Source organism: Triticum urartu, chromosome 7A (assembly GCF_056163025.1).
Source record: "Triticum urartu cultivar PI428250 chromosome 7A, HENAU_Tu73, whole genome shotgun sequence".
NCBI lineage: Eukaryota > Viridiplantae > Streptophyta > Magnoliopsida > Poales > Poaceae > Triticum > Triticum urartu.
The window spans coordinates 78326214-78398302 of NC_141879.1; the positions used below are offsets into that span (position 1 = coordinate 78326214).

At 47.7% G+C, this 72089-nt stretch overlaps 1 protein-coding gene, 1 long non-coding RNA gene and 1 pseudogene across 5 annotated transcripts; 2 read left to right on the forward strand and 1 right to left on the reverse strand.

The window, feature by feature from the left end:
- The first annotated feature begins 12925 nt into the window (after nucleotides 1-12925).
- On the forward strand, nucleotides 12926-15377 carry LOC125518344 (putative F-box protein At1g44080). Its single transcript, XM_087532802.1, has one exon. The coding sequence runs from the start codon at nucleotides 14004-14006 to the stop codon at nucleotides 15168-15170; it is 1167 nt and encodes a 388-aa protein (XP_087388928.1). The 5' UTR covers nucleotides 12926-14003; the 3' UTR covers nucleotides 15171-15377.
- LOC147957965 (uncharacterized) lies at nucleotides 15270-18418 on the reverse strand. Of its 4 annotated transcripts, none has more exons than XR_015609908.1 (5): nucleotides 17347-18418; nucleotides 17217-17249; nucleotides 16784-16970; nucleotides 16369-16419; nucleotides 15270-15530 (listed from the first exon to the last, which is right to left on the reverse strand). It is a non-coding gene; the product is annotated as an uncharacterized LOC147957965 (long non-coding RNA). The 4 variants fall into 4 exon arrangements; XR_015609907.1 differs by having other exon boundaries at nucleotides 15305-15536; XR_015609906.1 differs by lacking the exon at nucleotides 16369-16419 and having other exon boundaries at nucleotides 15303-15536.
- A 9906-nt stretch (nucleotides 18419-28324) lies between these two features.
- LOC147957966 (uncharacterized) lies at nucleotides 28325-29477 on the forward strand (annotated as a pseudogene).
- The last annotated feature ends 42612 nt before the right edge of the window (nucleotides 29478-72089 follow it).

A 72089-nucleotide genomic window follows, 5' to 3' on the forward strand; every position in this document is an offset into this window, starting at 1 on the left:
GAATGCGGCAATTGTTAACATGATTCGGACGGACTTCAGCTTCGCTACGCGTGAGAAAGTCTCATCGTACTCAAACCCTTGAACTTGTCGATAACCCTTAGCGACAAGCCGAGCTTTATAGATGGTTACATTACCATCCGTGTCTGTCTTCTTCTTAAAGATCCATTTATTTTCTATGGCTCGCCGATCATCGGGCAAGTCAGTCAAAGTCCATACTTCGTTTTCATACATGGATCCTATCTTGGATTTCATGGCTTCCAGCCATTTGTCGGAATCTGGGCCCGCCATCGCTTCTTCATAGTTCGAAGGTTCACCGTTGTCTAACAACATGATTTCCAAGACAGGGTTGCCGTACCACTCTGGTGCGGAACGTGTCCTTGTGGACCTACGAAGTTCAGTAGCAACTTGATCTGAAGTTTCATGATCACCATCATTAACTTCCTCTCTAGTCGGTGCAGGCACCTCAGGAACAATTTCCTGAGCTGCGCCACTCTCCGGTTCAAGAGGCAATACTTCATCAAGTTCTACTTTCCTCCCACTTAATTCTTTCGAGAGAAACTCTTTCTCTAGAAAGGATCCATTCTTGGCAACAAAGATCTTGCCTTCGGATCTGAGGTAGAAGGTATACCCCATAGTTCCTTTAGGGTATCCTATGAAGACACATTTTTCCGATTTGGGTTCGAGCTTTTCAGGTTGAAGTTTCTTGACATAAGCATCGCATCCCCAAACTTTTAGAAATGACAGCTTAGGTTTCTTCCCAAACCATAATTCATACGGTGTCATCTCAACGGATTTCGACGGAGCCCTATTTAAAGTGAATGCGGCGGTCTCTAAAGCATAGCCCCAAAATGACAGCGGTAAATCGGTAAGAGACATCATAGATCGCACCATATCCAATAGAGTGCAATTACGACGTTCGGACACACCATTACGCTGAGGTGTTCTAGGCGGCGTGAGTTGTGAAACTATTCCACATTTCCTTAAGTGTGTGCCAAATTCGTGACTCAAGTATTCTCCCCCCACGATCTGATCGCAAGAACTTGATTTTTCTGTCACGTTGATTCTCAACCTCACTCTGAAATTCATTGAACTTTTCAAAGGTCTCAGACTTGTGTTTCATCAAGTAGACATACCCATATCTACTCAAGTCATCAGTGAGGGTGAGAACATAACGATAGCCACCGCGAGCCTCAACACTCATTGGACCGCACACATCAGTATGTATGATTTCCAATAAGTTGGTTGCTCGCTCCATTGTTCCTGAGAACGGAGTCTTGGTCATTTTACCCATGAGGCATGGTTCACACGTGTCAAATGATTCATAATCAAGAGACTCCAAAAGTCCATCTGCATGGAGCTTCTTCATGCGTTTGACACCTGTGTGACCAAGGCGGCAGTGCCACAAGTATGTGGGACTATCATTATCAACCTTACATCTTTTGGTATTCACACTATGAATATGTGTAACATTACGCTCGAGATTCATTAAGAATAAACCATTCACCAGCGGAGCATGACCATAAAACATATCTCTCATATAAATAGAACAACCATTATTCTCGGATTTAAATGAGTAGCCATCTCGAATTAAACGAGATCCTGATACAATGTTCATGCTCAAAGCTGGCACTAAATAATAATTATTGAGGTTTAAAACTAATCCCGTAGGTAAATGTAGAGGCAGCGTGCCTACGGCGATCACATCGACCTTGGAACCATTCCCGACGCGCATCATCACCTCGTCCTTCGCCAGTCTCCGCTTATTCCGCAGCTCCTGCTTTGAGTTACAAATGTGAGCAACCGCACCGATATCAAATACCCAGAAGCTCCTACGAGTACTGGTAAGGTACACATCAATTACATGTATATCACATATACCTTTAGTGTTGCCGGCCTTCTTGTCCGCTAAGTATTTCAGGAAGTTCCGCTTCCAGTGACCACTTCCCTTGCAATAAAAACACTCAGTCTCGGGCTTGGGTCCATTCTTTGGCTTCTTCCCGGCAGCTTGCTTACCGGGCGCGGCAACTCCCTTGCCGTCCTTCTTGAAGTTCTTTTTACCCTTGCCTTTCTTGAACTTAGTGGTTTTATTAACCATCAACACTTGATGTTCCTTTTTGATTTCCACCTCCGCTGATTTCAGCATTGAATATACCTCAGGAATGGTCTTTTCCATCCCCTGCATATTGAAGTTCACCACAAAGCTCTTGTAGCTCGGTGGAAGCGACTGAAGGATTCTGTCAATGACCGCGTCATCCGGGAGATTAACTCCCAGCTGAGTCAAGCGGTTATGCAACCCAGACATTTTGAGTATGTGCTCACTGACAGAACTGTTTTCCTCCATCTTACAACTGAAGAACTTGTCAGAGACTTCATATCTCTCGACCCGGGCATGAGCTTGGAAAACCATTTTCAGCTCTTCGAACATATCATATGCTCCGTGTCGCTCAAAACGCTTTTGGAGCCCCGGTTCTAAGCTGTAAAGCATGCCGCACTGAACGAGGGAGTAATCATCAGCACGTGGCTGCCAAGCGTTCATAACGTCTTGGTTCTCTGGGATGGGTGTGTCACCTAGCAGTGCTTCTAGGACATAATCTTTCTTGGCAGCTATGAGGATGATCCTCAGGTTCCGGCCCAGTCCGTATAGTTGCTGCCATCATCTTTCAGCTTGGTTTTCTCTAGGAACGCGTTGAAGTTGAGGGCAACATTAGCGTGGGCCATTTGATCTACAAGACATAGTGTAAAGATTTTAGACTAAGTTCATGATAATTAAGTTCATCTAATCAAATTATTCAATGAACTCCCACTCAGATAGACATCCCTCTAGTCATCTAAGTGAAACATGATCCGAGTCAACTAGGCCGTGTCCGATCATCACATGAGACGGGCTAGTCAACATCGGTGAACATCTTCATGTTGATCGTATCTTCTATACGACTCATGCTCGACCTTTCGGTCTTCCGTGTTCTGAGGCCATGTCTGTATATGCTAGGCTCGTCAAGTCAACCTAAGTGTATTGCATGTGTAAATCTGGCTTACACCCGTTGTATTCGAATGTTAGAATCTATCACACCTGATCATCACGTGGTGCTTCGAAACAACGAACCTTCGCAACGGTGCATAGTTAGGGGGAACACTTTATTGAAATTATTACAAGGGATCATCTTATTTAAGCTACCGTCGTTCTAAGCAAATAAGATGTAAAACATGATAAACATCACATGCAATCAAATGGTGACATGATATGGCCAATATCATTTGCTCCTTTTGATCTCCATCTTCGGAGCTCCATGATCATCGTTGTCACCGGCATGACACCATGATCTTCATCATCATGATCTCCATCATCGTGTCTTCTTGAAGTTGTCTCGTCATCTATTACTTCTACTACTATGGCTAACGCTTTAGCAATAAAGTAAAGTAATTACATGATGTTTATGTTGACACACAGGTCATAAATAAATAAAGACAACTCCTATGGCTCCTGCCGGTTGTCATACTCATCGACATGCAAGTCGTGATTCCTATTACAAGAACATGATCAATCTCATACATCACATATATCATTCATCACATCCTTTTGGCCATATCACATCACACAGCACATGCTGCAAAAACAAGTTAGACGTCCTCTAATTGTTGTTGCAAGTTTTTACGTGGCTGTTATAGGTTTCTAGCAAGAACGTTTCTTACCTACGCCAAAACCACAACGTGATATGCCAATTTCTATTTACCCTTCATAAGGACCCATTTCATCGAATCCGACCAGACTAAAGTGGGAGAGACAGACACCCGCTAGCCACCTTATGCAACTAGTGCATGTCAGTCGGTGGAACCAGTCTCACGTAAGCGTACGTGTAAGGTCGGTCCGGGCCGCTTCATCCCACGATGCCGCCGAATCAAGATAAGACTAGTAACGGCAAGTAAATTGACAATATCGACGCCCACAACTGCTTTGTGTTCTACTCATGCATAGAAACTACGCATAGACCTAGCTCATGATGCCACTGTTGGGGAACGTAGCAGAATTTTAAAATTTTCTATGCATCACCAAGATCAATCTATGGAGTCATCTAGCAACGAGGGAGAGGGGAGTGCATCTACATACCCTTGTAGATCGCGAGCAGAAGCGTTCAAGAGAACGGGGTTGATGGAGTCGTACTCGTCGTGATCCAAATCACCGATGACCTAGCGCCGAACGGACGGCACCTCCGCGTTCAACACACGTACGGTTGGGAAGACGTCTCCTCCAACTTGATCCAGCAAGGGGGAAGAAGAGGTTGATGGAGATCCAATAGCACGATGGCGTGGTGGTGGAAGCAACGGCGATCTCGCCAGGGCTTCGCCAAGCTTAGCGAGAGGGAAAGGTGTCACGGGAGGGAGAGGGAGGCGCCAGGGGCTAGGGTGCGGCTGCCCTCCCTCCCCCCACTATATATAGGACCCCTAGGGGGGCGGCCCTAGGAGATGAGATCTCCAAGGGGGCGGCGGCCAAGGGGGTGGAGTGCCCCCCAAGCCAAGTGGGGCGCCCCCACCCCTAGCGTTTCCAACCCTAGGCGCAGGGGGAGGCCCATGGGGGGCGCACCAGCCCACTAGGGGCTGGTTTCCCTCCCACTTCAGCCCATGGGGCCCTCTGGGATAGGTGGGCCCACCTGGTGGACCCCCGGGACCCTTCCGGTGGTCCCAGTACAATACCGATTACCCCGGAAACTTTCCCGATGGCCGAAACTTGACTCCCTATATATAAATCTTCACCTCCGGACCATTCCGGAACTCCTCGTGACATCCGGGATCTCATCCGGGACTCCGGCAACTTTCGGGTTACCGTATACTAATATCTCAACAACCCTAGAGTCACCGAACCTTAAGTGTGTAGACCCTACGGGTTCGGGAGACACGCAGACATGACCGAGACGACTCTCCGGTCAATAACCAACAGTGGGATCTGGATAACCATGTTGGCTCCCACATGCTCCTCGATGAACTCATCGGATGAACCACGATGTCGAGGATTCAATCAATCTCGTATACAATTCCCTTTGTCAATCGGTACGTTACTTGCCCGAGACTCGATCGTCGGTATCCCAATACCTCGTTCAATCTCGTTACCGGCAAGTCACTTTACTCGTACCGTAATGCATGATCCCTTGATCAACCACTTGGTCACATTGATCTCATTATGATGATGCATTACCGAGTGGGCCCAGAGATACCTCTCCGTCATACAGAGTGACAAATCACAGTCTTGATTCGTGCCAACCCAACAGACACTTTCGGAGATACCCATAGTGTACCTTTATAGTCACCCAGTTACGTTGTGACGTTTGGCACACCCAAAGCACTCCTACGGTATCCGGGAGTTGCACAATCTCATGGTCTAAGGAAATGATACTTGACATTTGGAAAAGCTATAGCAAACGAACTACACGATCTTTGAGCTATGCTTAGGATTGGGTCTTGTCCATCACATCATTCTCCTAATGATGTGATCCCGTTATCAATGACATCCAATGTCCATAGTCAGGAAACCATGACTATCCTTTGATCAATGAGCTAGTCAACTAGAGGCTCACTAGGGACGTGTTGTGGTCTATGTATTCACACATGTATTACGATTTCCGGATAACACAATTATAGCATGAACAATAGACAATTATCATGAACAAAGAAATATAATAATAACCATTTCATTATTGCCTCTAGGGCATATTTCCAACACATAGCATGGTAAAACTCCCCTAATCACCTTCCACACGAAGTGTTTAACTTTGCCAGGAATTCTCAGTCCCCACACACGTTTCCATATATCATTTGGGCGGCTACCTTGTGCTGCACTTAGGTTCTCCCTGCCTCCAAATTGGTGTTGGAGTTGTACATGATAGGCTGATCGCACATTGAAAACACCCGATCGGTTATAGTGCCATGATACAAAGTCTTCCATCACCTGCACTCAGAGGTATTTGCAAGATTCTATGTGCATCAACTTGCCAGAAAACATCTCGGATCAAACTCTCATCCCACCGCCCAGTATATGGATCAATCAATTCCTCAACCTTGCTCAACATAGTAGCTCCCCTTGGAGTTATAATTTTCCTTGTTTCACTAATTGGGATCCAAGGATCATTCCAGATATTAATCTGTGAACCCGTACCCACCCGCCAAATGCAACCTCTCTTAAAAGTTTGTATACCCGATACAATACTTTGCCAAGTAAAAGAAGAGCCCTTTTTTGGTCCCGCCATGAGCATATTTCCATCAGGGTAGTACTTTGCACCTAGAACTCCTGCACACAAAGATTCCGGATTCTGGAGTAAGCGCCAACACTATTTTGCTAGTAAAGCAAGATTAAAACTGTGCAGGTCCCTAACCCCAATCCACCCTTACTCTTCGGGATGCATAACTTCCACCATGCAAACTAATGCATCTTCTTCTTTTTCCTCACTATCCCCCCACCAAAAACCTGCAATCTCATCTGTAATTGCCTTGCAAATGTTTTTGGGTATTTTAAAAACGGACATAGCATACGAGGGGATTGCCTGGGCCACTGCCTTCAACAAAATCTCTTTCCCCTTCATTGAGAGCATCTTCTCCTTCCAACTCTTAATTCTCAGATAGATTCTGTCTATAAGGTGTTGAAAACAGTCACATCTATCGACTCCCACAATAGTGGGGAGACCCAAGTATTTATCTGTTAATGCTTCAGTTAGGATATTCAGATTTACACATACCTCCTCCCTAACCAGCACACTTGTATTCGGACTGAAGAAAATACTCGATTTAGGAGTACTTACACACTGACCACTACTCCCACAGTAAACTTCTAGAATTCTTTTCAGTGTGTTTGCATTCTGAACATTTGCTTTCATAAGAATCAGCGAATCATCTGCAAAAAGCAAGTGGGAAATAGATGGTGCATCTCTGCAAACATGTATCCCTTCAATACCACCCACTTCTTCTTCATGATCTAATAGGCTAGAAAGCCCTTCTGAACAAATCAAGAACAAGTAAGGAGATAGAGGATCTCCCTGCCGTAAGCCTCTCGATGGTATAATATCTTCTGTTTCCACTCCATTGAACCTTATTTTATAAGTCATTGAGGAGACACATTGCATTATCATTTCCACCCAAGCTGGGTGAAACCCCAATTTCAGCATCATTTGTTCTAGAAAACCCCATTCTACTCTATCATATGCCTTCATCATGTCCAATTTTACTGCACAAATTCCATTCGATCCATGGGTCTTCTTCTTTATTGCATGAAAGCATTCATAAGCTACTAACACATTGTCAGTAATTGGTCTTCCAGGTACAAAAGCACTCTGTGTTGGAGAAATTACCTCTGGAAGTATCTTCTTGAGTCTGTTTGCAATCATTTTTATATGATTTTATAGACAACATTGCACAAACTAATAGGTCGATATTGAGTGATTACCTCCGGGCTGTCAACCTTAGGAATTGACACAATATTAGTTTGATTCCATCCGGTCGGTATCTTCCTGTTGTGGACTGCCTCTAGCACCTCATCCGTAAGTTCATCGCCTAGGATGTGCCAGAAGCGTTTAAAGAAAATTGCATGCAGTCCATCAGGCCCGGGTGCCTTCATATCCCCAATCTGAAACAAGGCTTTCCGTACCTCCCGTGTGTACGGCTCCATCAATGATGTGTTCATTTGTGTACTGGCTTTTGGTTTCACCGTATTCAGCAAGCCTTGATCATAATCTGTAACATCAGAGGAAAAGAGGCCAGAGAAATAATTTGAAATAAGTGGGTTGAGGTTATCATTTCCCTCTACCCACCCATTATTATTATCCTTCAGTTTCTTAATCAGATTTCTCCTCTTCCTAGCAGAGGCAAAATTATGAAAATATTGACTATTGCGATCCCCTCTACGAAGCCATCTAATGTTACCTCTCTGGGCCCAGAAGATTTCCTCTTGATCTAGCAAATTTTCTATCAAAACTGATAATTCTTTTTGCCTCGAGCGAACCTCATTTGTGAAAGGAACTTGCATCAGTTTTTCCAGCTCCTTTTGCGCTTCATTCAAGCGAATCCGAGGTCCCTTAAGGACCTTCCTATCCCATTCATGCAGATCACGGTGGACAGCATCCACTCTCTCATGCACATTGGTATAAAGGCCTTGATGATGTGCCTTTTGCCATGTTGTTTTTATGATCTCTTCCACTGTTTCTTCTTCTAGCCATCTTGCTTCGAAATGCCTTTTATATTGTGGCTTTGCTTCTGCCACACCCGCAAGGTACTCTGTATCCAACATTATGGGCCTATGATCTGATTTGCCCATATCCAAGTTACACAGGCCTGCATATGGGTGCATACTTATCCACCCGTCGTTCGTCACAGCTCGGTCAAGTCGCTCTTTCAGACCACCCTTGAACCACGTGAATTTATCCCCCACGTATCCCAGGTCTTCGAGATCACAATCTGATAATGTGTCCTAGAAAGCTTGCAATCGGGCTTGCTGTCTTGGCGCCCCTCCCTCTTTTTCTGATGACAGTAAGATCTCATTAAAGTCACCAATAATGACCCAAGGTAATCTGGACTGGGCGTGCAAGTCTCGTATATATTGGTATGTACGATCCTTGTGTTCCCAGCTAGGTTCTCCGTATATACCCGTCATTCTCCAAATATCTCCATTTGTCTCATGCACATGAACATCAATCCCTCCTCGTGCGGTGGTCTGGGAGTAGATCCTCACCTCCTTCTTCCAGACCATTAGCAAACCGCCCGTTCTACCATCCAAGCAAGGTGCCACAATTTTCTCGTCCATGCCCAACTTTCTCATCAACCTTTCTGCCTTATCCTCATCCAAATGCGTTTCGGACAGAAAAAACGCATCCGGTTTATGTCGCCTCTGGATATCCAGGAGCGAACGAACTGTCGGGGCACCGAGGAGACCCTGACAGTTCCAGCTTATGATTTTCATTGGTTCCGGCGATCCTCCTCGAAGGAGGTCGCCGATGAACTGCTCCCATGTGATTCTCCATCTCTGTCCCTGCCCTAAGCCTCTTATTGTCATGTATTTTCTGCGGCGTGCTAAGCTGGCTTTTATCAACAACTCCTTTACTGTTGTTCTCAATCAACAGTACTTTCTCAGTAACATGTCCCGTACTAGGTGTACTGACCGGAGTTCCATCCTGGCCAATGAGCCTCTTTCGCGCTGTAGGGATGATGGTATCACCCAGGTCCATGTCAGCGGCTTCTTGCTCATTTGGGTCACCCGGGTTTCCTCTTCCTCCACCTCGGCCTCCTCCTCTTCCCATGCTTCCTCCACCTCTAGGGATATTAGTATTCCCCCTTCCGCCACCATTATCAAACTGCACGAGCAACCATTCTCCCCATTCACAAGACTCAGGTGTATGGATTCCATCGCCACACTCTGTTACCTCATGACCAATTAACCCACAAAAGTTGCAGAATTTTGGGAGTTTTTCGTATTCCACAGGATACCTTTTCATCTCTTTCAGGGTCAGTGACAGATCCAATTCTTCCTCCTCCTCTCCGCAGAGATTCAAACCCTCGAACTTGCTTTCAAGATTGGATTCAAGCGGGGGAACCGCATCCCCGCCGCCGATGTTACCAGATGCGTCGCCGCCTCCGAGGCCACCCGCCAGGGTTTCCTTCATGCTTTCCGCCATGGTGTCACCTCCTGCAGCCGCCAGACGACCACCGCTTGGAGTTTTTACATAAGGATTGGCCGCAGGTTTGGCTAAATCTGGATATACTCTCGCGCCGCCGCGAGAGGACCTAGGGAACCCTAGGTCGCCCTAGGGGAAAAAACCAAATATAAGTTTCATGATTTCTACAAATCACTACAATGTTGTCGCGTCCTACTAGTATAACATGAAGTCGATACACAACGATCGACGGCCCCCCAACGATCGACGGCCCTCCCAAAGGCCCTAACTCAAACAGACATACTAAAGTCTGTAGAAGGAAAGGGCCCATACTAAAGCCCAATCACAGTTATGGCCTCCGCTTTTCCTACTACTAGCCCATGGCGTTATTACCCTAGCCCCCCAACGTGATTAACGCGTGATTTGTGGGGATTATCGTTGGGCGCTGGCGGCTGCCGCTGCCTCTTGTGCTCCCTGCCCATGAGTAGACAATTGAGTCCGATTAATCAACACACACCGGCTCCATGAGGAGCGACCTGCAGATTACTCGTGTCAATTCTCTAGCGTCCCAGTCAACCAGCAAGGTTAGCATCAGTACTGTCTACTAATCTCTCTCAACTCTCATTTTAGATGCATAGAAATTTCTATATCCAATTTTAGTTATTTTAATGGTGACTTACAATGCTAATTCATTTAAAATTTGTTTTGCTGATCTGCTTAGCGGTTATAAAAAAAGCGCCGTCAAACATCACAAAGATTAATTCAATTTTTATGCATGTTGTTTTGAGTTCTCAACCTACTGATTATCGTTAATGGGGCTAATGCGCAAATCAATGCGCAAGTTATCAATGCCGGTCCAATTGAAGCCGTCTACTGAATTGCATGATAATCTACACTGAGAAGTGAATTATCTTGCAATCAGGTCATCTTCTGATGAAATAATTAGTAATTTTTATCTTATTGGCAATTATAGGGTAAACTTTAACTTATACAAATTGAACTATACTTTAATTGCGTCCAAGTGACGCATCAATACAGTATTGCAGTAAAAAATCCATTGACTTTTTGCTCTGTCATTACTGGAAAATTAAACCAACTCCATGTTTTTACAGGAAAAAAAAACATAGAGCTCTTTCATACAACATTTTTAAAAGACGAGCGCGGCAACGCCATTAACGATCTAGTAGTACATCATAAATGGACTGAGGCAGAGGATCTTCAAACATGTATTTTCTTTAGCAAAGTGGGTAAGATCGTGCCCTTTTTATAGTTGTTTAAATTTGATTACGACGCACAATCAACCATACCAAGTATTTCCCTCCTCCCCATCCCTGAGTGAGTCCCAAGCTAGAGTTTCTCAGTCTCCCGTCAGCGATGTTGTTGATCTGCCTTGTCTTGTGTGGTCTTAGGGCCATGAAGGCGCGGGTGTATCCCGACCCTTGCCGGTGGGATGGCTCATGCTATGTGCTTAGGTTATTTAGGGTTTGTATCCTTCTCCGAAAGATGAGGCGGCGGCGGCTTCCTTTAGATGGAATAACGTTCTTCCTGCCTAGCCCCCTCTCGGTGCTACGTATAGCGTCCTTGGAGAGTGTGTGGAGGTGCGTCCCCAACGGATCTTGTGGGATTCGGTCGGTATTTGTCTTCGGTGGATCTATTTGGATTCGGCCTTCGTTCGTGTGTGTTCGTGTGCCTTCGGGTTGGATCCTTCTGATATACACTTCTCTTCATAGAAGACGGTTGTTGTTCCGGTGTGCTGGTCGTTTAGGGTCTTACCATGGTGATTTCCCGACTGTCTACTACAATAAGGTTTGCCCGACTCTGGTGAGGGAGTGGCGATGACGGCAGCGCGCCTTCGGCTCGCTCCAGTGCTTGGAGTCATCGCCAGGTGGTCTATTCTTGCGTTCTTTGTACATGATGTTTTATAGAAATTGGAATTTTTCTTGCAACAAAAAATGACACGTAATCCTAGAAATTATTTTTTAGTCTTTTTTTAGAATCAATTTTAGTCTAATCCCACAAATTAATAATGACCAACAATGATATTAATTCTCCTTGAATAAGACCCAAGTTGTCCCAGTGGGCCGCCCTTGCCCATTCCCCCTCTCTAGTAACCGAAGAACTTAAAAACCGCAGCGACCATTTGTCGCTTTAAGTGACGCGAGAGGGCAACTTTCGCTGAAGGTTTTCCTCCACCTACGTCGTATTGGGCCGGCCCACTCGCCAGCACGTATAGATTAAAAATTCAAGAGATGAAATGGGTGAACAACGATTCGATCCCTGGCCTGCAAGCAGTTCGATTGGTGCTTCTACTTGAGGCTATTTCGAGCCTTTTTTTCTGTTTTTCCTTTTGTTTCTTTTATTTTTTATTCTTTCTTGCATTTTGTTTCTTCATCTTTGGTTTTTTGCCTTTTGTTTCTTCTCCATTTTTTCTTTGGTTTTTTGTTTTCTTCTCCATGTTTTGTTTTTCTTTTGTTTTTTCTTATGTTTGTTTTCGTTTTCACTCTACATTTTCGTATGTTTCATAAACATTTTTTAGTAAGTGATCAACATTTTTTGTGTACACGTTCAACATTGTCCAAACTCTTATTCAATATTTTTCAAATAATTATTCAACATTTTTAAAATACTTGTTCAAAATTTTAGTACTTATTCAACATTTTTCAAATACTTGTTCCACATTTTTCAAATACTTATTCAACATTTTGAATACTTAGTCAACATGTCAAATACTTGTTCAACATTTTTCGAATACTCGTTCAACAATTTTTAGTACTTATTAAACATTTGTCAAATACTTTTTAAACATTTTTAACTCTTATTCAAAAATTTCCAAAACTTGTTGAACACATTTCAAATACCTATTAACATTTTTTTAATGCTTATTCAACATTTTTCAGATATTTTTAAACATTTCTAATATGTGTTTTTGAAGAGTGTTTTTTTCATATATATGTATAATTTTTTAAAGTATAAAGAAAGGTACAAAAATAAAGGAAAAAAACAAGAACAGAAAAAAGGAAAGAAAAAGGCTGCAGCCTCCTGCGCGGCTGGGCCGGCCCATCTGGGCTCCCCACAGCACGAGGCTTTGCCCCTGTGCTCGCTTAAAGCGAGACATAGGGGCGCCCCTAAAATACCCCAAACTCTCACCGCCGATCCCAATCCCTACCTCACCGCCGATGTGAGCCACGCCGGAGATTCCCAAGCCGCGGGCGCTTCCTGCCGCCGAATCGATTCCCTCGCAGGCGAGGCCACTAGGAGGACCTCAGGAGTAAGCTGTAAGCCCTAGCTCCTCTACCATTTCTAGTCAGGGCTCAGGGGTTAATTTAGTTGGTTGGGCGGATCGACGCTGTACCTGCCCAACGTTGTCTCCTCCAGTAGATCCGTGCTTGGAGACGGAAATTTTACCTGCTGTAGACCACAAATGCTTAGGAATATGTGCCTCCGATGAGCACCGGCGTAAGTTTCGCCGTGCCCTGAAAACAAATAGCATCTCTTTTGCAGATTTCCACTTAATTTGCCTAACCAAATTACTAGTATTCCTTTTCTTTTGGTCTGAGAAATCATGTTTAGGGATATGTACTTGGTTCAGATGTACACCTATCACGGTTTCAGCATGGCACCCCTCTTTTTCAAATTGCTCTTTACCTGACCAACATTTGTTTTTTTTAGTTCATCTACACTTGCTAACAGAGTCTTGATCTGATGTAAAGTAAAATATTCAGTGACATACTTGGCTTCTGATGGAATGCGCAGGCATCGTTTCAGTTTCAGTCTGTAATTGAATAAGATGGTAGTTCTTTTTCTCTACATATTTTACTTGACAGAATGCCCTCCTCTGCTTTTTCTTCTATACACAAAACTTACATGCACTGTGTGCTGTAACTGATCATTAACACTGGGACATTGCAAATTAGAATTGGGAATTGGTATACTCATGCTGCTTCTGTGGCGTTTCTAGTTTGAGGAAAAGGAATCAAAGGGTTATCTTTTGTGTCATAGTCGTACATCTCATTATCTAGAAAAATAGTGCTTAGTACTGTCTAATCTTAGTTTGCAGACTTGCAGTTATGACTTACGATGAAAAGTAAATAGTGCTAGTGTGCTGTCTACTGCAGCTGTTAATAACAAGTGCAAGAAGCATAAATGTGTAGTGCAAGGCTAGTATTGCGATGTAGTATCACTAGTTCATTTTTGTGTGATGGATTTATGGTTCCCCTGCATCTTCATATTTTGATAATAGCCTGAACTTCTTCAGCTTTCTTATAAAATTGAGCTGATGACCTTTGGTCTTAGAATGGTACAAGAAGCATATGTATTGCTAGTTGCAGTTCTTATTCTGTTTAACTATGAACCCTATGTCTTCGCTTGTAGACTTGTATGATGGAGGCTGCAATGTATCGCCATTGGTCAGATCTTCAGCCGGAACTCCTGGGCCTTGTTCTCAAGCACCTGCCCTCCCTGTCTGACCGTGTTCGTCTAAGAGCAGTCTGTCGCACCTGGCGCTCTAATAGTATGTTGCAGCCCCTTCCTCTGCCATTCCCGTGGCTCACCCTCCCAGACGGTACTTTCCTCAGCATTCCAGGCAGTGAAATTCACCGCATACCTGTACCAGAAGGTGCTTGTTGCCAAGGCTCCATTGACAACTGGCTATTCCTCATTGACAATGGTAATGTGTGCTCATTGATGAATCCTTTCTCCAAGACTGCATTAGAGCTTCCTAATCTAGTGGCTGTTTGGGAGCGTGAGATACGTTACCACTCTGACCGTAAACCAATTTTCTATAAGTTGGTGGTGCCCTCTCCCCTGGACTCATCACCTCATTCCCCTGTCGTTGCACTAATCATGGACGATGGTTGTTTCCATACACTCTGTATTAGCCAGCCACCGATCGCCACTGGCTCGCTCAGAGATAATAAGGATCCACGACTGTTCCTCAGTGATGTTGTATTCTTCAACGGGAAGTTGTACGCATGGGGTCGCTTCGGCCAGCTATTCATCGTTGATTTGGACAATGACCGTACCATTTCATCCATCAGCTGCATAATTGACTCTTTGGGTGATATAGGTGGAACACCTCAAGATTTGTCCATAGCAGAGGAGTACATGGTAAAACCGTATCTCATTGAATGTGGGGGTAAACTGTTGCTGGTGGCAAGATGGTTTCGCTGCACGCCACGTTCGACAAGCTACGATGTCTTTGAACATAAGCGTACTGCCGTGTTTCAGGTCTTTGAGGCAGACCTGCACACCAGCCCCGGTCGATGGAGAAAGGCCACTGAGTTGGGTGGCCATGCGCTCTTTCTTGGCCAACATGGCTCCAAGTGCCTGCCTGCTGTGGAATGCAGTGGATACCATGAGGATTGCATCTACTTCATGTGTGACTATGTCTGGCCGACCTCTTCTGCGAATCCTCTTTGCGACTCTGGTGTGTACAGCATGAGGGATGGCACAATCACGCCATTGCTGTCAGAGGCAGCAGCAGCACCGCTGCAGCGTGTTGGACAGTGGCGGCCCACATGGTTCTTCCCTCCTCAAGCTGTGTGATCAATCCATCAGGTTTTGTTCGGTTGTTTTGGAGATTCTCAGCACATATATGCCTCCCTTGTTCTGCTGAAGCCCTGTCATCCCACCCAGCCTGGGTGCTTCTCATGACTTTTACCATAGCAATCTGCTACTGTGTTATCTTTATTAGCATGATTGTGTACACATCAAAAGTCTTGTGGATGATCTTATATGGGATGTGTATTTGAATGCGCAGTCTTCATGATAGCAACTTGTGAGCTTGTGTCATGTACTTGAACAAACTTTTTCTTTTTGCCCTGAAGCTGAAACAAACTTGGGAGGCCCATTAGCCCTGAATCAGGATCACTGTGATACCAAGTTTTGCTCTGAACTATGATCATCCTGCAACTGAGATAAATAAATCAGGATCGTGCACACAAGTGGTCAAATTGTCTGCTTAAGAAGTGAAGGTTCAGTTTTGGTCTCAGATAAGATAAATTATAATGTTACAAATAATTCCATACAGATGTATTAAATATTATCTTCAACTTTCTGATCATAATATTTCTTTTATAAATTTTATGAGTGAAGAGATTGTGAAGTTTGACATACATTTTGGGAGAACATTTTTGATTAGACGAAATATAGCCGCGTGTTTTTCTAGGGGTGCAAACTAGATGAGTTTGGCCGAGCTTGTTGTATAAAACGAGGGAGTCCAATTTGACTCGAGCTGCAGAGTATGTTTATACCCAGCTTTTAAAATCGCGAGATGTTTTAGCTAGAAAAAGAAAACTTAAACATCTCAATAGTGTTGACAATGTGATTGCCTAAAAATTTGGAGATTACTAGATGATACCCCGCGCATTGCTGCGGGAATTTGTAGCATCGTATAGGAGAAGGATTTAGTAAGTGAGTAAACTGTAAACCGTGAAAAAAAATCCTTCAAAAAGTTATGAGAGGCTTCAAAATTTTAATTGATAAAGAAGGTTAGCTTGTTGGTTTCAAAAAGTTTTCATAGTACCAAAGTAGTGAACTTTTTGTCAGATTATCAACGAAGATTGAACCAATGAATGATGATGCATATGACAATTCTTAGTTGAATATGCTGGAACAGACAGACCTATTATGAAGATTAAAAAGGTGAATTAGCTATTTTTACTTGAACACGCTGAAAGAGATAGCCTTATATGGAGAACAAAAGGGTTATCTAAGGTGACTGAGTGAAATTCTGAAGACGTACATTTCACAGAACTGAAAATGTGTCGCATCAACTAACCTCGTCCATTCTTATCTGACAAATACAATTGTTCTTTTCAGGAGAATACATAATAGTACATCCAATAGGGACTACTAAATATTGAACTGGTTCGAAGCACCATAACTAAGAAAAACACATGTTAAATGTTGCAGATCTTCACAAACTGAGGAAAAAAGTTAAGACTGAAAAATACCAGTTCTTGACTTCTTGTGTAATCTCTACTTGGATCGTGAACCATATACTACATCCTAAGATCAATTTAGGCGGATTCAATATTCGCTGGGCATAAAGACCAATCATGATATAGCAATATATTGATTCTACATAATAAGAATCAGTTTGCGCTAGCCCCATCGGACATAATCTATTAAAAAATGTAGTAGCACATACGTGATACCTTCATTCAACTATGTGTGTTGGTGATTCCTGTCTATAAAGAATCCAATCTCATCATAAGAATTCATATGACCGAACAAAAGGAAATCATTGATATGCTCCAGCGCCATATGACATGAAAGCATCAGTTGAAAATGTGGAGAACATGCCAGGAAATTTATTTGGATCCATCTGCAGCAATGGCCTTCCTGCAAATGGCACATGACAAAGAGTAAAATTTCACGAAAATCTAGTTATGTAGATCTACATCCAACCTGACTGAGAAAATGGAGATGGCAGATCAAGATGAGCGACATGACTGGCTCAGGTATCATTCATCGTCTAGTTTGAGTTAGATAAACATATGCGTGCGGCAGCCTATAATCTGTTGCAAAAAAAAAATCAAGTGTTCTTCATTGTTGTATCCAATTGATTGCAGATTGAAAGACACTTACCACTTCTTCCAATTAAATCCAAACACCATGAATCTGATACATCAACAAATTGAACGGGTAGGAAGCAAGAGTCAATAAGAATCCCAAATTATGCAAGATGGTTGAACACCTAATAAAGATGAAGGTGTACATGTAGAGTGATTCGGATTTGCCGATCAGGTGGCTGCGTGGTGGCACCGTGGCGGCGGCGAGGGCTCCAGTTTTGTCCGCCCAACACACTTGGTGCCTGAAGGAGAAGGGGATGAGCCATGGTAGAGGCTTGAACTCACTTTCAGGAAGACGTACCATAGAGTTTTTCAGATTCCCAAGCAGACGTCCTGTAGGTGCGGTGGTGGCAGCCAGGTCTCCAATTTTTCCCATCTAGACACTGGACGGAGATGAGCATCGACGAAGGAGGCTTCAACTCGGTTTGACTTCCCAGAGCAAACATTAACAAATCTGGATAGGAGTTTGGACACCCAGCTATTGATAGTACTGATGCAAATAGAGAAGATCGGGAGGGAGAAGAAAATCTACCAGATTCGTCTAGAAAATAGCATGGGAGACGATGGATGAATTAAACTTGTGTACCGCGGCCTGATGGGATTGCTTGCCGCCGCTGCCGGCTTCTTTTGCCTCAGATGGTTCGTGGCTGTCTGTGCGAGGAGGGGCCGTACCAGGGCAACGCCTGCGCACAGGCTTCCTCAGTTGCGCGGGATGGCCGCATCAGGCGCGTCCGGAGCGTCCGGCGTGAGAGGCCCGGAGCAGAGCGTCCGACTGGAATCGGGGCCGCGACGGCGATGGCCGCGTCTGGTGCATCTGAGGACGCCATCTGGCGAGGAAGGACCGGAACAGAGCAGCTCGTCCGAGGCCGCCGGCGGAAGGAGGGCCCGGAGCAGAACAACGGCGCGCGCACAGACTGATTTGGCTGCACCGGGATTGCGGCATCGATCACTCCTTCCACGGGAAAAAGGTTGATGGGAATCCAACGCGAGCGCCATAGCTAAGAGCTCGAACGTGCTTACAATCAGGAAGGGCCTTGGTGCGGTGCGGGAGGAAGTGCCTTGGTGCGAAGTACTATGTATAGTGCGAAGGTATTGGAGGGACGGGGAGATTGTAAAACGGAGGGGTGGATGATTGCTCACATCCCCCATCCGTTTCATGTGCGTTTGTGGTGGGGAGACCGGGAGTGGCAGAAGAATAGGAGAAGATGAGCAGTCGGGGAAATTAAGGCCTGGAGACATGCGCAGTTGGCGGGTGGCTGGGAAAAAACTGACGGCAGACGTGGCGCTGTGATAGGTGGATATGCTTTACTGAATGATGACGTGGCATAAAGCCGATGTGGACAGTGTGCATGTTAAGAAAATTGGTAATAGTGAGGATCAACTTCTTAAGAATGTTAGATTTGTGTTTCCATGTTAAACATTAAAAAGTCTAATTTATGTTAATAGGTGATGATTTTTTATTCCAAGCATAGGATGTAAAAGATATTGTAAATTTTGTTCTATTTATTACTCCATATAATAACATGATAAAATGGTACCCTAAAAAAACGTACTAATTTTTTCAGTTGGGCCGTATCGATGGAGGATTGAGGTCCCTTTTTCAGCTGGGCCGTGAGGCTTCGTTGGACTGGGTGGGCCAGTATAATTCGGCCAGGCTTCGGTACACGGAGTCACGGACGACTTTAGTCAGGAAAGATTGTCTCAAAAATAAAAAGTCAGGAAAGATCGATCGATCATGCTTGCCTTGAAAAAAAGAGGAGTTTTAAAAAAGAAGAGAAAGACTAAAAAAAGCCTAAAAAGGGAATGATCGATCCCGCGTGGCGATTGTGGGAAGAGCTTGACGAAAAGAAGTTGCACAGGGCCGTGATAGGAGAAATTATTTATGCAAAAACGTCTTAAGAGAGATTATTTATGCACAATCATTTTGTTATTGTGAATAAATAGAAAAATGTCCATCCAATCCAATTTAATCGCAGCTGTACTAGAGTTGTGTCAATTTTTTTTATTAGAGTAGTTCTTCTCTACATTTGAGCATCATTATTCTCGTGAATTAATCTATGGTTGGATGGTTAGAGGGACTGTGGTATCCCCAGCCCACCAGGGTTTAAATCCTGGTGCTCGCATTTATTTCTGAATTTATTTCAGGATTTCCGGCGATGCGCATTCAGTGGGAGATGTTCCCGTCGACGACGAGGCGCCTACGGTGACTTCATAAATCTCAAGATGATATGTCAGCTTAGTCATTCAAAGATTCTCATATGGATAAGGTGTGCGTGTATGTGTTCATAGAGGTGAATGTATGCACGTGTATATGAACGTTTGTGTCTATACTGATGTTCAAAAAAATAAAAAAGCATCATTATTCTCTTCCTATGCGGACTACTATCCGTCTGTGCAAAAATTTAGTGGTTATAAGGGCCTCTTCTAAATCTCTCTATCTCCCGATTTCATAAATTACTAGAGAAAAGCCACCCCGAACGGTTTAGCTTTTGAAAACTTAGGGCCTGTTCGGTAACTCTCAACTCCTCGCTCCTTCAACTTCGAACCTGGAATTGGGCCAAACGGGGAAACTTCCGGAGTTGTGAATGAGAAGCTGGTGATGATTCTAGTGCAAAATTTGAGGAGTCGAGAAGCTGGAAAAAGCAAGCTCCACCAAAACAGCGAAGCAGGAGTTGTAGATAATTACCGAGTTGTGCCACCGCCAAGTGAGACTTGCATACCGATTCGGTCCATCCTTTTCTCTCGCGTACCGACCATTCGCCTTGGCTGGGCTATATCCAAGACAAATCGGCTACCAGCCCAGGCTAGAGGAAACAAATGAGAAGTTGTCCACCCGAACGATCGTTAGCTCCAGATATTTTAAAAAGAAGCTGGCGGCTGGTTGATGGCTGAGGAGTTGAGGAGTTCATGAAGCAATACAATATTGAACGTACAAATTATGATGTTTTTTGTCGTTCATTCCATACTCATCATTTCTCAATAAGATTCTTCCCAAGATCATCATATGCTGCGGGATATCAAATGTCATGATAGGAGGCAACAAAATGGGCCATCCTTTCAGCCCTCCGTCGCATTCGCACAAGATGTCCCAAGAGCTCATACTGAGAGTAGTCTACATCGTGACCACGCTCATTCTCGATGATCATGTTATGCATGATCACACAAGCGTGCATGATGTACCAAAGCATTTTTTGATCCCAAAATCTAGCCGGTCCTCTCACAATAGAAAATTGAGCTTGCAAAATCCCAAAAACTCTCTCCACATCTTTTTTAGCCGCCGCCTGAGCATTGTGAAAATTAAGATTTTTCTTACCTTCCGGCTTTTTCAACGGCTTCACAAAGGTTTGCCACTTTGGATAGATGACATCCGCTAGATAATAGCCATAGTTGTATGTACGATCATTTGCTACAAACTGCACCGGTGGCAAATCACCATTTGCAATCTTATTCATCAGTGGTGACCGGTTGACAACATTGATGTCATTCAAAGATCCATGCATTCCAAAGAATGCATGTCAAATCCAAGTCTTTTGAGCGGTCACCGCTTCAAGGATTATAGTGAAACCTTTTTTTTGGCCGTGGAATTGCCCATGCCATGTCTTTGGACAATTTTTCCAACTCCAATGCATGCAATCTATTGAGCCAAGCATACCAGGAAAGCCGCGAGCTTTGTTCATCTCCAATAGCCTTGCGGCGTCTTCAGCATTGTGAGATCTCAAATACTCCTGGCCAAACACTTGCACAATTCCGACTGCGAAGCGCTTGACACACATGATGGCTTGACTCTCACCCATAGCCAAGTGATCATCAACTAAATCAGTCGGGATACCGTATGCCAACATACGTAAAGCAGCTGTCACCTTCTGAAAGGTGCTATGCCCGAGCTCTCCGGCGGCATTCCTCCGTTGTTGAAAAAAATCTGTCATGGCTCGCTAGTTTCTCTGCAATGCGCCTAAACAACTCGGTGCTCATCCTAAACCGGCGACAAAAATACGACTCGGGGTATGTGGGATTCTCTACAAAATAATGCCTGATCAATCTGTTGTGGGCATTGATCCTATCCCTCCAAATTTTCTGTCGACCCACAACCGAACTACCGTGCTTCGGTTTTTTATTGATGTGCATAGCTAGGATCATTGCAAGATCCTCCTCCTCTTCCATATGAAATTCTTCTTCGGAAGAATCATACTATGCTATTAAAACTATAATCAACATGCACCAAATTCATGAAGTTTGAGCAATACATATCTTGCAGGCATTTTATCGAACACCTTGTGGGCGTCGAGCGGCAGCGAGCGCCCGGGCGCTGTTCGTCGAAGGATGGATGCGCGCGAGGGGCGGCGGTGACTAGAGGGGGCGGAGGAAGCCGCCGCGGCGCGGGGATAGGTCGGGGAAGCGCCGGAACAGTCGCCGGGTGGCGCGGGCGGCGGCGGCGCCGCGACTGGAGGGGGGTGAGTTGTGAGCGAGCGCGTGAGAGTCCAGCGCGCGGGAGCGGGCGCAGCAAATAAGCGGCGCGTGATGGAGTTTCGGCCCGCGTGCCGAACTAGATATGCCGCGCGCGCGGTTTTTGCACGCCCGCTGGAGCCACTATACCGGTTGCGCGCGCGCTAAAATGGGCAATTTTGCGGTGTGGCGCTTGTTTGGCGTGGCTATTGGAGATGCTCTAAGATGGGCCGGCAGTGCAATTTTGCGAAGCAAGGGTTTCCCAGCTCCACATTTTTAAGAATCTGGAGTTCCTTTTATTTACAAGCAGATTGCCACCGCTTAAGAAAACGGTTCGATCCCCTGTCTCCCTCATACACGCACGAACAGCTAGGTCCCCTCTCCCTCTCGAATCCCTAGCGCTGCCATCCCGCCGCCACGCCTGGCACAGCCCGTCCCCGGCCGATTCCTATCCTAGGCCAACAGATCTGGCCTTCCCAGCGATTTCCTCGCCGGTTCCCGTCCTCATCGCCGCAAGTACTACCCTCAACGAGGAGTAGCGCCACAATAGGAAGGACGAGGTCACCCCCACGCATTGACGCCCGAGAACACCCCCCCCCCCCCGCCCGCCCCATGAGCAAGGAGGAGCGTCCCAACGACCAAGCCCCATGGCCCAAACCGCAAGGCGATCTCCTCCATCCTTCTTCCTCTCGATGGTGTACCCATGGTTGTTCGTACTGTTAATGGAAACTGCAAAAAAAGTTCAAATATGACTGTGCTGTTTCTGTTTTTATTCGGTCTGTGTGCAGTTTGGCCTAAAATGGGCTCCTTCCAGCGTGCCCAAGGTGGCAACAAGTAGGCCTTTAGCGCCCCAGCTGGGCTTCCAGCTCAACCAGGCGCTAGGGGGAAGTTGCCTGCGTCTAGAACGTTTTCCAGATCGCTAGAAGAAGCGAGAAGCCACGTTAGAAGCCAGCTATGAGAAGTTTTAGAGAAGCTAGGAAATTTCAGAACAGGCCCTTAGAGCATCTCCAACAGCCACGCTAAACAAGCGTCGCGCCGCAAATTTTTCCATTTTAGCGCGCGCAACCTGTAGACTAGCTCCAGCGGGCGCGCAATAACCGGGCGCGCGGCATATGTAGTTGGGCGCGCGGTCCGAATCGCCAACTCGCGCTGTGTATTTGGGGCGCCCGCTTCCGCGTGCGGCACACACGAGTGCTCGCGCCGCACTCTCTCCTCCCCACCACCTTCGCCCCGCGCGCACCGGTGCCGGCGAACTTGACCCAATGGACGCACGCGCCGGCACCCCGCTCACCCCATCCTACAGTCGTGACCCCTCCTCCGCCGTCGCCGCCGCCGGAAACCCTAGCGCGGGGAGCGTTGGCCTCACCACCGCCGGATCTCCTCTGAGCATCGGCCTCGCGCGCAGCCTCTTCATGCCGCCGCGGATGACCACGGCGGCGGGTGGCGTCGCGCCGGCGCCGCCCCGTGCCGCCCCCCTCCCTCGAAGCTCCCCAATGTGGCGCGGCCGAAGAAGGGCAAGACATCCGCGAAGAAGAACAAGGCGGCGGACGGCTCCAGCACCTCGAAGGCGAGGAGAAAGAAGCTTGCAGGGCGTGTGACAGCGCGGCGGCTACCGAAGCGCTGGCGAGCTCACTCGTTGAGCCGGCGGCCGATGCGCACAACATGTTCGACGATATGCCCCAAAGGTAGAAAAAAATTCCAACTTTTCTTTTCTTGTTATTTTTTGAATGCATTCATATAGATAGCTTATTTGCATTGTTCTATATATTTTGTAGTCTCAACGATGATGCATACATGTCAACTATGGGTGTTGGCTCCAACAATTCACATTGGTCTCAAACCAATGGCATGCATTTCGAAGAGCATGAGTTCGAGGTGGACGAGGATGGTGAGGGCATTGTCGACGCATCGAAAGGAAGAGCGTGCAATTACACCAACGCCGATGACATCTTACTATGCAATACTTGGTTGCAAGTGTCGAGGGATCCATCCGTTGGAGGTGATCAAAGTAGAGATGCTTATTGGGGACGGATGAAATAACACTTTGATGTTCGCAACATGAGTGGAATTGACCGCTCCGAGAGATCACTTCGGTCCCGGTGGTCGACAATCAACACGGATTGTCAAAGGTGGGCGGCCGCACAAAAGGCGGTTGACAAGTTGAACCCAAGTGGCATCAATGAGGACGATAGAGTAAGTGTCATTTCATCTATGTTCATCATACTTGTTGTTGGTGTTTGAAGTGCTAACTTGCTTTGTTTTCATGTAGTACAACATTGCACAAAACTTGTTCAAAGGAGAGGAGAAGAGAACCAAGAAGGGGAAGATCAAGAAAGGAAGGATATTTACCTTGCCTCATTGCTATGAAGTGTTGAAGGATGATGAGAAATGGAACAAGCGTGATGATTTGCATTTGAGCAAAAAACGCAAGCGAACAATTGAGTTGAATGATGATGATGATGAGGAGGAGGATGCATCAAGTGACAACAAGAGAAGCCCCACACCCAACTCGGTTTCATACTCGAAGCCAAAACGACCGGATGGGTGCAAGAAAGACGCAAAAGAAAAGAAGAAGAGGAAAGGAGATGATGAGCTCAAAAATACTATGAAAGCTATTGTGAAGGCAAGAAAAGAAGCCAACGAGATGAGGAAATGGCAAGGAACCAAGATGCCGCGGCCGAGGAGAGGAGGTTGGCGGCCGAGGAGAGGAGGGTGGCGGCCGAGGACAGGAAGGTGGCTTTGGAGGAGAGTGTTAGAATAAATCCGAGACATACCGTCAATCATCCGAGGACCAAGCAATCACACAAGCACGACACCGAGATTTGTTAACGAGGTTCACTGATATGGCTACATCCCCGGGGCCTGACTATGGGCGCTCCTCCCCATGACACCGCTACAATACCGCACCCGGTCACCCTGGACACCGGCACAAGCCACCGGCTTCCCCTGCGTTTCGGTGCTATTATGTTGGCATAGGTTACATCATGTGTCTACCCTAACTATATAAGAGAGGCCTAGGATACAAGTGTCGTATTAGGAGACGACTCCATATCCTATCTAAACACAATACTACTCAGAGTCCAACTGTAACCTACCGTGTACACTATATTCGAAACAACTCTAACATACAAATGAAATCTTACTATGCAATACTTGGTTGCAACTGTAACCTTGACGAATATACTCCACCACCCTGGATTTATCCATGTGTCAAACTTCCATGTACAATGGAATTGAGCTTATCCCATGAGAACCGCTGCTACTCCAAAAACTCCATATGACTCCACCTGCAACTTGTAGTCCCTTCTTTTCTGGACCACAGTCAACACTCGAGCAAAATTAAGTTCCTTGTTACTCTAGTTTGCGCTCCCAACTTTCAGAGTATCAGTCCAACATCATCACACACTGATCACTGACCTACGTGAAAAATGAACAACTCACGTATTGGGTGTCACAATAAGAGTTACCTGAACTCAACATCACCGCTCCTTTCTTGACCGCCTGTCTGAAACTTGAAGGAATTTCACCATTGCTTTTAGTCATCCCGAGTTAAATTCGTAGTTGTCTCATCACATGTATGACCACCAGAGCCCTGGCCCGTCTCCATGTCCCGTGCACACCACACGCCTCGCCGCTATTACCGTGTCGAGCCTCCGCTGTCTCGGTTGAGTCTCAAGGGCCGCGACCCACACCATTCAACCCCCACTGCAGAGTACCACCGATCATCATCGACCGATGACGAGTTTCACACTTTCATCCGATCACTGGGCTCCAGTTCATACTGCGTGTCACTCACTTTTCCCGCTGAAATAGGCTTCGACTCTATGAGCTCTTATGCTGTAGCCCCTCAATCAGCATCAAGTGAAGTCCTCCAGACTCCAGCTCCACCTTCAACATGACTCCATGGTAGATGATCAGTCCACCCTCGCGTCCCGTCGACTTCAAGCTCACATGCGTACGTCATCTTGAATCAACCCCACGTCATAGTCCCGTCGAAGCCGCACAAGCCCTTGGGCATGTGCCACGTGTTTCCATGCCTAGAAGTCGGTCACCATGAGCATCACGCTCCTATGACGCTGTCGTCGATCCCACCACCGTCTTCTGTACCAACCGACTTGCGTCGATCCGTCAGACTGCCTAGTCCGACCCAGCCAAACTCATTCGACTGTATGACACGCTCGAGGCCCCCAAATCGTTTTCCGCGAATTTCCATCCATCACATAATAATTCCATCTCAGCTGACATGACTTCCCGCAACGCCTTCAAACATCTCTATTGTGTCAACAAATCCGAGCTATCAACTCCAACCAAAAAACCTTTTGGTCTTCTCACGTAGCTCCCTTGACATAAATTTTTAATGCTGACTAGTTGCCTTTGCCTTGCCAACGCCTACTTTTTTTTGAGGATCAGCCAACGCCTACTCCTGATGGATACGTATCGCTTGACGGACCTTTCCCATTCGCTGACTGATTTACATGCCTATTCGTGTCATATAATATAGAGAGAGAATCGGTCTTCTTTTGTTTCCAAAACAAATCTACGCCCGCTACAGCCTCTAGCTTGCAACGCGCGAGAGTCACGCACGCACGTCACACGGCCAACTCTTTTTTTTAGCATCAGTACAGACACAAGTGCTCATATACACACGCATACACTCACCCCTATGAACGCCCACACGCATACCCTACCCCTATGAACACCTCCAAGAGACTGAGCCGGCATATCATCTTGACATTTACGAAGTCACCATAGGCGCCTCGTCATCGACGGGAACGTCTCCTCCCACTGAAAACATATCGCCGGAAATCCTGAAATAAATCCAGAAATAATGCGAGCATCAAGATTTAAACTCTGGTGGGTTAGAGATACCACTGTCCACCTAACCAACTCAACCACAGGTTGATTCGCGCCACACGGTCAACTCGGCCAGCCCGCCTGCTCCGTGTCCGTTGGGCCACGGCCTAGTAGCCCTGCCGGCTGCTGCGCAAACCGCACGCACGCGCTTGCGCCGCAGCCCTAGCGAGCGCTTTGCCTGCCTTGCTGCCCCGCATAACGCCGCCGCCGCACGTCTGGCCCGACGTACGTGCCATGCCTGTTCGCTCGCCTGTCGATCCGCCCGATCGATCGCTGTATGCATGCTGCCTGCTACCTTGATCGCTTATATTCCGATGAAAATTGCAACCAACATCTGCGTCTCGATGTAACTCGCCGACAACAACACCCGTATTACAATCGTCTCTTGCAGATTTCCTATCGATATTTTCATCCTCCTTTCAATGATCCACGACCTCCGAACAACCTAGCTCATGATACCATTTGTTAAAATAAATCTAAGACATACTGTCAATCATTCGAAGACCAAGCAATCACACAAGCACAACATCGAGATTTGTTAACGAGGTTCATCGATATGGCTACATCTCCGGGCGTCCTTCCCATGACACCGCTACAATACCGCACCCGGTCGCCCTGGACACCGGCACAAGCCGCCGACTTCCCCTGCGTTCCAGTGCTATTATGTTAGCATAGGTTACATCGTGTGTCTACCCTCGCTATATAAAAGAGGCCTAGGATACAAGTGTCGTATTAGGAGACGACTCCATATCTTATCTAAACATAGTACTACTCAGAGTCTAACTGTAACCTACCTTGTACACTATATTCGACACAACTCTAACAGAGAGGAATGTGAGCAATGAGGAGCGAACTAGATTGTTGGAATGGGAGAAGCACTTGTTCTTTCTGGACACATCTATCCTCAATGAGGCGCAAAAGGAGTATGTCAATATTGCCCGTGAAGAAGTCTTAATCCAAAAAAGAGTCATGATTCGCGCAATGGGTGGCGGTGGCCTTGGCGCCATGGGTGGCGGTGGCCTTTACGCCATGGGAGGCATGGGTGGCTTCGGAGGTACCATGGGCGGTTTAGATGCCATGGGTGGTTTTGGAGCTACCATGAAGACCATGGGAGGCATGGGTGACTTTGGAGCACCCCCGACGCTATGGCCGTCATGGGAGGCATGAGTTTTGCTTCTCTCATGGAAGGCATGGGTGCACCTTCGGCCGTCATGGGCGGAATGCCTTCCGGTGTGCCTCCTCACACACATTTCCATAAAGATGTCGTTGGAGATCTTGCCAACACCGTCGGAGCTTCACGTGGTGCGGTGCGCGATGAGGCGGAGGAAGAATCGTCTTCCAAAAATGAGGACGAAGACGAGGACGAGGCTTGATATGTCTTTCGTTTGTGTCATGAACTTGGTTTGCATTTTGAACTTGATTGAATGAACTTGTGGGCATGCATTTTTATTCATCAATTTGTTTGTGTGAAATTTATGTCATGTTCATTGCATTTTGAATGTTTGAAATCCATTTTATGTCTAAAATGCAATGTATGCAATGCCCTGGCGAGTCGCAAGTGCTGTATTTTTTGCGCGTTACTAGAGCGGCGCGCGCTGCATTTTAGCACGCCCGTTGGAGCCAGCGCTGCCGGCCGCACAAAACTAAATAAAGGACACGCGGTAAAGTAGTTTTTAACGTGCGAGGTGTAGCGCGGTTGTTGGAGATGCTCTTAATCGTACAAACCTGTGAAGGAATTGTAGCAGGAGGCGCCACGTACGTATCCAGCCCTAGCAATCTCGATTCGTTGCTATAATAATAATTAAACAAAAAGCCCTAACGATCTTGATGGCCTCGTCTGGCTCTTGCCGCCGCCGCTCTCCATGGCAGGATCTCCCGGCAGAGCTGCTGGGCCTCGTGCTCCTGCGGCTGCCGTCGCACGCCGACCGCGTCCGCCTACCCGCCGTGTGCCGTGCGTGGCGCTCGGGCGCAAGGCTGCAGCACCCGCTGCCGCCGCTGCTCCCTCCCCGACGGCACCTTCCTCAGCCTCCCCGACGGCACCGTTCACCGCTTGCCCGTCCCGGACGATGTCTACTACGGAGTCTCGACCGGAGGTGCGCTCTTCCTCGTGCACGACGACCGCAGGTTCTCCCTGACGAGCCCTTCCTCCGGGGCGACCGTCACTCTCCCTGAGCCACCGTTATGGTTTCCAACAGATAAGATCAGCAAGGCGGTGGTGTCCGATCACCTCGTCGCCGTTCTGCGCGATTCAAGGGTCTCCGTCTATACTCGCGGCAGCAGGGACCTGCCATCATGCATGGAGCCGGCGCCGCCTGCATACAATTCCATCGCCGACATTGCACTCTTCCAAGGGAAGCTGTACGTCCTCACCCCGAGAAGAGGAGCTACATGTCCTGGACGCCGGCGCCGATCAGCAGATCACAAACGTCTGTTGCATACGCAAAATCCCGACCCTGGGCCATGGTTATTACGACCTCGACCATATATAGACGATGATGATTATGTCAGTCGGGACTACCTCATCGTGTCCGGCGATCAGCTACTGAGGGTAAAACAAATGATACGTATGCCATCACTATATAAGCTATGGACGGGTGACACGCGGATAGATCTGCAACGGACTTACCGGTTCCATGTCTTCGAGGCCTCAGAACTGAGCTGCGGCCGTGGACGGTGGAGGGATGTCGGTATGTTGATGGGGCGTTCGCTCTTTGTTAGCCAAGGCTGCTCCGAGTCGGTCCCTGCCGCTGCTGGCACCGGAATTCGACAAGATTGCATTTACTTTCTGACCAAAGGTAGCATTATCACCATATCCAACCGGGACTGGCTTATGAAGTGGACTCGTGAGAATCCCTTTCTCGACTCTGGTGTCTACAACCAGACAGTAGCACCGCTGCCGTTGGAGACATCATGAGCGGCGTCCACGCTGGGGACTCGTGATGGTATGTGGCCTCCAGCTTGTCTTTTTCCAAAAACTTGAGTTACTTAGCTAGGCTGCTTATGATTGTGTCAAGCTACTTAAATGGTACTAGGAGTATTATACAGGATTTCCGGCCTGTCAGTTCGAATGATTTGAGATGAACTTTTTGTTTACCCATGCTACTTACACGCTTTTATTACTTAGTTTTCCAGTTTACAGACATCCGGTTGCATCCATTCCAATTGCACATGAACACGCACATGAGCTCTCTCACATTGCTCAACTTACTCTTATGCACACTAACATAAGAGATATGATTGATTTGTTTGGGGGGTGTATCCAGTAATCAGTTATTTTCCTAGCTTGCCTACACTCATATTTTCTCACCATTATTAGATCCATTGTTGAAGAAATCGTTCATTGGTAGCTACTCGGTTGGCTGGTGAGTAGAGGATTAGTAAGCTAATCAGCGAGTTAATCAATTAATCAGACGGTTTATCCGTGTAAGGGTTGTGAAATAGGTTGGAAGCGTTGAACCCTTTGTCTCGGGCCACATTGGTATATATTGGGCAAAAGCCTTGGCGTAGAAGTTGTGGAGAGATCGATCAGGGAGATCATTACAGGAGATATTGGAGAGATAAGAGAGATACGGGAGAGAGAAGAAGAGATAGAGCAGGAGTACAAGTTTAAACAAGCCCTATCTCTATACAACCTATTCTAACACTCCCCCTCAATCTGAACCTCAAGAAGCTTTGCCAAGGTTGAGATTGTATGTGAACTTTTCCAATCCTCTCATAGTGAGGGGTTTTGTAAACCCATCTGCAAGCTGATCTCCTGTAGGAATAAACTTGATCTCAAGCAACTTCCGAGCCACTCTTTCTCTGACAAAATGAAAGTCAACCTCAATGTGTTTTGTTCATGCATGAAAAGCAGGGTTAGCTGAGAGATAGGTTGCACCGATATTATCACACCATGGTCTTGCAGCCTGAGGAGCTTTAATACCAAGCTCATAGAGAAGTGTCTGAATCCATATTACTTCAGTTGTAGCATTAGCCAAGGCTTTATATTCAGCCTCTGTACTTGATCTCGAGACAATGGCATGTTTTCTTGCGCTTCATGACACAAGGTTTGTTCCAAGAAATACAGCAAACCCACATGTAGATCTTCTATCAGCACATCCTGCCCAGTCTGCATCTAAATATGCAGTTACAAGAAGAGAGGAAGACTTGGTAATGTGAAGTCCAAGACCTTCTGAGTACTTAAGATACCTTAGAATTCTCTTAACCGCAGTCCAATGAGTAGTTCTAGGTGCATGCAAGTATTAACATACCTTGTTTACTGAGTAGGAAATATCAGGACGAGTAAGGGTTAAATATTGCGAAGCACCTACAACACTCCTATAATTTGTTGCATCCACTGGTTCAAGAGCTTCTCCACTTTCTATTGTGATCATTTCTGAGGTAGAAATTGGTGTATTGACCGGCTTGCAATTTTCCAAACCCACTCTTCTGAGAATATCAGTTGTGTATTTTTACTGTGAGAGAAGTATGCCATCTTTGATTTTCTTTACTTCTATTCCAAGAAAATAGTGAAGATCAACCAAGTCTTTGAGAGCAAACTTCAACTTTAAATCCTTAAGCAAGCAAGTAGTAGCTTCTACACTTGAACTATAACAACAATTATATCATCAACATAGACAAGCACAAAAATAGTAACATTGCCTTTTCTAAAAAAGAACAATGAGGTATCTGCCTTGGATGGTATGAACCCAAGGTGTTGCAACTGCATGCTCAATCTGGAATACCAAGCTCTTGGTGTTGGAAATATGCCCTAGAGGCAATAATAAAATGATTATTATTATATTTCCTTGTTCATGATAATTGTGTATTATTCATGCTATAATTGTGTTATCCGGAAATCATAATACATGTGTGAATACATAGACCATAACATGTCCCTAGTGAGCCTCTAATTAACTAGCTCGTTGATCAATAGATAGTCATGGTTTCCTGACTATGGACATTGGATGTCATTGATAACGGGATCACATCATTAGGAGAATGATGTGATGGACAAGACCCAATCCTAAGCATAGCACAGGATCGTGTAGTTCGTTTGCTAGAGCTTTTCCAATGTCAAGTATCATTTCCTTAGACCATGAGATCGTGTAACTCCCGGATGCCGTAGGAGTGCTTTGGGTGTACCAAACGTCACAACGTAACTGGGTGACTATAAAGGTATACTACAGGTATCCCCGAAAGTATCTGTTGGGTTGACACGGATCGAGACTGGAATTTGTCACTCCGTATGACGGAGAGGTATCTCTGGGCCCACTCGGTAATGCATCATCACAATGAGCTCAATGTGACCAAGTGTTTGGTCACGGGATCATGCATTATGGTACGAGTAAAGTGACTTGCCGGTAACGAGATTGAACGAGGTATTGGGATATCGACGATTGAATCTCGGGCAAGTAACGTACCAATTGACAAAGGGAATTGAATACGGGATTGATTGAATCCTCGACATCGTGGTTCATCCGATGAGATCATCGTGGAACATGTGGGAGCCAACATGGGTATCCAGATCCCGCTGTTGGTTATTGACCGGAGAGTCGTCTCGGTCATGTCTGCGTGTCTCCCGAACCCGTAGGGTCTACACACTTAAGGTTCGGTGACGCTAGGGTTGTAGAGATATTAGTATGCGGTAACACGAAAGTTGTTCGTAGTCCCGGATGAGATCCCGGACGTCACGAGGAGTTCCGGAATGGTCCGGAGGTGAAGATTTATATATAGGAAGTCCAGTTTCGGCCATCGGGAAAGTTTCAAGGGTAATCAGTATTGTGCCGGGACCACCAGAAGGGTCCCCGGGGTCCACCGGGTGGGGCTACCTATCCCGGAGGGCCCCATGGGCTGAAGTGGGAGGGGAACCAGCCCTTGGTGGGCTGGTGCGCCCCCCATGGGCCTCCCCCTGCGCCTAGGGTTGGAAACCCTAGGGGTGGGGGGCGCCCCACCTGACTTGGGGGGCAAGTCCCCTCCTTGGTCGCCCCCCCTTGGAGATTGGATATCCTAGGGCCGGCTGTTGGAAATATGCCCTAGAGGCAATAATAAATTAGTTATTATCATATTATACTTCATTGTTCATGATAATCGTTTATTATCCATGCTAGAATTGTATTGATAGGAAACTCAGATACATGTGTGGATACATAGACAACACCATGTCCCTAGTAAGCCTCTAGTTGACTAGCTCGTTGATCAATAGATGGTTACGGTTTCCTAACCATGGACATTGGATGTCGTTGATGACGGGATCACATCATTAGGAGAATGATGTGATGGACAAGACCCAATCCTAAGCCTAGCACAAAGATCGTGTAGTTCGTATGCTAAAGCTTTTATAATGTCAAGTATCATTTCCTTAGACCATGAGATTGTGCAACTCCCGGATACCGTAGGAGTGCTTTGGGTGTGCCAAACGTCACAACGTAACTGGGTGGCTATAAAGGTGCACTACGGGTATCTCCGAAAGTGTCTGTTGGGTTGGCACGAATCGAGACTGGGATTTGTCACTCCGTGTAATGGAGAGGTATCTCCGGGCCCACTCGGTAGGACATCATCATAATGTGCACAATGTGACCAAGGAGTTGATCACGGGATGATGTGTTACGGAACGAGTAAAGAGACTTGCTGGTAACGAGATTGAACAAGGTATCGGGATACCGACGATCGAATCTCGGGAAAGTATCATACCGTTAGACAAAGGGAATTGTATACGGGATTGATTGAATCCTTAACATCGGTTCATCCGATGAGATCATCGTGGAGCATGTGGGAGCCAACATGGGTATCCAGATCCCGCTGTTGGTTATTGATCGGAGAGTTGTCTCGGCCATGTCTGCATGACTCCCGAGCCCGTAGGGTCTACACACTTAAGGTTCGATGACGCTAGGGTTATAGGGAATAGATGTACGTGGTTACCGAATGTTGTTCGGAGTCCCGGATGAGATCCCGGACATCACGAGGAGTTCCGGAATGGTCCGGAGGTAAAGATTTATATATTGGAAGTCATCATACGGTCACCGGAACAATTCCGAGGGTTATCGGTATTGTACCGGGACCACCGAAGGGGTTCCGGGGTCCACCGGGAGGGTCCACCTGCCCCGGAGGGCCCTATGGGCTGTGTGTGGAGAGGGACCAGCCGCTTAGTGGGCTGGGCGCCTCCCCCCTAGGTCCCATGCGCCTAGGGTTTGGGGGAACCCTAAAGGGGGGCGCCCCCTTGCCTTGTGGGGCAAGACAACCCCCTGGCCGCTGCCCCCTCCTCAGATTGGATCTGAGTGGGCTGGCCCCCCTCTCCCTTGCCCCTATATATATGTGGGGGTTGGGAGGGCAGCCGCACCCCAAGTTCTGGCGCAGCCCTCCCCCTCTCCCAAGTCCTCCTCCTCTCCCGCGGTGCTTGGCGAAGCCCTGCAGGATTGCCACGCTCCTCCTTCACCACCACGCCATCGTGCTGCTGCTGGATGGAGTCTTCCCCAACCTCTCCTTCTCCCCTTGCTGGATCAAGGCGTGGGAGATGTCACCGGGCTACACGTGTGTTGAACGTGGAGGCGCCGTTGTTCGGCGCTTAGATCGGAATCAACCGCGATCTGAATCGCCGCGAGTACGACTCCTTCATCCGCGTTCTTGCAACGCTTCCGCTTAGCGATCTACAAGGGTATGTAGATGCACTCTCTTTCCCCTCATTGCTAGATTACTCCATAGATAGATCTTGGTGATGCGTAGAAATTTTTTAAATTTCTGCTACGATCCCCAACAGTGGTATCAGAGCTAGGTCTATGCATAGTTTCTATGCACGAGTAGAACACAAGTTGTTGTGGGCGTCGATTTTGTCAATTTACTTGCCGTCACTGGTCTTATCTTGATTCGGCGGCATCGTGGGATGAAGCGGCCCAGACCGACCTTACACGTACTCTTACGTGAGACTGGTTCCACCGACTGACATGCACTAGTTGCATAAGGTGGCTAGCGGGTGTCTGTCTCTCCCACTTTAGTCGGATCGGATTCGATGAAAAGGGTCCTTATGAAGGGTAAATAGAAATTGCCATATCACGTTGTGGTTTTGGCGTAGGTAAGAAACGTTCTTGCTAGAAACCTATAGCAGCCACGTAAAAACTTGCAACAACAATTAGAGGACGTCTAACTTGTTTTTGCAGCATATGCCTTGTGATGTGATATGGCCAAAAGGATGTGATGAATGATATATGTGATGTATGAGATTGATCATGTTCTTGTAATTGGAATCACGACTTGCATGTCGATGAGTATGACAACCGGCAGGAGCCATAGGAGTTGTCTTAATTTATTTATGACCTGCGTGTCAACATAAACGTCATGTAATTACTTTACTTTATTGCTAAAGCGTTAGCCATAGTAGTAGAAGTAATAGATGACGAGACAACTTCAAGAAGACACGATGATGGAGATCATGGTGTCATGCCGGTGACAACGATGATCATGGAGCCCCGAAGATGGAGATCAAAAGGAGCAAAATGATATTGGCCATATCATGTCACTATTTGATTGCATGTGATGTTTATCATGTGTCGTGGAATTGTCACGGCAGATGTCCTCTTGCAAGGACTCGCAACTAGGAAGCTTAAAGGGGTTAATCGGGACAAAGGACACGCTAGGTTTATACTAGTTCAGCCCCTTACGGTGAAGGAAGGCCTACGTCTAGTTGGGTTGGTATTGCTTGAGGTTTCGATGACCAGGGAGCGAGATACGCTATGCCCGGTTCTCGATCTCTTGTTTCCTGTCCCTAAGCCGCCAGCGGGTCGTCCCCTTATATACACGGGTTGATGCCCTATGACTTACAGAGTCCCGGCCGACTCATAAACAGTGTCCGGCTCGGTGACTAGTTATTTCTACCTTACAATACAAGTTGCGCCCTCATGGTGGCTTATCACCATGGGCCCTAAATCGCCTATGGGCCTTTAGACCCTTTACTCAACCGCCATCTTCACATCTTGGTCTTGGGCTTCAGATGGGCTTCTCTTTGCGTAACCCGGCCCCTCCTGGCCGGCTTACGTACATAATTATATCCCCAACATTAGGCCCCAGATTGATTTGAACTGGTCCATGTCAATCTTAAAAAACCTTATAAACTAGCCCTTAGTCCTCTGTTTTGTGCGGAAATTCTAACCCGCCGTGACGTCATCATCTGGATCCGGGTCAAATCTCTGTGACATCATCTTCAATAAATTTCATATTTTAAACCATCATGTCCTCCAACGAATCTTTGCCTTTACTGACCATCCCGAGAATCAAGGCGTCGGGGCCGCTGGATAATGATGCTTTGGTCTCCTCGTTTTTTGCGTCGTCTTGGTCGGTCCTTCCTTATGAATAGGCGCGACCTAGGTCCTTTCCCATTCTCCTTCTTCAGTCGTCTTCTTCCTCGCACCTCCTTTCTTCGCTGCTCAAGCTCTACCGCCGCCGCCATCGAACCCCTCGTCTTCATCGACTCAGGCCGCTGCATTACCCTGATTCGGACCCGAAAACGACGGCGACCCTCCGCAACTCGTCCGCATATGTGAGTTCTTTTTATCCCCTTTCTCAGATCTGCATTGGTACTGTTTTTCAGTTCGTCGACGCTCACCACCGCCCGATGCAAACCTCCATTAGCTCTCACCTCTAATCCCTTGCTCAGATCGTAAAAATAACATAGAACTGCCGCGGAGGATGTTTGTGCTTATTCTCTATGAAAACAGATCTCATTTCCTTGTTTTTGGAAGCCCTCCTCGAGTATATGAACTTCCCTGTACTGCTTTAGGTCTAGAATTTTTTTCCTTTCCAGAGCATCGTTTGATCCAAAAAAATGATTGCAACTTGTGAAACATGTTTGTTCCACACTTAACCAAAAACTGCGTCTGTTGACTCTGTTTCAGCCATAGTAGTTCATGTGACCGGTTTAAGATAATACTGACTGTCAGCACTGCCTGCTTTTGGCGACTTAAGACAATTTTCATCATCTTTAATACCTGCAGTTGTTTAAACATTATCACACAACCACCTGTATGTCATTAGGCCCCTACTTAAGCCGCCATCTCAGACAACCCAATAATGCTTATTCTCCGGGTTATAATAAATCGGAAAATTTCCTTTATCTTGTTGTAGGCTTCAATTTACTCAATGGCACCCAAAGCTGTTAAACCTCCGATTACCTGCAACTGGGTCCCATCCATTGTTACGGAGAGCAAACTGTCAGAGTTTGTGAAGTCCGGCCATCTGCCCAAGAAGGACGTCATGTCTTATCGTGCTCCTAACCCGTCTGAAGAGAAACCTCAACCCAAGGAAGGGGAGGTGATCATTTTTACCGATCACATGAGCCGGGGATTTGCTCCTCCCGGTTCAAAATTCTTTAGAGACGTTTTGCACTTCTTTGACTTAAGACCTCAAGACATCGGGCCCAACTCCGTGTCAAATATCTGCAACTTTCAAGTTTTCTGTGAGGTCTACCTTGGAGAAGAACCCAGCCTACTTCTATTCAGGGAATTGTTCTATTTGAACCAGCAGAATGAACGGGCCAACGGGCCCAGTCTGGAGCTTGGTGGCATATCAATTCAAAGGCGGAGAGACTGCCTGTTTCCTTATGCTGAATTGCCGAGTCATCCAAAAGACTGGAACCAGACATGGTTCTACTGCCAAGATACTTCTCCGGCTGGCGAAAATCCACTGCCCGGCTTCCGCGCATTGCGCCTTGAACCTACTCACCCGCTGCCGGATAAGTTGACAGCTATTGAACGCCTGCCACTCACCCCCAAAATCAAGAGGATTAAAGCTCTTTTAGGGAACGGCTTGGATGGCATTGACTTGGTCCGAGTCTGGATTGCTTGGAGAATAATTCCGTTAAGCCGCCGCCCCGGCTTAATGTGTAATTATTCAGGCGAGAAGGATGACCCTCAACGTCATAACCCTGACGACTTACCAGATGACGTAGTGGAAGCTACAACTCAGTCCTTGTTGAAAGAGGGCACAGTGAATAGTAACGCCTTCGGCTTACTACCTTTTTGCCAGAAGAACCCGGCCCCTGCAGTAAGTTTCCAGCCATCGGGTTATGTTTTATCATGTTAGGCTGTATTCTTACGCATAACCAGTTATAACCTTTTACAGGCAAATGATAGCTTCTGGAACACGCAATATGATCATGAGGCGGCCAAGAAAGCCAGGGCGGCCAAGAGAGCCGAAAAGAAAACCACCAAGCCCACCACCTCAAGGAAAAGGAAGCCAAGCGCCTCTGAGCTGTTTCAGCTTGATGATACTGATGACAATGAGGAAGAGGTAACCTTTGAATTTCCCTTTCTCCTTTATTTCTACCTTACTGATGCTAACCTTCTTTCAGGAAGACACGGGCAACAGCCAACCCATCAAGGAAGAGGTAATTGTAATCTCCTCCGACTCCGAGCTTCAGCCGCGTCAGAAAATTCAAAGAGTAACCCGGAAAGTAAGATTTTCACATCCTTTGGCTTACCAAGATCCTGACTTTCTTTTGAAGCGACAGATTTATGAGAGCCGGAGGCAGACCCGGACCAGCAAAGACGCGGAACTCTCCTCCGGCTTACCTGATGTGACCAGGAAACGCCAGACTGAGGTTATCTCCGATTTACACCTTCTTTTCCCTTTGGCGGGTTTCATTTGTTAGCCTCTCAATTATTCTGACTCCAACTATCAGGATATTTGACCTTCCTCTGGCGAGTCTATGCAGTCCAACATGCCAGCCTTCAAAACTGCTCCCGGGTAATATAAACTTGTTGTACCTTATGCTTTATTTTACTCATATTTGCTGTATTTAACCTGTCTACCTTTTCCACAGTGTGCAAGTAAAGCCCAGCAAAAGGGAAAAAAAGAATAAGCCGCCCCAAGAGCCGGTTGTGACTGAACTAGAGCTAGGAACAGCTGCTCCTGATGCCTCTGCTCATGAGCCGCCGCCTCAACCGTCTCATGATGTTCCTATATCTTCCTCTGACCCGCCTACTGAACAAACCTTCAACGATTTTGGTAACCCGGAGGCTCCTAGCCCCGCCAAGGCAAATGAGCAGGAAGTTGAAATTCTCAAGACTCAGTTTGTTGAGCCAGCACAGCCGTCTGTACTTGCCAAGTGTTCTAAAGAGGAATTGGTGGAACGCCGGAAGGCTAAGCTGGACGTCGCTGACTATACTCATTTGAGTATTGGAGAGATTGTCTCCGACTATATCAATCAAGTACAAAGCAGCCGTGACCTGGAAATTGACATGGTGAAGCAGATACAACAAAAATCTGAGGTATGACTTATGCGAGCTTACTTTCAATCACACTTACTGTACCAGCCCCCAAGTCTATTGCTTATGAATAAATATGCTATAGACTTAGAAAAATTGTTAGAGCTACTTGCCCGGGTTAAAGAAAAAATAATTGAACCGGATGTAACACAATACCTTTAACTTGCGATATACATTAGCCCCCAAGTGCCAAAAATCTTTGCTTGCAAGGTATTTGGGACTTAATATTCAGGACCGGCTTAATAATTTAGAAAGCTTCGGTATACATTAGCCCCCAACTGTCAAGTATCTTTGCTTGCAAAGTGCTTGGGACTTATTAGTACTTACCGTAACTTTTACTACTATCCGGTGCAATGCAGGCCACCATAAGTAAATTTGAATCGGAGATTGCTGACTTGAAGAATCGCCTGGCAACCCAGGAGAGTGAAATTGAAAAGGCCAACTCCAAATTTGAATTCAGCGTCTCTGAACAAGAGAAGTTGAAGCAAAATTTTGAATCGGAGAAGAAAATTTGGGCTGATGAAAAGGCCGCACTGGTGACCCGGGCCGAGACAGCAGAGGCATCGCTTGCGGAAGCAACGGCCGAACTGTCCGACTTAAAGCGCCAGATATCTCGAATGGTTTCAGCAATCTTCGGTGAGTGACTTACTCAAACCTTAAAAACTGCAAAACTCCTTGAATGACCATTTCAGTTGTCTCCTCTGACTCACCTTATGCTTAATAACGCAGGCCCTAGGAGCACAAATCTTAAGCAGAACATGGTGATCAAGCTGAAGGCGGTTTATACTCTGGTGGAACAACTCTACACCGGGTCATAACGTGCTCTGGCCGTTGTGGCTTTATCAAACGATGTTCCTTATCTCCTGCAAGATGTGCTGAAGCGGCTTGCTGTGCTACCTCAGCGAATCCAAGAGTTAAGATGAGCATCTGCAAGAGCCGGAGCTATACCCGCATTGAGCCGGGCCAAGGCGTGGCTTCCAGAACTAGACCCCACTAATATTGCTCTCGGGTATCCAAGTTTAAAGGAAGATGGCACCGTGTTTAATGATAAGGATTTCACCACCTGTGTGAAGGATATACGTCCAGTGGCTACTCTTATTGGGAACGATACTGACCTCACCAAGTGTCAGCCGGGTTATGACAAGGAGAATCGGAGAATCCCCATGCCGCATTACGACGATGTCAGCTTGATCCCTCCAACCCGTAAGCACACCTTTGCTCCTGAAGTCGACCCAACCGGTTTAATAGATGATGAAGCTGAGTTTGAAGCCTTGAGTGGCATTGACTGGGCCTCATCATCCTTCCAGGACAAAGCAGCCGGCGGAGAGACGGAGAAGGATAACCCGGGGGCTTCAAGTCAACCCCAAGAGTAGCTTGTCAGGCGCCACCTGCTTATGTCATCGTAGAAAACAATGCATCATTCAGACTCGGGGAGTCTTGTAACAAAGTAGAAGATACCTTGAGTTTTGCTATGCCTTTGCGCATGCTTATGGCCCTTAATACTTGCATAAGCCGCCGCCATTATTCTCTTTGTAGTTTGTATGAATCTGTTATGTCCTTTGCAAAAAATACCTTGCATTGCCCTGTAGTGCTCACAGCTGTTTTTCCGGCTTATATAAACCAACCCCTGAGGGTAAACTTAACTCCTGAAAATTGGCACATATAAGTTCACCTGGTTCTTAACAACCTGATGTAACTAACATTAATTCTGGAAGATTGTAATGTATTCCATTGTATCTTCAAGAGGGTCACAAGATACCTAATGTTGGCACTTGTAAAATATGATGAACAAAATTCAAGGGTTTCTGATTCGAATACGATCAGTGACCCGTTCCAAAGGGGTTGAGCTAAGATTCAGATACGATCTGTTAGCCCCCAGTGGTTGTGGCGATGCCAATCAAGTGGGTATCGACAGCTATGTTCTCTTTGGTTCGAATACGACCTATGTTTGAACAGGAAGCCCCCAAATGACCATAAGAGTTGTTTAATGACGCTGATTCGAATACGATCCACGTCAGACCCAAAAGGAGTTAAGCTATGATTCAGATATGATCAAGAAGCCCCCAAGTGGGTTTGGCAGTATGCCGATCAAGCGAGTATCGACAGCTATGTTCTCTTTGGTTCGAATACGACCTATGTTTGAACAGGAAGCCCCCAAGTGATCAACGGCTAGATTCAGATATGATCATAAGCCGGACCAAAGGAAAGCCGGATTCAGATATGATCCGCTTCTCCTTGGTTATCTCCACCACCTGACAAGGAAAAAACACATAAACCTTTTTAGGAGTGGAAAAAAGGACAGAGGTCCTGCTTTATTGCTTTAGATAATATACATAGTATAAGTATATACACATTAGAGCCGACGGCTCAAGTATAATAAGGCCGAAGATGAGCGATATTCCACGGCCGACGGGTCTCCTCCTCCGACTTACGTGAGTCTTTGTGCTCTCGAACGTCGATAAGGTAGTATGATCCATTGTTCAGATTCTTGCTGACCACAAAGGGTCCTTCCCAAGGAGGGGATAGCTTGTGCATGTTAGATTGATCCTGGATGAGTCAGAGCACTAAGTCACCTTCTTGAAAGGTTCTGGACTTAACCCGGCGGCTGTGGTACCGACGCAGGTCTTGTTGGTAAATCGCCGAGCGGGCTGTTGCCAAGTCTCGCTCATCATCCAATAGGTCAAGTGCATCTTGCCGAGCTTTTTCATTGTATTCCTCAACATAAGCCGCCACACGGGGTGAATCGTGACGGATGTCACTTGGCAGGACCGCCTCTGCTCCATACACCATAAAGAAAGGCGTGTAACCCGTAGATCTGTTAGGTGTAGTATTGATGCTCCAGAGTACATAAGGTAACTCCTCCACCCAACATCCTGGCGTCCGCTGTAAAGGGACCAAGAGCCGGGGCTTGATACCCTTCAAGATTTCTTGATTGGCTCGTTCTGCTTGACCATTTGATTGAGGGTGAGCTACAGCTGAAATGTCAAGCCGGATATGCTCTCGTTGACATAACTCTTCCATAGCTCCTTTGGAAAGGTTAGTACCATTATCAGTTATGATGCTGTGTGGAAAACCAAAGCGAAAAATCACCTTTTTCATAAACTGGACTGCTGTGGCTACATCGCACTTACTGACTGGCTCCGCCTCCACCCACTTTGTGAACTTGTCAACCGCCACCAAAAGGTGAGTCTTTTTATCCTTAGATCTCTTGAAAGGCCCGACCATATCAAGCCCCCAGACTGCAAACGGCCAGGTAATTGGAATCATCCTCAACTCTTGAGCCGGCACATGGGCTCGTCGTGAGAATTTCTGACATCCGTCACATTTACTGACCAGGTCTTCCGCATCAGAATGAGTCGTCAGCCAATAAAACCCATGACGGAAGGCTTTGGCCACAAGAGATTTTGTGCTGGCGTGATGACCACAATCACCTTCATGAATTTCACGAAGGATCTCCTGACCCTCTGCTGGTGACACGCAACGTTGAATCACTCCAGTGACGATGTAATGATGTAACTCGCCATTGACAATTGTCATGGACTTGGACCACCGGACGATTTGTCTTGCCAAGATCTCGTCCTCCGGCAACTCTCCCCGGGTCATGTAAGCCAAATAAGGCACTGTCCAATCCGGGGTAACATGGAGAGCTGCCACCAGCTGTGCCTCCGGGTCTGGTATTGCCAGATCTTCTTCTGTAGGTAACTTAACAGAAGGGTTATGCAAAACATCAAGAAAGGTGTTAGGCGGCACCGGCTTATGCTGAGACCCCAGCCGGCTTAAGGCATCCGCCGCCTCATTCTTCCTTCGATCAATGTGTTCCACTATGTAACCCTTGAAATATCCAGCCACAGCATCGACTTCACAACGGTAAGTTGCCATGAGGGGATCTTTAGAGTCCCACTTGCCTGACACCTGTTGAGCCACCAGGTCTGAATCTCCTAAGCATCTTACCCGGCTCAAGTTCATCTCTTTGGCCATCCGGAGACCATGGAGCAGGGCCTCATACTCAGCTGCATTGTTAGTGCAAGGAAACATAAGCCGGAGCACATAACAAAACTTGTCACCTCGAGGGGAAGTTAATACAACTCCAGCCCCCGAGCCCTCCAACTATCTGGACCCATCAAAGTGAATAATCCAATAAGTGTTATCGGGCTTCTCCTCAGGTGCCTGTAGCTCTGTCCAGTCATTGATGAAATCCACCAAAGCTTGAGACTTAATGGCAGTGCGCAGCGCGTACTTCAGACCATGAGGCCCGAGCTTGATGGCCCATTTGGCGACTCGTCCTGTAGCTTCTCTGTTCTGAATAATGTCTCCCAAGGGGGTAGAACTTACCACAGTGATAGGGTGACCTTGGAAGTATTGCTTCAGCTTCCGGCTTGCCATGAACACCCCGTAAACAAGCTTCTGCCAATGAGGATATCTTTGCTTTGACTCGATGAGTACCTCACTGACATAATAAACCGGCCATTGAACCGGATGTTCCTTACCAGCCTCCTTGCGCTCTACCACAATCGCCACACTGACGGCTCGTGAATTAGCAGCCACATATAACAGCAAAGGCTCTTTGTCAATGGGAGCCGCAAGAACCGGCGGCTCAGATAACTGCCTCTTCAAATCCTCAAAAGCAGCATTAGCGGCATCACTCCAGACAAAGGTGTCTGCCTTCTTCATTAATTGGTACAGCGGTAGGGCCTTCTCACCTAACCGGCTTATGAACCGGCTCAAAGCAGCAACCCGACCCGCCAATCGCTGAACATCATTAATACATGCCGGTTTAGCCAAAGAAGTGATTGCCTTAATCTTCTCCGGATTAGCCTCGATGCCCCTGTTTGAGACCAAGAATCCCAAAAGCTTGCCTGCAGGCACACCAAATACACACTTCTCCGGGTTAAGCATCATTTTGTAAACCTGGAGATTGTCAAAGGTTTCTCTGAGATCAGATATCAAGGTTTCCGCCTCTCTGGATTTCACTACTATGTCATCCACATAAGCATGAACATTGCGCCCAATCTGATCGTGAAGACAATTCTGTACACACCGTTGATAAGTTGCCTGGGCACTCTTGAGCCCAAACGGCATAGACACATAGTAGAAGGCTCCGAACGGGGTGATGAAAGCCATTTTCTCCTAGTCCTTAACTGCCATCTTGATCTGATGATAGACAGAATAAGCATCCAAAAAACTCAAACGTGCACAACCTGCCGTAGCATCAATGATTTGATCAATACGGGGGAGAGCAAAAGGGTTAGCCGGACAAGCCTTATTTAGGTCCATGTAATCCACACACATCCGCCAGATGCCGTTTTTCTTGAGTACGAGCACCGGGTTAGCCAACCATTCTGGGTGAAAAACTTCAACAATAAATCCAGCCGCCAAGAGCCGGGCGACCTCTTCTCCTATAGCTTTTTGTCGCTCTTCATTGAATCGCCGCAGAAATTGCCCGACCGGCTTATACTTCGGATCAATATTAAGAGTGTGCTCAGCGAGTTCTCTCGGTACACCCGGCATGTCAGAAGGTTTCCATGCAAAGATGTCCCGGTTCTCACGGATGAACTCGATGAGCGCGCTTTCCTATTTAGGATCTAAGTTGGCACTGATGCTGAATTGCTTAGATGAATCGCCTGGAGTGAAATCAACAAGCTTAGTCTCTGCAGCCGATTTAAACTTCATGGCCGGGTCATGCTCCGTAGTCGGCTTCTTGAGAGAAGTCATATCTGCCGGGTCAACGTTATCTTGATAAAATTTGAGCTCCTCTGCTGCACAGACAGACTCAGCGTAAGCCGCATCGCCCTCTTCACACTCCAGGGCCACCTTTCGGCTTCCATGCACAGTGATGGTACCCTTGTAACCCGGCATCTTGAGCTATAGATACACATAACACGGCTGTGCCATGAATTTGGCATAGGCCGGCCGTCCGAACAAAGCGTGATATGGACTCTTGATTTTGACCACCTCAAAAGTTAACTTTTCCGCCCTAGAATCATGCTTGTCTCCGAAGGCCACCTCTAGCTCAATCTTCCCCACAGGATACGCCGACTTATCGGGCACCACTCCATGGAAGACAGTGTTGGAAGTCTTTAAATTCTTGTCAGTTAAGCCCATGCGCCGAAAGGTCTCGTAATAGAGGATGTTGATGCTGCCACCTCCATCCATGAGCACTTTGGTAAACTTATAACCACCAACTTGCGGTGCCACCACTAGGGCCAGCTGACCCGGATTATCAACCCGGGGAGGGTGATCCTCCCTGCTCCAGACAATAGGCTGTTCCGACCACCTCAAGTAACGAGGGACTGCCGGTTCAACAGAATTCACAGCCCTCTTATGAACTTTCTGATCACGCTTACACAAACTTGTGGTGAACACGTGATACTGCCCACTGCTTAACTGTTTTGGATGGCTCTGATAACCCGACTACTGCTGCTGACCTCCTTGACCAGACTGCTGTTGATTATAACCACCCTGGTTTCCCTGAAAACCGGATCCTGAACCACCGCCCGGGCCATGAAAGCCGCCGGCTCCTGAACCGCTGCCTGGGCCTTGATTGCCATCAAATGTGTTAGAATTCTTGAAGGCTTTCATGATTGCACAATCCTTCCATAAATGAGTCGCTGGTCGTTCCCGGGTGCCATGTTTCGGGCAGGGTTCATTGAGTAGTTGCTCGAGAGACGGACCTGACCCACCAAACCAGGGTGGCTTTCCTTTGCGCTTCTGATTGTTACCCTGTGCATTGGCCACAAATTCCGGGTTACTGTCCTCCTTACGCTTATTGCCTCCTTGACTCGCCGGGTTATGCTGCTGACCCTTTCCATTACCGTTCTTCTTTCCCTTCCCTGTCTTTTCCTCATCAGACGCGGGATCCTTGGTACTATCAGAATCGGCATACTTGACTAAAGCCTCCATCAACGTCCCCATATCGTTGCAATCACGCTTAAGGCGCCCCAGCTTCTGTCTCAGAGGCTCAAGGCGGCAATTCTTCTCCAGCATGAGAACTGCTGAGCCGGCATCCATCTTGTCAGACGAATGTATTATATCCTTGACCCGGCGCACCCAATGAGTCGTAGATTCATCTTCTTCCTGCTTACAATTTGTCAGATCTACAATTGACATAGACTGCTTGCAAGTATCTTTGAAGTTCTGGATGAAACGGGCTTTTAGCTCTGCCCATGAACTAATGGAGTTGGGTGGCAAACCCTTTAACCAAGAACGGGCCGTTCCGTCCAGCATCATGGTGAAATATTTAACCATCGCCTCATCACTAACCTCTAGCAGCTCCATAGCCATCTCATAACTTTCAATCCATGCCCCAGGCTGTAAATCGGCCGTATAATTCGGCACCTTCCGGGGCCCCTTGAAATCCTTGGGTAGGCGTACATTATGCAGAGCCGGTACCAGACAAGGAACTCCTCCGATTCTAGTAGCAACTCCCGCTTCAACGGAAATCGTCGGGTAAGCCGGTGAGTTCTGTTGGGCTGCTAGTTGAGCCGCCAGCTGAGCCGCTCGCTCGTCCTCCTGACGTATCCGATCCTGAACCGGGTTATACCCGCCGGGCTGGTTCCGGCGCTGAGCGTTACTTGACAAGGCCTCTGACTCCATGTGTCTACTGTAACTCGGGCTCCGATTTTGACGAGGCGGAGCTAACCAGGGCGGAGGAGTCGAGTGAATCCTATCCCGGCTGTAGGAGTAGGTTTCTTGCTGAGCCAGGGCTGTTTGGACAAGTTCTCTGATCTTCCGGGTTTCCACCGCTATCGGATCATCCCCATCTACCGGGAGAGCCGCCAAACGTGTTGATGTTGCGATTAAGTTCTCCATGGGGTTTGAGAAGTGACCCTGCGGTATTGGTACATAATTGGGCGGTGCCATATTGCTGTGAGGCCGTGCCATCCCCTGAGGCCAGACTGGACCTCCCGCTCCGGATGTAATAAGCTGATTCGCACCTGGCGGGTTACTTGGGCTGGCCCCGGGTGTAGCAAAGAGATTGCGAGGATCATAATTCTGAGGTAAACGGGACTGAGTTTTCTGATGTCTCCTCCTCATTACCTCATTATATGCGTTCAGGCTCAACGTGAGCTGCAAGGCTTCTGCCTGAAGTTGTTGTGCCCGTACGTCCAAAGCCGCCCACTCTGCTGCTAATCTAGCGTCCTCAGCTGCTAAGGTTTCTTTGACCCGGGCGATCTCGTCGCGAACCTGAGCCACCTCAGCCTCATGCTCAGATTGGTTCGCAAGGATGACTGTAACAGTTAACAAAGCCGTAAGCTTATCCATGAGATCCATCAGTACCTGAGCCGGTGAGCGCAAGGGGCCTCCTGCCCCGGCTGCTCCTAACCCGGACGTTATCGCCACTGAAGCCATAGAATTTTGACCGGGTTGAGTACCAGCCATGAAGACTCCTGCCCGGTTTGGCAACTCTGAGAGGTCAGGAATAGTGCTGCAATCGGAACAGCCCCCAAGCACGCCATCTTGAACTTGATACAGCGAATCTGTTGAGCCGGCGGATGAATCACCGTCAGAGAGGACGGCCGACTCACCATCACCTCCAGATCATTCAGGAAGTTCACCTCCATGGATGCAACCCACAAAGGCACGCTTCACGATGGGTTGAGCTCGGGCGGGTTTCGCACGCTGAGCCGTCTCGACGAGGTCGGTGCAGTTGTCCGGCTCAGGGCCCGGCTCACCAATTCGGCCGATGAAGACATGAATTCCGCCAAAGGGGACCCGGTAACCGTACTCAATTGAACCGGCGTCGGGGCCCCAGCCTTCATCGTCGATGTAGATCTTGCCGCGACGACTCTTGGTCATCCGGCCGACTGCGTATCCCTTGAGCCCTTCGAATCTGCCCTTCAAGAACTCGAATCCACTGTGCGCTGGCCCCACGGTGGGTGCGAACTGTCGTGGAATTGTCATGGCAGATGTCCTCTTGCAAGGACTTGATCGTGGAGCCATCGCAACTAGGAAGCTTAAAGGGGTTAATCGGGACAAAGGACACGCTAGGTTTATACTAGTTCAGCCCCTTACGGTGAAGGAAGGCCGACGTCTAGTTGGGTTGGTATTGCTTGAGGTTTCGATGACCAGGGAGCAAGATACGCTATGCCCGGTTCTCGATCTCTTGTTTCCTGTCCCTAAGCCGCCAGCGGGTCGTCCCCTTATATACACGGGTTGACGCCCTACGGTGGGCGCCAACTGTCGTGGAATTGTCACAACAGATGTCCTCTTGCAAGGACTTGATCGTGGAGCCATCGCAACTAGGAAGCTTAAAGGGGTTAATCGGGACAAAGGACACGCTAGGTTTATACTAGTTTAGCCCCTTACGGTGAAGGAAGGCCTACGTCTAGTTGGGTTGGTATTGCTTGAGGTTTCGATGACCAGGGAGCAAGATACGCTATGCCCGGTTCTCGATCTCTTGTTTCCTGTCCCTAAGCCGCCAGCAGGTCGTCCCCTTATATACACGGGTTGACGCCCTACGGCTTACAGAGTCCCGGCCGACTCATAAACAGTGTCCGGCTCGGTGACTAGTTATTTCTACCTTACAATACAAGTTGCGCCCTCATGGTGGCTTATCACCATGGGCCCTAAATCGTCTGTGGGCCTTTAGACCCTTTACTGAACCGCCATCTTCACATCTTGGTCTTGGGCTTCAGATGGGCTTCTCTTTGCGTAACCCGGCCCCTCCTGGCCGGCTTACATACATAATTATATCCCCAACATTAGGCCCCAGATTGATTTGAACTGGTTCATGTCAATCTTAAAAAACCTTATAAACTAGCCCTTAGTCCTTTGTTTTGTGCGGAAATTCTAACCCGCCGTGACGTCATGATCTGGATCCGGGTCAAATCTCTGTGACATCATCTTCAATAAATTTCATATTTTAATCCATCATGTCCTCCAACGAATCTTTGCCTTTACTGACCATCCCGAGAATCGAGGCGTCGGGGCCGCTGGATAATGATGCTTTGGTCTCCTCATTTTTTGCGTCGTCTTGGTCGGTCCTTCCTTATGAATAGGCGCGACCTAGGTCCTTTCCCATTCTCCTTCTTCAGTCGTCTTCTTCCTCGCACCTCCTTTCTTATTGGCCATATCATGTCACCATTTGATTGCATGTGATGTTTATCATGTTTTACATCTTATTTGCTTAGAACGATGGTAGCTTAAATAAGATGATCCCTCGCAATAATTTCAAGAAAATGTTCCCCCTAACTGTGCACCATTGCGAAGGTTCGTTGTTTCGAAGCACCACGTGATGATCGGGTGTGATAGATTCTAACGTTCGAATACAACGGGTGTAAGCCAGATTTACACACGCAATATACTTAGGTTGACTTGACGAGCCTAGCATATACAGACATGGCCTCGGAACACGGAAGACCGAAAGGTCGAGCATGAGTCGTATAGAAGATACGATCAACATGAAGATGTTCACCGATGTTGACTAGTCCGTCTCACGTGATGATCGGACCGGCCTAGTTGACTCGGATCATGTTTCACTTAAATGACTAGAGGGATGTCTATCTGAGTGGGAGTTCATTAAATAATTTGATTAGATGAACTTAATTATCATGAACATAGTCTAAATTGTCTTTGTAAATATGTTGTAGATAAATAGCTCACGTTGTAGCTTCCTGTTTAAATACGTTCCTAGAGAAAGACTAAGTTGAAAGATATTGTAAGCAATGATGCGGACTGGGTTCGTAGTCTGAGGAGTGTCCTCACTGCTACACAGAAGGCTTACGTCTTTGATGCACCGCTCGATGTGCAAACCCCTACAACGTCGTCTGTGGATGGTGTGAACACCTGACAGACACGTCCTGATGACTACTTGATAGTTTAGTGCACCATACTTTAGCGGCTTAGAATCGGGATTCCAATGACGTTTCGAACGCCATAAGACATATGAGATGTTCCAAGAGCTGAAATTGGGATTTCAGGCTCATGCCCATGTTGAGAGGTATGATACCTCTGACAAGTTCTTTTGCCAACAAGATGGAGGAGAATAGCTCAGCTAGTGAGCATGTGCTCAGAATGTCTGGGTGCTACAATCACTTAAATCAAGTGGGAGTTAAACTTCCAGATAAGATAGTGATTGATACAGTTCTCTAGCCACTATCACTAAGCAACTAGATCTTCGTGATGAACTATGACATGCAAGGGATGGAGTTGATCCCGGAGCTATTCGCGGTGCTTAAGACCGCAAAAGGTAGAAATCAAGAAGGAGCGACAAGTGTTGATGGTTTAACAAGACCACTAGTTTCAAGAAGGGCAAGGGCTAGAAGGGAAACTTCATGAATGGCAAACCAGTTACCGATCAAGTGAAGGAACCCAAGGTTGAACCCAAACCCGAGACTAAGTGCTTCTATTGTAAGGGGAACGGTCACTGGTAGCGGAACTACCCCCAAATACATGGTAGATAAGAAGGCTGGCAACTTCAACAAAGTATATACGTGTTATTAATGTGTACCTCACTAGTACTCCTGGTAGCACCTGGGTATTGAATACCGGTTCAGTTACTATTATTGGTGACTTGAAGCAAAAGCTACGGACTAAACGGAGACTGGCTAAGGGAGAGGTGACGATGTGTATTGGAAGTGTTTCCAAAGTTGGTGAGATCACCATTGCACGCTCCATCTGCCTTCGGGATTAGTATTGAACCTAGATAAATGTTATCAGGTGTCTACGTTGAGCATGAATATGATTAGATCATGTTCATTGCAATACGGTTATTCATTTAAGTTAGAGAATAATGGTTATTCTGTTTACATGAATAATACCTTTCATGGTCATGCACCCTATGTGAATGGTTCATTGAATCTCGGTCGTGGTAATACGCATGTTCACGCCAAAAGATGTAGAGTTAATAATGATAGTACCACTTTCTTGTGGCACTTCCGCTTAGGTCATATTGGCGTAAGATGCATGAAGAAACTCCATGTCGATGGATGTTTGGAGTCACTTGATTTTGAATCGCTTGACACATGCAAGCCATGCCTCATGGGCAGGATGACTAAGACCCCGTTTTCAGGTACAATGAAACGGGCAAGTGACTTGTTGGAAATCATACATTCTGATGCGTGTGATCCAATGAAAATTGAAGCGTGCGGTGGATATTGCTATTTTCTCATCTTCACTGACGATTTGAGTAGATATAGGTATATTTACTTAATGAAGCACAAGTCTGAAACGTTTGAAAAGTTCAAGCAATTTCAGAGTGAAGTTAAGAGCCATCATAACAAGAAGATCAAATTCCTACGATCTGATCGATGAGAATTTCTGAGTTATGAGTTTGGCAATCACTTAAGGCGTTGTGGAATTGTTTCACAGTTGAAGCCACCTGGAACACCACAGTTGTAATGGTGTGTCCGGACGTCGTAATCGAACCTTATGAGATATGGTGCGATCTATGATGTCTCTTACCGATCTACCGTTTTCATTTTGAGGTTATGCGTTAGAGACAGATGCATTCACTTTAGATAGGACACCATCTAAGTCCGTTGAGACGACGTCGTGTGAACATTGGTTTGGCAAGAAACCAAATTGTCATTTCTTAATGTTTGGGGCTGCGATGCTTAAGGCTTCAGCCAGAGAAGCTCAAACCCAAAGCGGACAAACACATCTTCATAGGATACCCAAAGGTGACAGTTGGGTACACCTTCTATCTCAGATCCGAGGGCAAATTGTTTGTCGCTAAGAACGGGTCCTTTCTCGAGAAGGAGTTTCTCTCGAAAGAATTGAGTGGGAGGAAGATAGAACTTGATGAGGTTGCCGAACCTTTACTTCAACTAGAGAATGATGCAACACAGAAAGATGTTTTCTGTGGCGCCTACGTCTGTTGAAGAGGAAGTTAATGATAGTGATCATGAAGCTTAGGATCAAGTTGCTATCGAACCTCGTAGGTCGACCAGGATATGTACTACTCCTGAGTGGTACGGTAATCCTGTCTTAGATATCATGTTGTTAGACAACAATGAACCTACGAGCTATGGAGAAGCCATGGTGGGCCCGTATTCTGACAAATGGTTAGAAGCCATGTATCAGAACAAAGTATGGACTTTGGTGGACTTGCCCGATGATCGGCGAGCCATTGAGATAAATGGATCTTTAAGAAGAAGACGGACGTGGGCGGTAATGTTACCATCTATGAAGCTCGACTTGTGGGAAAGAGTCTTTTCACAAGTTCAAGGAGTTGACTACGATGAGAATTTCTCACCCGTAGCGATGCTTAAGTCAGTCGGAATCATGTTAGCATTAGCTGTATTTTTCGATTATGAAATCTGATAGATGGATGTCAAAACAAGTTTTCTTACCAGTTTCCATAAGAAAAAGTTGTATGTGATACAATAAAAGGTTTTGTCGATCCTAAGGATGCTAAAAGGTATGCTGGCTCCAGCAATCCTTCTATGGACTAGAGCAAGCATCTCGGAGTCGGAATATATGCTTTGATAGAGTGATCAAAGCTTTTAGGTTTATACAATGTTTGCTAGAAACTTGTATTTACAAGAAAGTGAGTGGGAGCACTACAACATTTCTGATAAGTATATGTGGATGACATATTGTTGATCCGAAATGATGTAGAATTTCCGGAAAGCATAAACGGTTGTTTGAAAAGTGTTTTTCAAAGGAAGACCTGGATAAAGCTGCTTACATATTGGACATCAAGATCTATAGAGATAGATCAAGATGCCTGATGATACTTTCAAAGAACGCACACCTTGACATGTTTTTGAAGGAGCTCAAAATAGATCAGTCAAAGAAGGGGTTCTTACCTGAGTTGTAAGGTGTGAATTTGAGTAAAACTCAAAGATTGACCACGGCAGAAGAAAGAGGAAGGACGAAGGTGGTCCCCTATGCTTTTGCCATAGGCTCTATACAGTATGCCATGTACCGCACCTGATGTGTGCCTTGCCACATGTCTGGCAAGAGGGTACAAAGGTGATCTAGGACTGGATCACCAGATAGCGGTCAAAATTTTCGTTAGAGGAATAAGGAAATGTTTCTCCGATATGGAGGTGATGAAGAGTTCGACGTAAAGAGTTATGTAGATGCAAGCTTAACACCTATCCGGATAGCTCTGAGTAGATATACTGGATACATATAATGGAGCAACAATTTGTAATAGCTCCAAGTGGAACGTGGTAGCAGCATCTACGATATGACATAAAGTTTTGCGAAATACATAGGGATCTGAATATGGCAGACCCATTGACTACAACCTCTCTCACAAGCATAACATGATCAAACCCAGAACTCATTGAGTGTTAATCACATAGTGATGTGAACTAGATTATTGAGTCTAGTAAACTCTTTGGATGTTGGTCACATGGCGATGTGACCTGTGAGTGTTAATCACATGGCGATGTGAACTAGATTATTGACTCTAGTGCAAGTGGGAGACTGTTGGAAATATGCCCTAGAGGCAATAATAAATTAGTTATTATTATATTATACTTCATTGTTCATGATAATCATTTATTATCCATGCTAGAATTGTATTGATAGGAAACTCAGATACATGTGTGGATACATAGACAACACCATGTCCCTAGTAAGCCTCTAGTTGGCTAGCTCGTAGATCAATAGATGGTTACGATTTCCTAACCATGGACATTGGATGTCGCTGATAACGGGATCACATCATTAGGAGAATGATGTGATGGACAAGACCCAATCCTAAGCCTAGCACAAAGATCGTGTAGTTCGTATGCTAAAGCTTTTATAATGTCAAGTATCATTTCCTTAGACCATGAGATTGTGCAACTCCCGGATACCGTAGGAGTGCTTTGGGTGTGCCAAACGTCACAACGTAACTGGGTGGCTATAAAGGTGCACTACGGGTATCTCCGAAAGTGTCTGTTGGGTTGGCACGAATCGAGACTGGGATTTGTCACTCCGTGTAACGGAGAGGTATCTCTGGGCCCACTCGGTAGGACATCATCATAATGTGCACAATGTGACCAAGGAGTTGATCACGGGATGATGTGTTACGGAACGAGTAAAGAGACTTGCCGGTAACGAGATTGAACAAGGTATCGGGATACCGACGATCGAATCTCAGGCAAGTATTGTACCGATAGACAAAGGGAATTGTATACGGGATTGATTGAATCCTTGACATCATGGTTCATCTGATGAGATCATCGTGGAGAATGTGGGAGCCAACATGGGTATCCAGATCCCGCTGTTGGTTATTGACCGGAGGGTTGTCTCGGCCATGTCTGCATGACTCCCGAGCTCGTAGGGTCTACGCACTTAAGGTTCGATGATGCTAGGGTTATAGGGCATAGATGTACGTGGTTACCGAATGTTGTTCGGAGTCCCGGATGAGATCCCGGACGTCACGAGGAGTTCCGAAATGGTCCGGAGGTAAAGATTTATATATAGGAAGTCATCATACGATCACCGGAACAATTCCGAGGGTTACCGGTATTGTAGCGGGACCACCGAAGGGGTTCAGGGGGTCCACCGGGAGGGTCCACCTGCCCCGGAGGGCCCTATGGGCTGTGTGTGGAGAGGGACCAGCCCGTTAGTGGGTTGGGCGCCTCCCCCCCTAGGGCCCATGCGCCTAGGGTTTGGGGGAACCCTAAAGTGGGGCGCCCCCTTGCCTTGGGGGGCAAGACAACCCCACTGGCCACCGCCCCCTCCTCAGATTGGATCTGAGCGGGCCGGCCCCCCTCTCCCTTGCCCCTATATATATGGGGTGTGGGAGGGGAGCCGCACCCCAAGTTCTGGCACAGCCCTCCCCCTCTCCCAAGTCCTCCTCCTCTCCCGCGGTGCTTGGCGAAGCCCTGCAGGATTGCCACGCTCCTTGTCGGGGATATACCCCGCGGTGTAAACCTGTCGGAAGTATAACCCGGCCGGACTAGGCGTTTCATTGGTAAACCGCCAGAGCATCGGCGATTTACGTGTCTGGCGGTTCACTGGTATGACGATTCACGAGCCTGAAGACTCATTGGTGACCCGGCTAGACTTGGCGGTTTACTTGAGACCCGGTTTACACTTGGCGATTCATTGGCGACCTGCCCTGACCTGGCGGTTTACAAGCAACCCGCCGGAACATTATGACACACTTGTGACCCGGCGGACGGGTCAGATGAATGACAAGGCCCAAGGCCCAGAAGGCCGGTTTATGTTAATGGTGGGCCGGTTTAAGAGGAAAGGCATGAGGATCATTTATCTTACAAGGAGTTAAGACCTGGACTTGTATCCGGTTTGTATTAGAGATAGACTAGTCCTAATCCTAATAGGACTCTATATGTAACCCGCCCTTCCAACATATATAAGGAGGGGCAGGGCTCCACAAAAGGGAGAGGATTCACAAGTTCCACAAGTCGGACAAGTTAGGTTTAGACAATAGCTCTCAAGTTAGAGCATGCTCGTAACCGTGATCATCATCATCAATATCAATGAAGCAGGATGTAGGCTTTTACCTCCACCTGAGGGGCCGAACCTGGGTAAAACATCGCGTCTCTCGTCCCGCTCAACCCCTCTCAAGCTACCACATAGATGCGTTGGCCTCGCGACTAAGTCCTGACACTAAGGACATCTGCCGTGACAATTCCACGATAGTTGGCGCCCACCCTGGGGCCTGCGCACAGTGGTGTTGAGTTCTTGGAGGATCTTTCACATGATCGAGAAGCTCGCGAATTGATGGATAAAGAAGAGCTGGCGCGAAACAATTGCGCAAGGTAACTCGAGGTACAAATTGTGATCGAGAGGAAGCTAGGGTTGCGGTCCGCTATGCTGCTACTGTCTGAAAAAATCGCCGAGACCACGATCTAACTTTCCGCCGGAGTTTTCCTTCTCGGTTTATGCGACGCGCGTAGCCACCAAGGCTGACATGAAGCAATCCTGCCCTGTGGTCAAATCGCCACAGTCCTTAGTTTTCTCGGGCCGACCAACATAGGCGCATGCACATGCATGCAAGGGATCGGCTCCCGTGTCTATACGAGAAGCCGGCAAATTTATTGTTTATAATCGGAATTGTGATCAGCTTTGGATCTGGTAGTACAAGTGTCGGTGTCAAAACCGGCGGATCTCGGGTACGGGGTCCCGAACTGTGCGTCTAGGCCGGATGGTAACAGGAGGCAGGGAACACGATGTTTTACCCAGGTTCGGGCCCTCTTGATGGAGGTAAAACCCTACGTCCTGCTTGAGTAATATTGATGATATGGGTAGTACAAGAGTAGATCTACCACGAGATCAAGGAGGCCAAACCCTAGAAGCTAGCCTATGGTATGATTTTTTGTATATGGAGTTGATTGCCTATGGACTACAACCCTCCGGTTTATATAGACACCGGATAGGGTTAGGGTTACATAGAGTCGGTTACAATGGTAGGAGATCTTGAATATCCGCATCGCCAAGCTTGCCTTCCATGCCAAGGAAAGTCCCATCCGGACACGGGACGAAGTCTTCAATCTTGTATCTTCATAGTTCAGGAGTCCGGCTGAAGGTATAGTCCGGCTACCCGAGCACCCCCTAATCCAGGACTCCCTCAGTAGCCCCTGAACCAGGCTTCAATGACGACGAGTCCGGCGCGCAAATTGTCTTCGACATTGCAAGGCGGGTTCCTCCTCCAAGTCCTTCCTAGAAGATTGTAAACACCAAGAGTAGTGTCCGGCTCTGCAAAATAAGCTTCCACATATTGCCATAGAGAGAATAATATTAACACAAATCAAATCTACTGACGTATTCCATAGTGCGTCATCACACTACAGCCAGGTCCTTCACTCGAATCGTTTTTACTTTTCCACCTCAGCATGTTTTGCGAGGCGGTTTCCTTGGTACGTCTTGTCAAAGCAGAGATCGTGTACCCCCTTTACGGGATTCTCATTAATACGGGCGTGGGTAACCCAACCGCGCCATTTATCACGGCGCTTGGGAGGCAAGCGAGTTTTACTAGGCTGGTGGGGACGCACAACCGCATCCGCCCATATAAGGGGATAAGGATCCACCTTTTTACCTATGCCTTCTTCCTCCTTTGCCTATCCATCTCCTGCGCACTTGAGCTCCAGCGCCCAAGCCCGCACTTCCCACCTCAACCTTCTCCAGCAATGTCCGGAGCGGGAGGCAAGCGGGTAAAGTCAAGAAGCTAAGGAAGGCCGGATACCTGTCCAAGGACATCACGCACCGGCTTCCCGAAGAGGGGCAGCTTCTCCCCACCCCAAGGCCCCATGAGAGGGTAGTATTTCTCCCCCACTTCCTCCGCGGACTGGGTTTTCCACTCCACCCATTTGTCTGGGGGCTCATGTTCTACTACGGCCTGGATTTCCACGATCTGGCTCCGAACTTCATCCTCAACATCTCGGCGTTTATCGTCGTGTGCGAGGCTTTTCTCCGCGTCCGCCCTCATTTCGGCCTCTGGCTCAAGACCTTCAACGTCAAGCCCAAGGTGGTGCGCGGCAACCAGTCGGAGTGCGGAGGCGCCATGGCGGGCAAGATGGCCAACGTCCTATGGTTCGAGGGCTCTTTCGTGGAGACCATAAAGGGATGGCAATCCGGGTGGTTTTACATCACCGAGCCACGCGATCCGAACTGGATCGTAGCCCCCGAGTTCCGATCCGGACCCCCCACACGGCTTATGTCCTGGAAAGAGACGGGCCTGTCGTGGGTGACGAAAAAGAGGTGACTGGATTGCAAACATGCATCCAGTCCCTGGTGAACAAGCCAATCCGGCTTGTTAATGTAATCCAGGTTATGCTCGTCCGCCGGATCCTCCCGTGCCAACAACGGGATTTTAATCTGTGGGAGTTCGACCCGGCGCAGCACCAAACCCTTAGCAGGCTCTTCGACACGACGTACGAAGATGCTTGGAAGGTGCTATTCAAGGGCGCCGAGGCTCCCGCATCCGCTTCCGAGGACCGCGGATACAGCTCGCAGCGTCACGCTAGCGAGGTAAGCTATCTTCACCTTTTACAGGATGTTATGCTTTTTTCATAGTTTGACTCTATGCGGGATCTAAACTCCCTTACCTTTGACAGGCTTGGCGAGCGATATCTGGACCGATTAACTGTCCAGCTCCGCTGCCCGAAGACCCAGCCCCAGCTCTACTAGTGAAGCTGCTGGTTCCGGCACCTTATGTGGTGCCGGAGAAGAAGGCCAAGAAGAAGAAGACCACGGGGACTCGAAAGAGTGCCCGCAACGTGGTGGTGTCGTTCTCGTCATCCGACGAGTCCGAGACGCCCTCTTCCCGTGAAAACGAGGAGGAGGAAGAAGAAAACTCTCCCCCCTAGTGGAGAGAGGAGAGAAGAGGAAGGCCGCCCCAATGGGGGAGGCTGAGGGGTCCAGGAAAAGGAAGACCCCTCCGCCGGACTACTCCCCCGACGCCGAAGAGGGCGGAGAGGAGTGGCCAAACAGGGCCAAGCGTCCCACGAAATCGTAAGTTCGGATATCAGAGTAACTCATGATGTTCCTTTGTTGCACAGCTTTCCCTAATGTCGAACGTAATTATGCAGCCCGCCCCGGGCCGAATTCAACGAATCGTCGGGCGGCTCCCTGGACTCATCGGACGTGAAATCAGTTCCGCCCGCTGTCTCCCCTCGCACTGCAGACGACGCCTAAGTGGCGTCGCGACAAGCTCCGGGGCAGGAGGAGGTGGTCCCGGAGGAGCCGCAAGGCAACCTCCCGGACTCCAGGAGTGAAGGGGATAAGGCCCCCCGGGGCTCCAAGTCCGGCTTTGTGCCGGACAGCGCGCCGGAATCTTCCAAAGTTCCGGACCGCGGCAGGCGAACTCCTTCCAAGAGGAGCAAGCCTTCTGAGCCGGCAGCCTCCGTCCAACCGGAGGTGCCGGACAATCTGCTGGAGGTGCTCGACGGCGCCTCCATCGACGAGGGGCACCGTAGTATTATGAGTACGGTGATCCAGAAGGTTCAGTCCGTCAAGAGCGGACTGACTGAAGCTTGCACTAGCCTTCTAACAGGCTTTGAGGTAAGTAAAAATATGTAAGAATATTACCGCATAGACAGTAGCCCCTGATGCTCTGTTTGGCGTTCGGAAAGAAAAGCCGAATAGAGGATCTATTAAATATCGCAGGAGTCTAACAAAAAAGAGTCAATATGCATATGCAGGCTTCGCTGCTATCCACCGCCGCACTGACTGCGGAGGTGGGTGTCCTGAAGCAGGACCTCGAGCGGACCGAGCAAGAGCTCGGCCTTGCCAAGCGGCGGCTCGAGGAGGAATAAGGTAAGAAATACCTTACACAAAAAGTGCCTATAAAAAGGCTTGATTGCAAAAAAAAAGAGTAACAGGATTGTACTGCTTATTGTAGGGGCCACGTGTGGCGACCCTTAAGCAGGCGCTGTCTGAGGCCGAAAAGAAAACGGCCGCGGAGCGCGCCGAGCGAGACAGACTTGGGGCTCAGGTCGGCGAGGTGCAGCAAGAGCTTCAGGCTCTCATGAAAAAACATGAGAGTTTGGAGCTGGAGTCGAAGGCACAAGCATCCGAGCTTGCAACGGCCCTAGAGGCTCCCAAGTCTGCCAAGGCCGAAGCCCAAAAGGCCCTCCAAGAGTTGGAGGAGATGAGGAAGATAGCAGCGGGTAAGGCATTCTTTATGCAAAGCAGAAATATAAAAGTGAACTACCTATTACTTACCCGAATCCGGAGCTCTCCAGGGGCATTCGCAGATCTTCCCCGCAGCGTATTCGATGTCGCCGCATTCTACCGAGCTGAAGAGGGTAGCTCGACGGAGAAGGTGTTCTGGTCTCAGTATTCTGAGGCCGGACACCCTGTGCCCTTGAGCGACCAGCTGAAACAGCTAGTCGAGCTCCACAAGGCGGCCGAGCAGGCCATGAAGGGCTTCATAGTTCTGCTGTGGTCCGGAGAGGCCCTGCCTGGGAGCTATTTCGGGCTGGTGCGGCGGCTGGTGGAGGCCTGTCCGAGGATTGAGGTTATCAAGCGCTCCGTCTGCATCGAAGGTGCCCGTCGAGCCCTTGCCCGTGCAAAGGTGCACTGGGGTAAGCTGGACGGTGAGAAGCTTGTGAAGGACGGGCCGCCGCCGGGGAAGGAGCATCGCAAGCCCGAGAACTACTACAAGGATGTTCTTGCAGGTGCCCGCCTTGTGGCGGATGAATGTACCAAGGATGTGATATTTGAATGAACTCGCTCGTGTTTATCCTGTGCGCTGAAAACTTGTTCATATGCGCTAAGCAATGCTTATTGAATTTAAAATATTACTTTCTGTGCAACCGTTTATCAAAAATTGAGAGATGGCCAGTCGTCGGCTTCTGCCCCCGTGCCACTAGTGCTGGGGTGTTTGGGATAAACCTGAGCGCTCTTTTTCCCATAGTTGGGTCCTTCGAGGGAGGCGCTCAGCACAACGAACCAGGCAATCGGACTATAATGCTTGAACACTCTCACTTAGCCATAGAACTCTATAATTTTAAATTTCGGCGAAGCCCCTAGTTCGGAAGACCGAGTTCGGGGCGCTATCCATGCCTTGGCCGGACAAAGCCAGCTCCTCGCTCGAAGCGGCATAATCCTTTAGGGACTCGAAAAACCTCTCGAACAGCGACCGGTCTCTCGCCACATCATGACAGTCAGTTTTAGCTTTCTCCACTGAGGTGCTTAACCCAGCTGAACCGGGGCACAATCGCAGTGGTTCTCCTAGTGCTACCTTAGCCGATAGAGCGGAACGTAAGGCACCAAAACATAGGATCCGGGCAAACCCAACTATTGACCCAAATCATGATTCGGAGCCGATGCATATAGTGCTATAAGTTCGGGGTGCCGCACTTGTGAAAGTGTACGGACTTCTCACACCATTATGAGGGGTACTGAAGCCCCTGGCGTGTTTGCTGTACCATGGTGTACGGGTGCAATCATGTCATTTAATAAACATAAATGTGAAAAGAAGATAATGCAAAAAATGGACAAGAAGCTAAACATTGTTTATAGAGAGGCTATTTCTCAAAGCCGAACGATACGAATAGTGCGGTAAGCAAAAGATATTGGACTATTCAGTATGTCCTGACCAGGGGCAGGCCGCGGAATTGTATTTAAAACAGGTATACCGCTCGTAACAGAGACCACCTGGGAGTTCCATAATGCGGCATGGCTTGTCTGCCTCCCTGGATCTTGCATCATTTGTGCGGCAGTCGAATTGCCGAACAGGTCGTCCGAAATATGGAGTCCTGAAAATAAGAAAAATTAAAAAAAAAAGAATCCGGCAGCCCCTAGTACGTTTTAAGCCGTATTTTGGGCGTGCCGTTATTGTGCCCCTTCCCCTGTGCCCATGGTGTTTCAAGGGCGTAGTTATGTAGGCGAGGTACTGGTTTCGCAATGTCGCGAAAGCTGGGGTTGGGGCCGCATTGCTACGCTTGCTCAGAGTGTGCCAGGCGGTCCTGCTGTGGGTTACTCCGGGCGCGCTTGGCAGTGTCTGGCTTTTTAATGGCCGGACTGGAGAATTGCCTGAGAAGGCTACTTTGTACCTCTGCTGTGAGAGCCGCCGTATGCTCCTCCGTACGGAGGGAGCGTTCGGTGTTTCCGTTGACCGCAATTACTCCTCGAGGGCCTGGCATCTTGAGCTTGAGATATGCGTAGTGCGGCACCGCATTGAACTTTGCGAATGCGGTTCGTCCGAGCAGGGCGTGATAGCCACTGTGAAACGAGACTATATCAAAGATTAACTCTTCGCTTCAGAAATTGTCCGGGGATCCGAAGACCACGTCAAGTGTTACTGAGCCTGTACAATTGGCTTCTACACCTGGTATAACGCCTTTAAAGGTCGTTCTTGTGGGCTTAATCCTTGAGGGATCTATGCCCATTTTCCGCACTGTATCCTGATAAAGCAGGTTCAGGCTACTGCTGCCGTCCATGAGGACTCTTGTGAGATGAAATCCGTCGATGATTGGGTCGAGAACCAATGCGGCGAAGCCGCCATGACGGATGCTAGTGGGATGGTCCCTTCGGTCAAAAGTGATCGGGCAGGAGGACCATGGATTGAACTTTGGAGCGACTGGCTCTATCGCGTATACGTCCCGTAGCGCACGCTTCCGCTCCCACTTGGGAATGTGGGTTGCGTATATCATGTTCACTGTCCGCACTTGTGGGGGAAAGCCCTTCTGTCCATTGTTGTTCGGCGGCTTCGGCTCCTCGTCGTCGCTGTGCAGCCCCTTGTCTCTGTTTTTGGCCCTTAACTTGCCTGCCTGCTTGAACACCCAACAATCCCTATTAGTGTGATTGGCTGGACTTTCGGGGGTGCCATGTATCTGGCACAAGCGATCGAGTATTCGGTCCAAACTGGACGGGCCCTGAGTATTCTTTTTGAATGGCTTTTTTCGCTGACCGGATTTATAGCCTTTGAATCCGGCATTGACTGCCGTGTCTTCATTGCTGTCGCTGTTAATGCGGCGTTTTTGCTTATTCCAATGTGTCCTGCCACTTTTGTCCTTGGTATCCGAATTACCAGGGTTCTTTGACAAGTTGTTACTGCGAGCTAGCCAGCCGTCTTTTCCCGCGCAAAAGCGGGTCATGAGTGTCGTGAGGGCTGCCATGGATTTTGGCTTTTCCTGTCCCAGGTGCCGGGCAAGCCACTCGTCGCGGATGTTTTGCTTGAAGGCTGCTAGGGCCTCTGCGTTCGGACAGTCGACTATCTGGTTTTTCTTTGTTAGGAACCGTGTCCAGAATTGTCTGGCCGATTCCTCTGACTGCTGAATTATGTGGCTTAAGTCATCGGCATTCGGCGGTCGCACGTAAGTGCCCTGGAAGTTGTCGAGGAATGCGGCTTCCAGGTCCTCCCAAGAACCGATTGAGTCTGCTGGCAAGCTGTTAAGCCAATGCCGGACCGGTCCTTTAAGTTTGAGCGGGAGGAATTTGATGGCGTGTAGATCATCGCCGCGTGCCATGTGGATGTGAAGGACATAATCCTTGATCCATACCGCGGGATCTGTTGTGCCATCATATGATTCGATGTTTATGGGTTTGAAACCCTCTGGGATTTTATGATCCATTACTTCATTCGTGAAGCATAGCGGGTGTGCGGCGCCTCTGTACTGGGCTATATCACGACGCAGCTCGGAAGAGCTATGTCTGTTGTGTTCGGCCCAGCCAGATTTGTTGTATCCGGCGTGAAGATCATTGTCACATGCCGTAGTGTGCCTGCGCGATCCGTAGATCGATCTTGTTTGTCTTGCCTTATCCTCCAGTATGTCTCGTAGGTCGAGCGCATTTTTCCGTGCCTTAGTTGAGCGGCGTCGGGGCATGGCTTGGGTGGAGGGCCGAGAGGCCTCTCTGTCGCGGCCGCGAGGTGGCCGGTCTGCCATGTTATGCGCTGGTGATGTAGGTGCTTCCTCCTCTGATCGGGGTAGCGGCCTGCGCTTCGGGTAATTCTTGGAGGGGCGTTCGATGTCATACTCTTCGGCCGCAAGGACTTCAGTCCATCCGTCAGCTAGCAAATCTTGGGCAGCTCTAAGCTATTGCTGCTTTTTCTTGAGGCTGCTTGCCGTGGCTAAAAGCCTGCGTTTAAAACGCTCTTGTTCGGCGGGGTCTGATGGTATGACGAATTCGTCGTCATCGAGGCTTGCCTCGTCTTCAGAGGGAGGCGTATAGTTATCATCCTCGACCTCTCGGTCTGCCGCTCTCTCATGAGGGCTGGCTTCTCCATCTTCCTGTGCCGAATCTTGCTGAGGTGCGTGTTCTTCGGCGCTATCCGGGGTAGTATTATCTCTCGTGCCGGAATCACCGTTTTTGCTTTGGCGGGATTTAGAGCGGCGCCGCTGATGCCGGCGCTTTGGCTGTTTCTTGGGGGCGTCATCCCCCACTGTTCCATCGCCATCTCCATCTTTTGGAGTATCCACCATATATATGTCATATGACGAGGTGGCCTTCCAGCGCCCTACAGGTGCTGGTTCCTGTTCGTCTCCTACATCGTCGTCCATGCCGTCGATGTCTTCGGAGCTGAAGTTAAGCATGTCGGTTAGATCGTCGACAGTGGATACAAAGTGGGTGGTGGGTGGGCTTTGAATTTCCTCATCGTCCGTATCCCACCCTCGCTGACCGCAGTCCGGCCAGGGCTCTCCTGATAAAGAGAGAGACTTAAAAGAATTCAGGATGTCGCCAAAGGCGAATGCTGAAAGATGTCTGCGGTGGTGAACTCCATTATCGACGCCCAATCGGATTCGATTGGCAGGGGCGCGGGGGGTTCGGAGTCCGGGGAGGGGTCCGGATCCTCGGAGTCACGGGTCGTGCAGAGTGCGGGGCTAGCGTTCGGCTCGATCGCTTTCGGGATCGCAGCCCCCGAGGTGACGTCCAACCGCTCATCCTCGATTGGCGCAATAGGCTCCGAGTTAGGGGTCGGAACCGATGCGTGTGCGGCCTCCAGGACACTGTCCGGGGGCAGAGCTAGATCATGCCCCTCGAGATAGCGCGGCGCGCTTGGCCGTGGCTTGAGCCCGTCGAAGATCAAGTCTCCGCGGATGTCAGCCGTGTAGTTTAAGCTTCCAAACCTGACTTGATGGCCAGGGGTGTAGCTTTCGATCTGCTCCAGGTGGCCGAGCGAATCGGCCCGCAGAGCGAAGCCGCCGAAGACGAAGATCTGTCCGGGGAGAAAAGTCTCACCCTGTACCATATCGTTGTTGATGACCAAAGGAGCCATCGGGCCTAAAGGCGACGACACAGAGGAACTATGAAAGCACCAATGTCGGTGTCAAAACCGGCGGATCTCGGGTAGGGGGTCCCGAACTGTGCGTCTAGGCCGGATGGTAACAGGAGGCAGGGAACACGATGTTTTACCCAGGTTCGGGCCCTCTTAATGGAGGTAAAACCCTACGTCCTGCTTGAGTAATATTGATGATATGGGTAGTACAAGAGTAGATCTACCACGAGATCAAAGAGGCTAAACCCTAGAAGCTAGCCTATGGTATGATTGTTGTATATGGAGTTGATTGCCTACGGACTACAACCTCCGGTTTATATAGACACCGGATAGAGTTAGGGTTACATAGAGTCGGTTACAATGGTAGGTGATCTTGAATATCCGCATCGCCAAGTTTGCCTTCCACGCCAAGAAAAGTCTTATCTGGACACGGGACGAAGTCTTCAATCTTGTATCTTCATAGTTCAAAAGTCCGGCTGAAGATATAGTCCGGCTACCCGAACACCCCCTAATCCAGGACTCCCTCAACAAAGATCAAAAAAAATTAAGGTGGTATTGAGTACAGCACCGCCGCCGCTGCAACAAGTCGAAGACGTGCACGAGATCAAATCGGCACAAGGTTTAAGCCGCCGAGACCGACAGGATTGGACGGTGTCGTCGTTCGTCCGTGTTTAGATCAAGTTCGTGAAGGATTAGAACTACAGGTCGAATCAGTACACCACTCCTCGCAGCTCAGAGGACGCGCATGACACGGGCAGATACATCCAAGTTCAGGATCAGTCAACCCATGTGGTCTCTTCACGTGGATCAAATTAGTAAAATAATACTAGTATTAGTAATGGGCACATAAACCAAGGTTTAATGGATTTTAACCTCCTCACGTGAAAGCTACTCATCAGGATAAAATACAAGAAGGGCTTTGGAGTCATTCAAAGATTAAAAATCTGGCTGCTGCTAGTCTGACACGGACTCAGACGTATACAGGAAAAGGAAAGCCAGCTACCTTGCTACGTGGACGTGGATTCGGCCTTGGACTACGATAATCCAGCCTTTGCCTATGGGCCGGCCAAGCGGCCATATGAGTCGACCGCGCCAGATCGCCGCCTTCGCCGAGCGGTTGCGAAAACTCCTGCTTCTGACGAGCCATCAAGCCGCTTCAACCGCAGGTCCTGCTGCCTCGCCGGCTTCCGCAAGACGCCTTACGGCCTTGCCCCTCCTTTCGTGCGTCTCCCTGTTAGAGAAAAGAAAAGAGATAAGAGGAGATTGTCTGGACAAAAAGTTAAGTGGCCAGGTCCTTAGGCTGTAAATGAAAGCTCAAGTCGCCAAAACATCAATCGTAGAGTGGACGTCTGGTGCTGATTGAGCAAAGCAAGTTCAGAAGGTTAACAGAAACAAAAGCCAAAGGCTAGCTAGCTGCCGTATTACTGTCACGCGGAGGCCTGGCGTAGTACTCCAAGTACTATGATACTCATTCATCCAATAAACGCAAGGTGCTATCTTTTCTGGCTATTTTTAGCACATATTATTTTTCTAAAAGGAACAATTACTTTGTCCGTATATTTTTATATATGCAGGACAATGATTCATCGTTTACTGTTGGATGGGTGTACGCAAGCCGCCGCCCGTGCAGTTTGATCTACATCAACTCGATACGATCGCATCCGCGATTGACTGGCCGTCCGCGCGGCTTACCGCGTCTGTGATTGACTCGCCCGACCGCGCCGGCTTACAACGCCGTGGCCGTCTCTCGCGACCACACCGGCTTACAACAAGGAGAACGACTCGCCCGTCCGCACCGGCTTAAAAACGCTGCGGCTGATTCATCTGTATGCTCCCGCGATCGACTCACCTATGAGTGATTTCAACTTAACCTAGTGATCATCAACTTCATGGCGGATTATTTTTGGCCTGACATATCAGGTGATATCCATTTTAAATATATTTTATTGGCACATATTATTTTTGTCAAAGAGCAGTTCATCTTTGCCTTGGTCTGCAATATTGTTGATGCAGGACAATTGTTCACTACATCAAAACGACGTGGTTGACTTGCCCGCGCCGGTTTACAACACCGCGGCCGATTCATCCGTCTGAGCCGCCTCTGATGCGACGGTCGTCTTTACCGACCGTCTCTCGCGGCCTGGTCTATATCAACACACCGGACCGCACTTGTTTGGATGAGCTGTTTATTGAGTATGAGCAAGTCACTACTTAGAAAGCCCGATTTTCTTCCAACAAATTGGAGGCAAATTATCATATATTATCAGCCGCCGTCTGCACTGGATAGTTCAATGGGCAGGCGCACAAGTCGTCACCACTACAGTTTGGTTAAACTTCAAACAACCAGTTGGAAGGAACCATTGGCCGAGTTGCTGACACGGCTCATACAAGATCATTTATAACCTGCCGCAGTCACCTCAACCTTCTGTGGATTCACATCGCGTTATCAACGCCAATGATATACACCTTCTGCTATGGTCAAATATGGAGAATCTCAAGCCAACTCTTCGAGTCATCTTGAGACTCGGAGGCTACAATAGTATGGCTCGGCAAAATTAGCCGGTTTCAATAAATTCAAGAACTCCGGGTCATTGAAGGGAAGATAACCCGGCCCTGGAGGCTACTGTTTTAATGGAGAATATTTAAAGGTCGTCAGATAATTTCCGGCTCAAAATGAAGATTCCGGTTTAAAATACAGCTCAAGAGACATCTCTCTCCCACAAAGCTTTGAAACTCTCAAAACCGGTTCAACATCCGGCTCAAGGTAAATTGGTCCCTTACAAAGCTTTGAGGTTCTCAATATCCGGTTTAAGAATTTCTGGTTCAAAAAGAATTAATCTCTTGCAAGTTCGAATTCTCGGACAAATTAATGGTTACCAAAGAGAACTTGCTGCCATGATGCACGGTTCAAAACATGGGTATCCTGCCTGACGGCTTATCATATTATAGTCACTTGGGTGCTTCTTGCTCATCGGGCATAGCTATCAGTACCCTCTTGATCGGCGCAATGCCAAAACTTATATGGTCACTTGGGGGCTTCCTGTTCAAACATAGGTCGTATTCGAACCAAAGAGAACATAGCTGTCGATACCCTTTTGATTGGCAAACTGCCAAACCTACTTGGGGGCTTCTTGATCGTATCCGAATCATAGCTCAACCCCTTTGGAAATCGACGTGGATCGTATTCAAATCAGCATCGCTAAACAACTCTTAAGGTCATTTGGGGGCTTCCTGTTCAAACATAGGTTGTATTCGAACCAAAAAGAACATAGTTGTCGATACCCTCTTGATCGGCAACGCCAACGCCACTGGGGGCTATATGATCGTATTCGAATCTTAGCTTAACCCCTTTGGGACGGTTTACTTATCGTATTAGAATCAGAAGCCTCAAAAAATTTATCTGTTTCTTATACAGTTCTTGTAATCACAAGTATTTGAGTTGTCACAAATATCATATGTGCCGGCTTTTACAGAGTTGAGTTATCAACTTCACCCTCCGGATTACATAAACCGGCGGTATCATTTATTTATAACCTGGCTTGACTTTTGACTATAAGTCGCCAGCTTATAACAATCATCATCTATGTGGAAGCATTGGCTTCTAAGGATTGGGTTATCACCCTTACTGCACAGGTCATGTAAACCAGCAGTACAAACTCAATATCACAGTGGTTATATGTGAGGTATTATGACCCGCCCTGCGGCAAACCGCCAAGAGTTCTTGTGATCTACTTGTGTGCAGGGTAAGACTACATTTGGGTGGTTACCCACCCTGGCTCTTGACGTTAAGTCGCCAGGGCATATGTTGTTTAAACTCTGTGCAGGGTTTGCAGAATTATGACTTATATAAATGCTTCAGTCCAAGCTCATCATTGAAATTGGTGTCTCAAAAGGGTTATCAATTATTGATTTTCTCAAGGGCTATAGGCCACTGGGTTACAAAAATTCCGGCTTACAATGAATGCGCATTAAGTTGTCATCAGCCAAGAGCCGCCAGGTATTTAAACTCCGGATTTACTTGTCAACTGATGAGGTATTCAAATCTTTAATAGCCAAAACTGGTTGGAATTTCATGATGATATTGAATGATTGAGGTTTTCATATCGCATTTATTATTCAAATCTTGAATAGCCAACATGGCTGGATTTCTATTATGATTATCAATAACCCGTGTTATGATTGAGGTTTTCAAAGTCACTTTAGCACAGTGGCTATTGTTTTTATCAATGGATATGATTTATTCTACAATGGAATGAATAGCCCCGAGTCGCTGCAGGCTTACGACCCGGCACTTGGGGGCTACATTATTCAGATTGAGATTATATTAAATATGCAAGTCCCATGTCACTGCCAGCACGCACCATGGCACTTGGGGGCTAATGCAAAGTCATTTTTTGCTCAATTATTGAAGACCTGACTCATCACATTTTAAATGAGTTGGCCCTTGGGGGCTACACATTGCTGTTCAAATTTACATGGTTATATCTACAAAGTCCCTGTTCATTATTGTATAATGACCCAACCCTTGGGGGCTACACTGGTTGAAGTTTTCATGAGCATAAAGCAATTACAAGTCCCAGGTTGCTGCAAGCATGACAACCCGGCACTTGGGGACTACATGTGTGGAATATTCAGTTTATATGATTGAGATGACTAAACCGGATTTCTTCAAAGTTGCAAAATTTATTGGAGCAAGTCTTAAACCTTCACCTTGTTCTGCTCAAGACTTGGGGGCTACAGGTAATATGGATATAAGGGAGAAAAATCTTCAAATTATCAGTTTTAAGCAAATTAGGAGGATCAATTACATAACCCGGCGTCGGCAACAATTATGACCCGGTGCCATCAATATTGATAAACCGGCCAGTTTGGTAGTATTAAACCGGCAAGTTTTACATCTTCAAACCGGCTGAATATCAGATAAGTATTTCAAGACCCATATTTCTTAAACCGGCACTTTGGAAGCCAACTCAAATGGATTATTCTTCACAATGTTTCTCTGTGAGAAACCAATGTCAACAAATTGAGTATGAAGCTGGCTTGTTAACCCGGATTTTCTAGAAGGAGGAAATAACAAGGATTTAAGGATCATCAGGTACCGGTTTACAAGAATTCTTAACCCGGAGCATAACCTGTCAGATATGTTCTTGTGTTTATTTTGCAGCATAAGTTTACCATGGATGAATCCAAGCTAAACTTGGGGGCTAATGTCGGGGATATACCCCGCGGTGTAAACCGGCCGGAAGTATAACCCGACCGGACTAGGCGTTTCATTGGTAAACCTCTAGAGGATTGGCGATTTACGTGTCTGGCGGTTCACTGGTATGACGATTCACAAGCCTGAAGACTCATTGGTGACCCGGCTGGACTTGGCGGTTTACTTGAGACCCGGTTTACACTTGGCGATTCACTGGTGACCTGCCCTAACCTGGCGGTTTACAAGCAACCCGCCGGAACATTATGACACACTTGTGACCCAGCGGACGGGTCAGATGAATGACAAGGCCCAAGGCCTAGAAGGCCGGTTTATGTTAATGGTGGGCCGGTTTAAGAGGAAAGGCATGAGGATCATTTATCTTACAAGGAGTTAAGACCTGGACTTGTATCCGGTTTGTATTAGAGATAGACTAGTCCTAATCCTAATAGGACTCTACATGTAACCCGCCCTTCCAACATATATAAGGAGGGGCAGGGCTCCCCAAAAGGGAGAGGATTCACAAGTTCCACAAGTCGGACAAGTTAGGTTTAGACAATAGCTCTCAAGTTAGAGCACTCTCGTAACCGTGATCATCATCATCAATATCAATGAAGCAGGATGTAGGCTTTTACCTCCACCGTGAGGGGCCGAACCTGGGTAAAACATCGCGTCTCTCGTCCCGCTCAACCCCTCTCAAGCTACCACATAGATGCGTTGGCCTCGCGACTAAGTCCTGACACTAAGGACATCTGCCGTGACAATTCCACGACACTCCTCGTTCACCACCACGCCGTCGTGCTGCTGCTGGATGGAGTCTTCCCCAACCTCTCCTTCTTCCCTTGCTGGATCAAGGCGTGGGAGACGTCACCGGGCTGCACGTGTGTTGAACGCGGAGGCGCCATTGTTCGGCGCTTAGATCGGAATCAACCGCGATCTGAATCGCTTCGAGTACGACTCCTTCATCCGCGTTCTTGCAACGCTTCCGCTTAGCGATCTACAAGGGTATGTAGATGCACTCTCTTTCCCCTCGTTGCTAGATTACTCCATAGATTGATCTTGGTGATGCGTAGAAATTTTTTAAATTTCTGCTACGATCCCCAACACCGGCGCCCCCCTCGGGGCCCTATATATAGTGGGGGGAGGGAGGGCAGCCGCACCCAAGTCCCTGGCGCCTCCCTCTCCCCTCGTAACACCTCTCCCTCTCGTTGGAGCTTGGCGAAGCCCTGCCGAGATCACCGCTGCTTCCACCACCATGCCGTCGTGCTGCTGGATCTCCATCAACCTCTCCTTCCCCTTGCTGGATCAAGAAGGAGGAGACGTCTTCCCAACCGTACGTGTGTTGAATGCGGAGGTGCCGTCTGTTCGGCGCTCGGTCATCGGTGATTTGGACCACGATGAGTACGACTCCATCAACCCCGTTCTCTTGAACGCTTCCGCTCGCGATCTACAAGGGTATGTAGATGCACTCCCCTCTCCCTCGTTGCTAGATGACTCCATAGATTGATCTTGGTGATGCGTAGAAAATTTTAAAATTCTGCTACGTTCCCCAACAGTGGCATCATGAGCTAGGTCTATGCATAGTTTCTATGCACGAGTAGAACACAAGTTGTTGTGGGCGTTGATTTTGTCAATTTACTTGTGAAAGCACAAGTGCTCCCTGGGTGGTTTTGGTAATTAATGTCAACATATCTCTTGTTTGACTAACACTTTTACCTAGTATGTTTCAGATAAGTTCAACAATGGAGTGGCATGGACTAGAGGATGTGGAACCCCTTCAAGATGCTAAGGACAAAGGATTGGCTCAAGCTTCAAGATCAAGACTCTACATTTTCTATTTTAGTGATCCAAGATCACATTGAGTCTATAGGAAAAGCCAATACTATCAAGAGGGGATGAGGTGTTGCTTAATGGCTTGCTTGCTCAAAGTGCTTAGTGATATGCTCCAAAACCCTCAACTACCTTCCCACATCCACATATGACCAAAACCAAAAGTCAAACTCGGCCCCACTGATTCTATTTATCCGGCGCCACCGAGTTTCATATGTCATAGCCACTGCCACAAACCCTAGCAAATTGGTTTCACCGATAGGGATCTCGGTCTCACCGAGATGGGATTGTAATCTCTCTGTTTCCCTTCGTAACTTTTCGGTCTTATCGAGATGAGCGATCGGTCCCATCGAGATTGCAATGTAAACTCCATGTTTCCCTTTTGTAACATTTCGGTCTCACTGAGATGAGCGAATCGGTCCCACCGAGTTTACCTGACCAACTCTCTGGTTAGCTTATTACCAAAATCGGTCCCACCGAGTTTGTGTAATCGGTCACACCGAGATTACGTTATGCCCTAACCCTAACCATATCGGTCCTACTGAGTTGCATCTCAGTCCCACCGAAAATCCTAACGGTCACTAGGTTTGCTGAATCAGTCCGACCGAGTTCAATCATTCGGTCCCACCGAGTTTGGAAAATTGTGTGTAACGGTTAGATTTTGTGTGGAGGCTATATATACCCCTCCACCCACTCTTCATTTGTGGAGAGAGCCATCAGAACATACATACACTTCCAATACACATTTTCTGAGAGAGAACC

Bases quoted from the DNA above. Each gene is read 5' to 3' on its own strand.
- LOC125518344 (XM_087532802.1), top strand. From the start codon at position 14,004: ATGATGGAGGCTGCAATGTATCGCCATTGGTCAGATCTTCAGCCGGAA.